We start from the raw sequence: 63,844 nt of genomic DNA on the forward strand, positions 1-63,844 counted from the left end.
TCTTGATTTGTCCTTTTAACACTCTTATGCACTGCTTCCAAATCTTTTTGCAGTTGAATTATTTCCTGAGCAGGTTTTTCCACTTGAATTGTGTTTATTTGCTCGTCTACACTTCACTGCATTAATCCTGCTTTTGGTCATCAAGATCTGCATATTCTCTGTGCTATTTTCTATCTTGATAAATTTTCTCATAATCTTTCCTCAAGATTTTTGGGTTATAGTCAGTTCTTATTTTAACTCCCCTCAGCATTTAAAAATTTTTTTTAAAAAAATTTTCCTCTAATCCCTTCGTTGTTTCCCTCATCCTTCGGAGCATGTTTCAGGATCTCTCAAGCTATTTTTCTGATAATTTCAAATACTGTATGATCTGCATTTTTTCTGTTGTTTTCCCCTTTGCCTCTCTTACTCTGCCTTTGTTTTGCTGTCTGAGCTTCAACTTTTTTTTTTCAATCTTTTTGATGACATTTTATTTTCTTATAAATACTGCTAGTGATTTTTTTCAGGGTGTTTCTATTCTTATCTTGAATAGGGACCATAAGGAGCTTGGCATTCTTATGACCTCTCACTGTGCTGTCTTCTGGGAAGCCTGTGCCAAAGATGTTATTATAGCTTCATTATTTGCTTAGACCATAAATCAGCCAACTAGCATTTATTAAGCATCTCATATATGCCAGGCATTGTGCTAAATGCCAAAACAGGGCAAGGACGCAGCTAGGTGGCATAGCATGGATAGAGTGCTAGGAGGAAGTCAGGAACAACTAAATTCAGATCTGGCTTCAGACATGTACTACCCTGGGTAAGTCACTTAACTTCTGCTTACCTCAGTTTCCTCATCTGTAAAATAGAGATAATAATAGCACCTACCTTGCAGGGTTGTTGTGAGGATCAAATGAGATGATATTTGTAAAATGCTTAGCACAGTACTTGGCACAAAGTAGGCGCTTTATAAACACTAGTTATTATTAAGGAGTCTTATGTGACATTGGATAAAACTGATTGCTGTGGGGATGTGTTGAGGATTTGGTATAGCTAGCCCCTATCAAACAAATCAAGCTACAGATTTGGAGTCTGATCTTAAAGTTTTGAGTCTGTCTGATTTTTACCATATGCTATGTCACTTATCCTGAGCAAGTTACTACCTGACCCTCAGCTTCCTTATCTGTAAAATGGGAATAATACGACTGAGACACCTTCTTTACAGGGTTGTGATAATATATATTAAGTATTTGATAAAACCCAAAGCACTATAGAAATATGAGCTCTTATTAATAAAAATAATATCGACCATTGCACAAATGTTCGAATATAGTTGTTGCATCTAAATTCTGTGTCAAAAGTCCATTTTCATTCAATCAACTGCTATGTGAGCAGGAGTGCATGAAGCAAATGATTTCTCATTTAGACTCCATTGTACCCAGATCAGCAAAGCTGTGTTAATCTGGGCCCTCTGCCAGGATGTAGAAATAGCTTCTATATAGAACTAGATATTCTAATGTTAGCGTTCAAATTTTTCCATCTATGACACCCATGATCCCCATTGGTCTAGGAAAAATATCTGAGTTGACACTCCACTGACTCAGAGATTGTTTCTCAATCGGTGTTGCGGGGGAAAAAGTCAGAGGATTCAGGGGCAGTGGAGGGCAGGAAGGAATGCTGGGCTACTGCTGCTGCTTCCAAAAGTAAAAAGGAGAGGAAAAAAAAGCTTAAAAAAGGAAGGAACTCAACTCCTCCAGACAGAGTCACCCCTTATATGGTAACGCTGCCCAATAACTCAAGCTAGAGCAGAGAGCGAAGCGAGCCAGCCCCAAGCACAAATGCACTGCTCCTTCAGGGCAGACGTTGGCTCAGAGCTACCACTTGCTTTGTTGGGCAACTTCTGTCTTCCACTTCCCTAATCCTACTGTGTCTTAGAGGCTGCAGAAAGCGCTGAAAAGCCTGGGGCCCCAGCTTGTCTTCATGCTTAGGACAGAATATAATTTTTAAGAACAACAGCCTGGCCTCTAGCAGCAAGAACTTCCGTCCCAGTCTTGGACACTACAGACGCGGCCAGTGCTAGGCTCAGCTGATCCTCTGGGGCTGAATCAAATTCAGATCTGTTTTTCCAAAGCTAAAGTGAGGACTGGCAGGAATAAAAAATAGCACAGAAACAGCCATGACAGTTCTCTGGCCTTGGCAGCCTTGAAATATGAGGCAGGATGTTATTAATTATATTATCACACACTTATTATTATATAATTATCTTATTAATTATGTTAAACGGGACCAGGACTATTCTGCCTAATCTCTAAGGACAGGCCCAAAGCTCACCTTTCTGATACTTTCCCTGACCACACCAGCTGAACATTCTCTGCTCTGGGTTCTAATAGCATCCTCTTTGGCACTCCTTTGGTTCTCATTGATTTTACTGCCTTAGAGTTCTCCTCAAGCATATGTACCTTAGCTCCCCCATTGGTTTGTAAACTCCTTGACTGGGATTCTGATTGGTCTCTCTGCCTCAAATCTCTTCCCATTCCAGTGCATCCAAGTAATGTACCTAGAGCACAATTCTGACCACGTTATTGCCCTTTTTAATAAACTTTAGCATCGACCTATTACCCCCAGGAGCAAATTTAAAATCATCTATGATTCATATATAGCCTTATATAAATGAGATGCCCTTCTGTGGAAGCAAATAGTTTAGAATCATTGAAAAAAATTGTTCAGTTTCTCCAAGTTTGATCCAACCCAAATCTCTCCTCCTGCTTAATTTTGAGCCCAGATCCTGATCCACCTGTAACATCTCATAGTTACACACACACACACACAGGCTACCATGCTAGTCTTCGAATCAGCAAGACCTGGGATTATGTCCTACCTCTGTCATATACTGTTTTGTCACCCTGAACAAGTCACTTACCATATTTCACTGCATAATTGTCGCAGATTTTATGGCAATTTTTTTTTTTGCAAAAAAAAGTGAAGCTTTTTTTTAAAAAAAATTGTGCTGTATTACTTAAAATAATTTGTTACTAAACTGCCTTTGGTGCAAGATTAAGATGCATGGAATATTTGTGAATACATGTTAAAACTGAATACTGACAATGCATGTGCACTGAGAATTCTAGGTTTGCAGCTCACAATGTACAAGAAATAAATGTGTATCCATATGCTACTGGTAAATATGTTGCTGTTCTGTTTACCTTTTAAGTGGCATGATGAACAGAATTATGTCAAGTGATGATTTCTCAATGAAAGGTTATAAACCAATTTTTGAACTAAAAAACAAAACAAAACAAAACAAACCAAGGTATGACAATTATGCTGTGGTGATGATTACGTAGTGAAATATGGTAACTTCTCAGTGATCCATGCAACTCTCTGAAACTATAAACTAAAGAAGGTGTCCTTCTGCTTTGGTAGAGGGAGTGTCCTTATTGGGAGTTCATCTATAATCTGAAATCACAGATCTCTATACATATTTAGAAAGATAGACACATAGTTATATCTATGCCGGGGGGGGGTGCAAGGAGAGGTAAACAGCAGGCCCCCCCCTCCTCTGGCCAGCTCACATTCCATAGAATTCTGATCCTGGGCCCTGGTCACTTTCAGGGAAACATGTGACTAAATCCTGAAAGGCTTGCCACTTTGGCATGAAATAGTAAACCCTGGGTGCTCTCTTGGTCTCCTACCCCTTGATGACTAAACCAAGGGAAACTGTATCAAAGCTGTATCAGAATGGATGAACCACTAAACCAGAAGGAACCCAGCCCAGTGTTCTCTGGCCCTCTCTCTCTTCTCCTCCTCAGATCTCATTAGGATTCTTGGAGTACTTTTGGCCCCTAGATTGGGTATACTTCATTAGGCAAGCTGAATCTAGGCCTTGAACACTAGCTATCACTTCTACTTGGTATTTCATTCCTTGAGCATAGATGACTGAAGGGAGATCCTGAGATGAACATGTCTAGCCCTGGACACACACACACACACACACACACACACACACACACACACACACACAGACACACACACATTTATTCTTGCTCCATCATTCACTCATGTATGACTCTTTGTGACCCTAAGGAATATAGCACATTAGGCCTTTCTGTCCTCCACTATCTCTTGAAGTCTGCCCAAGCTCATGCTCATTGCCTCCATGACACCATCTATCCATCTCATCCTCTGCCATCCCCTTCCCCTTTCACCTTCAATCCTTTACAGCACTAGAGTCTTTTCCAATGAGTCTTGACTTCTTCTTATGCGGCCAAAGTATTTGAACTTCAACTTCAGTATTTATCCTTACAATGAATAGTTGGAGTTAATTTCTTTAAGATTTGAGCTCCTTGCTGTCCAAGAGACTATCAAAAATCTCCAACACTGCAATTCAAAAGTGTCGATTCTGGTATTCGGCTTTCCTTATGGTCCTACTCTCACAGCCGTGGGAAAAAAACAACAACATAGCTTTGACTATATGAACCTTTATTGGCAAGGTGATATCTCTGCTTTTTAGCATGCTGTCCAGATTTACCATAGCTTTCCTTCCAAGGAGCAATTGTCTTTTAATTTCATGGCTGCAGTCACCATCTGCCATGATCTTTAAGCCCAAGAATATAAAATCTGACACTATTTCTATTTCCTCTCCCTCTATTTGCCAAGTAGTGATGGGACTAGATGCCATGATCTTAGTTATTTTAGTGTTAAGCTTCAAGTCAGCTTTTACACTTTCCTCATTCACCCTCCTTAATAGGCTGCTTAATTCTTCTTCACTTTCTGCCACCAGAGTGGTATCCTCTGCATCTCTGAGATTGCTGCTATTTCTCCTGGAAACCTTAATTAAGAAGGTTTTCTTAAATGAGCAGTGCCAAGAAATTGAAGAAAACAATAGAATGGGAAAGACAAGAGATCTCTTCAGGAAAACTGGAGAAATCAACGGAATGTTTCATGCAAAAATGGACATGATAAAAGATAAAAATGGTAGGAACCTAACAGAAGTAGAAGAGATTAAGAAGAGGTGTTAAGAATACACCAAAGAACTCTATAAGAAAGATCTTAACATCACTGATTACCATGATGGTATGGTTATTGATCAAGAGCCAGACATCCCGGAAAGTGAAATCAAATAGGCCTTAGGAAACATTGCTAATAATAAGGCTAATGGAGATGACAGAATTTCAGCCAAACTGCTTAAAATCCTAAAAAATGATGTTGTTAAAGTGTTGCACTCAATATGCCATCAAATTTAGAAAACTCAATAGTGGCCACTGGATTAGAAAAGGTCAGTTTATGTCCCAATCCTAAAGAAGGGCAATGCCAAAGAATGTTCAAACTACCAAACAATTGCACCCATTTCACACACGAGCAAGGTTATGCTTAAGATTCTGCAAGCTGGGTTTCAGCAATACGAGAACCGAGAATTACCAGAATAGGTTGGTTTTCAAAGAGGCAGGGGAGCTAAAGACTGAATTGCCAACATTTGCTGGATTATGGAGAAAGCAAGGAGTTCCAGGAAAACATCTACTTCCATTTCATTGACTACACTAAAGCCTTTGACTGTGCGGATCACAACAAAATGGCAGGTCCTCAAAGAGATGGGAGTACCAGATCATCTTACCTGTCTCCGAGGAACCCGTCTGCAGGCCAAGAAGCAACAGTTATAGCCAAACACGGAACAACTGATTGGCTCAAGTTTGGGAAAGGAGTACAACAAAGCTGTGTATTGTCTCCTTGTTTATTTAACTTCTATGCAGAGTACATCATGCTAAATGCTAGGTTGAGTGAATCAAGATTGCTGGGAGAAATATCAACAATCTCTTGTGCAGATACACATTCATGCACATATGCTATGTTATATGATGTGTGTATTATGTATATACGTGCGTGCATGTATATATATATATAGGTATACACATGTATACTGACAATACTGTGTATACATGCCTATATGTGCCAGCTCTTACATGTACACAGGAGCCAAAAAGATCTGGGTCCATTGATACATAGTGTCTCTGTGAACTTAGTGCTCTAGAAAATTCTTTAAGATGATAAATTGTAAAGAATGTGCCAACTCACATTGGTGAAGGGAGTTTCCTCACCAGAGAGTTCCTTATAGCAGGAAAATCACAGGTCCAGTCCCTATCTCTTTCCATATACTTGTTATAAATGTGTATGTGTGTTTGGACTAACAACCTATGTAGCTGCATGTTATAGTCTGGTCAATACACGTTTTGTTTTTTTTATACACTTTGCTTTTTAAGTGTAGATAGTTAGAATTCTCTCTTCCACATTCCTGTGAATTTTCTATATCATACCACACCTTTATTGTCATGCAACTATCTGAGAAGTATGGAGGACATTTGATCCCACTGTACTTCTGATTGTTTACTGATGTTTTGTTTAAAAAAATCATTTGAACAAAATACATCCCCTGAAGGCATTTCTAAAAAAAAAGGTGTCAGTCTCAAGAGGAAAGAGTGTGATACCCAGAAAGAAGCTTCAGGCTGGAAAGAGTATTCAGACACAATCCCAAGCTTCAAGTCCTGAATCTAGCATTTGCAGACTATGTGGCCTGAAACAAATCATTTGGCCTCTCTGTGCCTCAATTTTTCTCATCTAAGAAATGGGAAGGTGGGTGCCTGGGCTCTTAAGGTCCTTTTCAACAGTAACACGATTTGGTCCTGTGAAGGCAACTCCTTTATTCATTTTTCTGCAGAGAATCTGTTGGCTACCCTTCCTTCTAGCTTCGATTTTTTACTGGGTTTTTGTTTCATTTCTAATGAGTCAATATGAAAGTGGTTCAGTTCCCCACAGTCCTTGGTGTCAGTTCCCAGGGCACTGGACAGAAGCTGCTTCTTGAGTAGCAACAGCTAAATGAATAGATGTTGCCTGTCTAAGAAACAGCATTTTTAGTATCCTCTGCCCTCTTTTAAATAATTTATTGACATATTCTGTTTTTAGATAACAATCACCTCTCAACAACTCTTACCCCCTTCCCTATCTCCCACAGTACCTTTCATTACAAAAAAACAGAAACTGTTTAAGTGAACATTCAGATAGTGATTTCGAATGACAGAGCATGTAACATCTGTGGTTTGCCATTTCTTAACAGAGAAGGAAGTGAGTTTTAACATCAGCTAAGAACCTTCCTTAATGCTTTGATGAGAAAATAGAAACCACTTACTGCGATTCCTTTTCTACATGTTAAAACCACTTGACATCATTACCTATTTTCTTTTCCTTTCCTTCATCCTCTGATCATGAAGCAATTGTCTTCTTGAAAGGTATATTACCTCTACATGTATTCTTGAGCCCATTCCCTCCCATGTTTTTTTTAATAGATTGTCCCCACAATCACTCTCTCTCTCTCTCTCTCTTTCTCCCCTCCCTCCCCACCCCCTTCTGTCTCTCTTTCTGTCCTCTCTCTCTCTGTCTTTCTGTCTCTCTCTGTCTCTGTCTCTGTCTCTGTCTCTCTTAGACTAACTCTTCCTATCTTACCCAGGTTGGAAGTAGCATCAAAGTTCTGACCTGCTCTATTTCCAACCTGGGCTGATTCTCCCCTCTTTATTTAGCCTGGTGAGTCCTAGGATTCATGCGGACTAACCATCTTGGTGCCAGACTAATGTGGACACCTAATTGGCTTAGCCAACTGCATCTTAGAACTCTCAAGCACCAGCAATCCACCAGCCTCAGCCTCCTAGATGGCAGGGATTACAGGCATTATCTCCACATCCAGCCCCATGATCTCTTAATTGTCAAATCTGTTGGTTTTTCCTCAGTCTGTTCCCTCTCTCTATAGCATTTCATACTACTGGCCATCACCTCCTCCTGGACAGTCTGTCTTTTCTTCTCTTGGTTTTTGTAACATGACTTTTTCCTGTGTCTTCTCCTGCCTGCCCCACCACTCTTTCTCAGTTTCCTTTGCTAGCTCATCATCCATAGCATACCCCATAATGGCAGTTATCCCCCAAAACTTTCTTCTTTCTTGATGACATCATCAGTATGAGTTTAATTATCGTGTCCATGCAGATAACTCACAGATCTACCTATCCAATTCTGGTATCTCCCTGAATTTCAGTCCCCAATTAACAACCTCCTATTGCACATTTCAAACTGGTTGTTTTGGAAACATCTCACATTCAACATGCCCCAAACAGAACCCATCATCTCTCCCCCCAAACCCATCCTCTTCCCTACTTCTGTTAATGAAACCACCTTTCTTTCAGTCTCCGAAGTTCATAATATTGATGTTATTCTCAACTTCTCACTCTTCCTCTTTACATAATAAATTGCCAAAGTTTGCTTTTTCTATCTCCACATCTCTTGACCCCCTACCCTGTTTCTCTAGCCCCATAGTCACCAACTTACTTCCTCTCACCCTCATTACCTGTTACCTACATTTTTGCAATGACCTCCTAATCAGTCTACCTGCCTCAGTTTTCTCCAAATTCCAAGCTATCCTCCACCCAACTGACAAAGTGATTTTCTTGAAGCATAATTCTGATCATGTCATTATACTATTCAATAAACTCCAATGACTCTCAATTGTCACTAGGATCAAATACAAATCCCTATGATTGGCTTTTAAAGACTTCACAAATTGAGCCCAAACTATCTTTCCAGTCTTATAATTACTGCATTCTACCATCTAGCCACAATGGTGTTCTCTCTGTTCCTCAAATGAGGCACTCTATTCAGTCAATCAGTTAGTTAACAAATATTTAATAGGTGCCACCATGTGCCACCTTTGCAGTGACTAACCCCCATGCATTCTCTCCAATGCTTTATCTTCTAGAATTTGTCTCTTCCTTTAGGATCCAGATCAGCTTCTATAGGAAGTTTTTCCTCATTCTCGACTCCTACCACCTTTAGTGCCCTCCCTCCCAAAATCCCTCCCAAACTACTATTTATTTCATATTCATTCTATTTATTTTACATACTTAACATATGTACATTTTGTCTCTACTGATAGAATGTAATGCCCTTTAAAATGGGGATTACTTAATTATTTACATTGTTATCCTCAATGTTTAGCACAGTTCTTGAGTCCATGGCAGACACTTAGTAAATGCTTATTGATTAATTGCTTTAAAGTCTGCAAAGTACTTTACATGCGTATTAATGAAAACTAGTATTTATATAGCACTTTAATGTGAGCAATGCCCTTGACAAATCGGATCCTATTTTATACTCACTATAAACCTTGGAGGTAAGAGCTGTTATTATCCCTGTTTTGCAGATGATAAACAGACAGAGGCCAAATGACTTCTCCAGGGCCACAGAAATAGTAAGTGTCTGAGGTCACATTTGTCCTTTTGAGTCCAGGTCCAGAGCTCTATCTGCTGTGGCACCTAGCTGCTGCCTGCATATTGTCTCACTTGAGCCTCACAACAGCCCTGTGAGGTGCATCCTACGAGTGTCATTATCTTTACAGAGGAGGAAACACAAGGTAACTAGAGCTTAACTGAGGGTAAATGATTTGCCAATATTAGGTCTTTACTGAGTCACCCTACCTGTGGATGGAATCAGTAAAAATCCAACTTAAAACAATAGGTCAAGCTTCAGAAGGTTGTGTCTTCTTTCCTATGAAGGAATGTGACACTTATCTCTCAGTCCTTTGGGTATGGCCAGTACAACAAAAGGTAGAGCATTCAGTGGGATAGCCACAAGAGAAGGAACCTTTTCTCTGGATGCTTTAAGAGGTAGGTCTTCCTGACTCCAACTCCAAGAAAGAATCCACATTGTGATGATTTTCCACAATGCCCTTTCTATTCTAAAGATCTCTTCTTTTTACTAGAGAATTTCTTTCCCATCAGAGGGTTGGCATGGGCAGACACAATTTGAATCTTGCTTCCCAGTATTTTTTTTTTTTTGCCTTACTATCACTGGGACACAAAATTAAGCTATTACAACAACAATTACGGACTGGATTCTGACTAATCTTGCTTTCTCCTGTGGCAAATATAGGATATATGTTCCCATTAAGTACAACACAAAGTGGTTTGATATAAAGTGTTCTTGTTTCTCCACAGGAATACTGTCATAAGTATTGGTTGTGCTTCTGACCCAGCAAATCAGCCAATTAATCAACAAGTATTTATTAGGCATTCACAATATGCCAGGCCCTGGACTATGGGTACAAGGGAAAAGCAAAAATAGTTACAGCCTGTAAGGAACTTACATATAAAAGTCAGAAAATACAAGATAAATATAGAATAGAGAGATGATAACCTTAGAGGAGATAGCACTAACACCTGGGGAAACCAGGAAAGGTCTCCTAAAGGAGAGGATCTAGAGTCTTTCCCACTACTGACTGCTTGGTTCACACCATGGGTTATTTCTTCCATGACTCCTCTCCAAATCCAATGACATCTCCAAGTTATCTAACTGTAATTCTTTAGAAAAATTTCTAATCTCATATATAGCATGTAGAGCAGAAGGTTTCTCCAGTGGCTATCCCACTTTTGCTTGTGTTGGCCACACCCAAAGGACCGAAGGATAGGTATCACATTCCTTCATAGGAAAGAAGACACAACCTTCTGAAGCTTAACCTATTGTTTTAAGTTGGATTGTTACAGATTCCATCCACAGGTAGGATGACTCAATAAAGACCTAATCCTTTCAATCTCTCAAGAATAGGGTTAAACGTCTTTCCCCAAAATAACACACTGACTGACCCAGACTGGAACATTCTCTGGGATTCTTAATAATTTGTTGTCAAGTCAAAACAAAAAGCATTCATTAAGTGCTTACCCAGTGCCCTTAACTGGGCAAAATGCTAGGGATACAAAGAAAGACAAAAACCAATCAAAGGAAAAAAACCTCAGACCCTGCCCTCAAGGAGTATTCTAATGGAGGAAACAACATGTAAACACCTAGGTAGAAAGAAGATACATCCAGAGAAGATAAAAGGCACACTGCAAGGGGAAGGTATTAGCAGCTGGTTGACTGGCTGTCCTTCCCTCTCAAAGAGGACCAAAATGACATCACTATGTTAGATTCAAGTTACAGTGTGTTCAACTATGACTGATCAGGCCAATATGAGTTTGGAATGCTCTACCACAGGTTGGGCACAAACAGTCCATGTGAACATTTAGGGTGGATTCTCTAAATTTGTGGATCTCACATTTCTTTTGAGCTCCTTCAATTCTGCTTTGCTTATCCATCTTTGTTGAGGGCCTACCACGCTGAGTGGTCTTGTGCCAGAATCTCCCATGTCACACAATCAATTCCAAAGTTCTTCAGAGAGACCTTGAGAGTATCCTTGTATCGCTTCTTCTGACCACCATGTGAGTGTTTGCCTTGTTTGAGTTCTCCGTAAAATAGTCTTTTAGGCAAGCATACATTTGGCATTCAAACAATGCAGTCAGCCCGTAGGAGTTGTGCTATCTGCAGTAGAGTTTGAATGCTTGGCAATTTAGTTCAAGAAAGGACCTCAGCGTCTGGTGCCTTATTCTGCCAGGTGATCTTCAGAATTTTCCTAAGACAATTCACATGAAAGCGATTCAGTTTCTTAGCATGGAGCTGGTAGGTCAGCATAACAGATCGGTAGACCTTCAATTTGTTAGTCAGTCTAATACCTCTCCACTCCCACACTTTCCTTCTGAGCCTCCCAAATGCTAAGCTAGCTCTGGCAATGCATATGTCAACCTCATTATCAATGGGTATATCCCTAGAAAGTATACTGCCAAGATAAGTGAACTTATCCCCAGCATTCAATATTTCTCCATTTGCTGTAACTGATAGTTTTATGTATAGATGGTATGGTGCTGGCTGGTAGAGAAGCTGTGTTTTCTTGGTGTTAATTGTTAGGCCAAAATTAGCACAAGCAGCAAAGAATAGATCCATGTTTTGTTGCATCTCAACTTCAGAGGCTGCATGGAGTGCACAATCATCTGCAAACAAAAAATCATGCACTAACTCTCCCTCTACTTTAGTCTTGGCTTGTAGCTTTTTCAAGTTGAATAATGTACTATCAGTTAGGTAGCTGACCTTTACACCATCTTCATCCTCATTGGAGGCATATGACAACATTGATGAAAACACCATGTTAAAAAGCATGGGAGCAAGCACACAGCCTTGTTTCACTCCAATGGTAACTGGGAAAGTACAAGAATATCATCCATTATCCAGAACCCAGACAAGCATGCCATCATGAAATTGACATACAATACTGATGAACTTCTCCAGGCAACCAGATTTTATCATAATTTTTCATAAACCCTCATGACTGACAGTATCAAAGGTCTTGGTCATATTGATAAACACTGTGTACAGACCTCTGTTCTGCTCCCGGCATTTTTTTCAGGCAGCAAATACCGTATCAACCATTCCTTGGCAGTTTCTGAATCCCCACTGGCTCTCAGGTAGAGGACCATCTTCCAGGTGAAGAATCAGCCTATTAGAGAGGACTCTGGCAAGAGTCTTGCCAGCAGTGACTAAGAGAGAGGCTTCCCTGTGATTGTCACAGGACAATCTATTTCCCTTATCTTTACACAGATGGACAATGGAGGCATTCTTGAACTCCTGGGGGATAACCAACTCTTGCCATATAACCTGGAAAATTTCAGTCAACTTTTGTATGAGCAATGGACCCCCACCTTGTAAATCTCAGCTAGAATAGAATCAGTACCAGGTGCTTTGCCAGAGGAGAGGAGCCTAATAGCATTCAAAACCTCTTCTTCAGTTGGAAATTTGAGTAGAGAGGGATCGACTTCAACCTGAGGTATATGGGCAGTGGCTTCAGCATTGATTGATGATGGTCTGCTGAGAACACTATGGAAGTGTTCAGCCCATCTCTGCAGAATCATGTCCTTACCACTAATCAATGTGGCTCCATCAGCACTGAGTAGCTGAGAAGCACCTTATGTCTTTGACCCATAAATAGCCTTCAGGGCATGATAAAAGTACTTTGGATTGTTACTATCAACATAAAACTGAATTTCATCTGCCTTCTTACTGAGTCAAGAATCTTACATATCTCTAAGCTTCACTTGTAATTGACTTTTCCTTTTTATATATAGTATTTTATTTTTTCCAATTACATGTAATGTAATTTACTTTTGATGGAGATAAATGCTGCATTCTTAGAGATAGATGAACTAGCCAGCTGGTAAACTCTGTGGAGTTCTCATTTTTCATTTAGCGACTTCTGAATTTCCCCATCATTTTCATCAAATCAGTTTTGATGTTTGCAAGTGTTCTGATCCACATGAGTAAATGCAGTGCTTTACACCAAATCTCTGAAAGGTCCACACTCCTTTTCTGCTCTACTGCTGCCAACCATGTGTTGGCTCAACTTTCCCTCCAGGTTACCAATGGATTGTTTCTGCTCAGAGAAGCACTCTAATTTGTTTCACTCAGGGCTACTATTTGGATGTGATACCTCCTGAGTTCTCTCACAAGAACAACTGTTTGTCTTTCAAGTCTACTGGATTTTGTGTTGTTGGTAAGTGTGTGCATGCATGTTCCAAGTACTGATGGTGATTGGAATTATCTTTGCAAAAGTCTTTGTACATTTTTGTGTTTCAACCAGAGGGTGAGATCCCTGACTGCCACAGTAAATGGACCAGGGTTAGGTAAGAAATGATTTTTAGGTCTCCTTTTCTAGCTCCTTCCTTAAACCAGGAGATGAGCAGTACAGTCCTGAAGGGTTAATGTATAAGATCTTCCCTACCCACAGCCCAAACCAAGGGACAAGGAACTTCCCTAACATATTCTGGGATTTGTTTCAACTCAGACCCACCTTGAGGAACTATTGCTTAAAAAACAAGTCTTGAGGTAAACATCCAGGGACTTTGCCGGTTCCTGGGTATTGATGCAAGACATTTTTTGACATAACAAATATTGTTCTTGAGGACGGAGAGTTTCGGCCAAAACTCTCACGTCCTTAGGATTAATCACCTATTCCTTGGCTCCCTGCCTTCTTTGTGTAAGGATGATAAAAAGGGTCTTTCTTGGGAAAGTGACTTTGGGAGTCTCCCTCAGAGAGGACGCTCACCGCAGGGACTCTCCCAACTGAGACCCTGATGACTGTGATACAGTGACCAACTACGGATTCCAAAGGATGAAAGATGAATCATGTTACTCAGTTTTTGACAGAGAAGTCAGCATGCACATTGAGCCATATATTTTACGGTATATAGCCAATAAGGGGAATTCATTTTTCTTGACGATACATATTTGTTACAAGGGTTTTGTTTTTCTTTCTTTTTCAAGGTGAAAAAGCCAATTTGATTATTGCAAAAAAAAATTAATTTTAAAAAAGCCAACACCTTCTACAGAGAGGGTACCAATAGTAGTACTCAAGGAAGGCTGCCTAATTAGCATCTACCAGTTGGACACTATTCTCATTTCTGAGCATTCCTTATAACCTCTCCTGGAAAACGTGAGTCACAGAGTGACAACAGGATCCTCTTTAACAACATATCATATTTTCCATTATTTTGTATTGAACTTTTCAAGGAATTGAAAACAATTATATTAAAAGAAATACATATGTGGACAATCTCTAATCTACTATATGGATACAGAAATTTTAAAAATTGTTCCCTCTCTCTTCTGGCAATTTATTTATTTATTTATTTTTTTGTTTTCAACATCTACTTCCACAAGATTTTGAGTTCCAAATTTTCACCCCATCTCACCCCTCCCCCCACCCCAAGATGGTATGCATTCTGAATACCCCTTCCCCTAGTCTGCCTTCCCTTCTATCTCTACCCCACTTCCCTTATCCCCTTCCCCTTCAATTTTCCTGTAGGGCAGAATAGATTATTGTACCCCATTTCCTGAATTTCTTATTTCCCAGTTGCATGTGAAAACATTTTTTTTTAAACATGTGTTTTTAAAACTTTGGGTTCCAAATTTTCTCCCTTCCTCCTTCCTCACCCACCCTCATTGATAAGGCAAGCAACTAAATATAGGTTATATATGTGCAGTTATGCAGAACACTTCCATAGTAGACATGCTGTGAAAAACTAACTCTATTTCCCTTAATCCTATCCTGCCCACCCATTTATTTATGAGGGACCCTGTCCCTCCTCAGAAGTAGTTGCTTCTGATTACTCCCTTTTCCAATCTGCCCTCCTCTATCATTCCCCTACTCTCTTGTCCCCTTTCCCTCCCCATTTTCCTGTAGGGTAAGACAGATTTCCACACCCAATTGAGTGTGTATGTTATTCCCTCTTTAAGTCAAATCCTATTAAAATAAGATTCACTCATTCCCTCTCACCTTTCCCCATTTCCCCTCCACTGTAAGAGCCTTTTTTTTCTGGGTTTTTTTTTTTTGTGGGATAATTTACCCTGTTCTACCTCTCCCTTTCTCCTTCTCCTAGTATATTCCTCTCACCCCTTAATTTTATTCTCCAGATATGACCCCTTCATTTTCAACTCACCCTGTGCCCTCTATCTATCTATATCTACATATATGTACATATAATTTTTTCCCCTCCAACTACCCTAATACTGACAAAGGTCTCATGAGTTACAAATATCATCTTTCCATGTAGGAATGTAAACAGTTCAACCTTAATAAGTCTCTTATGATTTTCTCTTTCCTGTTTACCTCTTCATGTTCCACTCAAGTTTTGTATTTGAAAATCAAATTTTCTATTCAACTCTGGTCTTTTCATCAGGAATGCTTGAAAGTCCTCTATTTCACTGAATGACCATTTTTCCCCCTGAAGGATTATACTCAGTTTTGCTGGGTAGGTGATTCTTGGTTGTAATCCTATCTCCTTTGCTCTCCGAAATACTATATTCCATGCCCTGTGGTCCCTTAATGTAGAAGCAGCTAAATCTTGTGTTATCCTGATTGTGTTTCCACAATACTTGAATTGTTTCTTTCTGGCTGCTTGTAATATTTTCTCCTTGACCTGAGAACTCTGGAATTTGACTACAATATTCCTAGGAGTTTTCCTTTGGGGATCTCTTTCAGGAGGAGATGATGGATTCTTTCAATTTATATTTTGCCCTCTGGTTCTAAAATATCAGGACAGTTTTCCTTGATAATTTCTTGAAAGATGATGTCTAGGCTCTTTTCTTGATTATGGCTTTCAGATAGTCCAATAATTTTTAAATTCTCTGTCCTGGATCTATTTTCAAGGTCAGTTGTTTTTCCAATGAGGTATTTTACATTGTTTTCTAATTTTTCATTCTTTTGGATTTGTTTTACAGTGTCTTGATTTCTCATAAAGTCACTAGCTTCCAATTGCTCTATTCTAATTTTTAAGGAAGTATTTTCTTCAGTAAGCTTTTGGACTTCCTTTTCCATTTGGCCAATTTTGCTTTTTAGGGCATTCTTCTCCTCATTGGCTTTTTGGACCTCTTTTGCCATTTGGGTTAGGCTATTTTTTAAAGTGTTATTTTCTTTCGTATTTTTTGGGGTCTCCTTTAGCAAGCTGTTGACTTGTTTTTCATGATTTTCTTGCATCATTCTCAATTTTTCCTCTACTTCTCTTACTTGCTTCTCAAAATCCCTTTTGAGCTCTTCCAAGGCCTGGGACTGATTCATATTTTTCTCCGAGGCTTTGGATCTAGGAGCTTTGGCTTTGTTGTCTTCTTCTGGTTGTATGTTTTGATCTTCTTTGCACCAAAGTAAGATAATATAGTTTGACTCTTTTTACACTGCTTACTCATGATCCCGGCCAATTACTTGAGTTTTAAACTCTTTGTTAAGGTAAAAGTCTGCTTCCAATGTGAAGAATACTATCCCAAGCTTCGGGGGTTTGTACAGCTGTTTTCAGGGGTACTTCTACGGACCTGTAAATTTTCACTTCTTCCAAGGTGTTTTCCAAGGGGCGAGGTGTTTTCTCTTCACCACCACAACAAGCTCCACCGCACCAGTGTTCCTCCTTGCCCCAGGACTGCCCCTCAGAATTGTGACCCAGATCCAAGCATCACTAAAGCAAGAGATTCCTGCCTCAGCACTGGCAAAGAGATCCCTGCAATCCCCCTCTGATCAGCCACTCGATTCCCCCTCAGTCTGTGGACCAGAAGGTCAGGAAAAAGCCATGGCCCCAGGCCGCACTCAAGACTTGTGGCTGAGACCTAGCTCCTCTCTCACCACAGTCACAGACTTTTCCCACTGACCTTCTAAGTTGTCTTTGGCGTTCATGGGTTGAGAAGTCTGGAAACCGCCACAGCTGCCCGCGATTCAGTCTTCTGAGGCCTGCTCCAGGGTCACTGCAGCCTGCATGCCCATGCCAAACTGCGCTCGTCTCCCCGCCCAGCATGATATACCTTTCTGATCAACCATCCAGGCTGTCTTTGGCTGGAAATTTGTTTTACTCTGTCTTTTTGGGGATTCTGCTGCTTTAGAACTTGTTTAGAGCCATTTTTTTAGGTATTTGGAGGGCTTTGGAGAGAGCTCAAGACAGTCACTGCTTTCCCTCCGCCATCTTGGCTCATGTACCCTGAGGGGTCTTCCCCTCCCAGGTTGATTTTTTTTTTAACTAGGTAAAAGAAGCCATTCTCTGTCTTATATCTTATCTAGACTTAATCACTGAATGAGGTCCTGCCGCAGTCAAACTGAGACCTGTTAAAGACCTTAGCTTAAAAAGGCCAAGGTCTCCCACTGCATCCTGGGCCATCTCTAGTTGTCCTGATCCATATCTGGTCACTGGACCCAGATGGCTCCAGAGGAGAGAGTGAGGCTGGTGACGTTGCCCAGCCCTCCCTCCCTCAAATCTGATTCACTTGCATGTCATGGCATCACCTCCCTGATGTCATGATCCTCTTCAAGAATGAAGGACAAACAACAACCCTATAATATATAGGATTCTGCATAAAAGGTTTACAGTTTACTTTACCAAACAGACAGTCTTGAATGTTTATATCTGTTTTGTCTTTTGGCAGAAAGTTATGAGGATGGGTTGGTTTTTTTTTTTGTTTTAGATGGTGTGATAATGAGGTCACAGTGTTCCTGATATGAAGCAGATTCCAATTCCTAAGAGCCCAAGTGATATTAAGTAGCTATGTTTAAAGAGCAGAAAGGTAGCAAAAATAATTTCCCCTCCCTTATTTTTAATCATCTTCTTCCCTTCTCTCCCTCTGTCTACCCCCAAGAAATTGAAACAATAGGCTTTATAAGTAGAAATGCTAATTTTGCAAATGTTCTTAAAGAGTCTCTTTTATTGCCTTTTTACTGAACTTAATTCTCATGCTTCTCCTTATTAACCAAGGATGGCTTTGAGCTATTTTAAAGACATGGTAATGTAGTTAGAACATCTTTATGATATGGAAGGGAAAAAAAGGTCACTTTCTACTTTTCACAAATTCTATTTTCCAGAAAACATTACTACTAACTTTTCCCTTAACTAGATACTCCATCTCCAGCCTCTATAGATATCAGGATTGTACATAGTTGTTTACATAGTGTATCTCCCATTAGACTGTGAGCTCTTTGATAACAGGGAAGGTTTTTTGTCTTTCTTTGCATTCCTAGTGCTTAGCACAGTGCCTGACACATAGTAGGTATTTAATAAAGACTTGACTTAAATTGGGACTGGCCACACTTACTTTTAAGTCTCTCAGCCTACCACTTGACTCAGTATATATTTAATTTTGTCCTCCAGATATCTAGAGTGATCTATTACTATATAGGGATAATTTATTTTTCATTAATATACTTGCAATATCTTTCTCATTTCGTAACTAACTAGAGACCCAACATCCCAGTCCAGATCATTAAATATTTATTATTTAATGAACAAGAGAGACTTATTTTCCTAATAGTAATTACTTGTATTTTTCTATACTTAAATAAATATCAAACTTGCTAAATGGCTACAGTTTATTAGCTAATGAAATTAATAATAAAGACATGGAACTATTATAATATTTTGGCTGTGATCAATATCATAGCCTTCATCACCTCAAACCCTCAATATATTTCCAATTGACTTCTCTTCCCTTGTGAATAATCTTAGTGACAACCAGTTTTTCTCCACAGTTATCAAGTGAAATCTCACCTCAAAATTATCTTCATAAAATAAAGATGAAAAGAGCTTCCTCAGGGGCAAGCTAGGTGGTACAGTGGATTGAGCACTGCCCCTTTAGTCAGGAGGACCTGAGTTCAAATCCAGCCTCAGACCAAACACTTGACACTTACTAGCTGTGTGACCTTGGGCAAGTCACTTAATCCCAATTACCTGAAAAAAGAAAGAAAGAAAGAAAGAAAGAAAAGTTTCCTCAGAAATGAAGTCATGTCCGTCTCCTTTCTCTTGAAGACAGCAGTTCCCCAACCAGAGGAGGGAAAATCGCTTTATCTTCACTCTAGCTATCACTCTGGAGAGTTCCTCTTCTGTTGACCAAGTAGATCTTCATAGATCCTCAATGTATCACACACCTTCTCCCTGACTCTATAGAGAGAACTCTTTCACATTTAACCATTTTCTCAGCTCTCATTTCCAAACTGCCAACAAAAGCTTTGTTTCATTATTATACTTGAGCTGTTTCTGTTTCATAACCATAGACAGTAAGAGTTTCTATAGCCTCTGTAAGATAGATATTCCAAGCATGGATGACACTACCAAGTGTTAGAAATGCAGCTTCTGGGCAGTATGGGAGAATGAGATAGGCTTCTATGCGCAACATAGCCCAGTCTCTTCCTACCTTCCTGGTGTTCTTACTCATTAGACTCTTTTAGGTCCATTTTGTGATAGTGACACTGGCTTATTTGCAGCTCCTCAAACATGATGCTCCAACCCTCCATCTCTCTTTGCAGTGCCTTTGAACAATTATCCACAACTACCTTTCGGACTCAAAAGCATACTAAATTATAAATAAATGACAAATTCTGAGAGCAAATTTTGATAGTAAGAATGAATGAATAAATGAAGATTGATAAAGCATTTATTAAATGCTTATTATATGCCAAGCTCTGCCCTAAGCACTGAAGATACAAATACCAGCAACCAAGGCAGTCCCTGCCCTCATGGAGCTTATATTCTAATAGAGGAAGAAAGTAATAAAGGGGTGCTAGAAAGGGAGGAAGATTATGTATATGGGGTGGCATGATTTGGAAATGAAGACCTGGAAGTACAGGTTACCTCGGTTTATTGTGCTTGTAGATTTTGTGTTGTCTGTTTGTTTGTTTATTTGTTTACAAATTAAAGATTTGTGGCAACCCTGCATTGGGTGTTCCCCATCTCTTTCCTTCTCCTCAGGCCTCCCTATTTCCTGAGATACAATAGTATTGATTTTAGTATTGATTGATGAATAACCCTACAAAGGCCTGTAAGTGATCAAGTGAAAGGAAGAATCAAATGATGTGGCAAACTTCATTGTTATCTTCTTTTTTAAGAAATTGCCACAGCTACCCTGATCAGTCAGCAGCCATCAACATCCAGGCAAGACCCTCCATCCACAAAAGGAGCCCTAATGATATTTTTCCCTTGATGATATTGTAGCTTTCTGCTGGTCTCCTGGTGGAGTAATGAAGCTTGTTTTCCTCAGGATGTTTTGTTTTTTGGTTTCCTGGGACTTATTTTATCCATGCCTCATAGGACACTGAGTGTCCTCAACCAATCCTAATACACTTCTATGTAGTATAATTTCATTTCATCCAAGGCTTTCACTCCTTCCAAGTTGACTAAGAACTTTTCATAGCAGTCTAATTGATGGGGTATGGGCCCAAGCCGAGACATTTGCCCCTCGCCCCAAAAAGAATTTGGGTCCTATTTGTCTATGGGCCCCAGAAAACCCTTAAACTTTCTTTGACCTCACTCATCTACTTGGTCTCAAACGTTTGCCTGAGGCTATACTCCACTTAACTGACCTTTCTTTATCTCTTACTCTTATCCTTATCTCCCTCTGAAAACCTAATAAAGCTTAGTCTTTGACCCTAGTATATTTCCCACCTTTGATCTTATCCAAACTCCTTTCCAGTTCCCTTCATTATCTATTCCAGGCAACCTCCCAGACACTCCCAGTCACCCAGATCCTCTTCCCAGCCCCTCCTTGCAACATTCCAAAATTACTTGACTGTATATAAGATTCACCCTGGCCCCCATTTAAAGACTGAGATTTCCTCATGCCTGCTTTACAGGCGTCACTAATGTTCAGATTCCTTAAGAGGCTGGCCTGTATGGCCCATCTCTAATAAAACTTTGTCTCTGGCTGAAAAAAGATTTGGGTCGAATTCATTCGGGCAGGGCCTGCTGTGCCGTTATTTTGGGGTCCCAGAACCCCAAGAATCTAGAACTCATCATAATGACCTAGATTGATTAAAAAAAAAAAAGGACTGGGCCATGTTTACATACAGTTTATGCCACTGATTGATTAATTTTTTCATGGAAGCCATCTCACTTGACATTGAGTTGATTGATTAATTCAATTGACTCTACCCTCCCATACCTTTCCAGGCTTATTACACATTACTCCCCACTGAATACACTCTCTGTTCCTGTTAAACTGGCTTTCTTGCCGTTCCTCAAACTTGATACTCCATCTCGCTGCCTTTACTTAGGTTGTTTTCTATGCCTGCAATATACTCTAGCCTCATCTCTGTCTCTTGGTGTAACCTTTTTCTTCCTATAACAGGACACAATTTGCTGAGATGCCTAACAAGTTTTTAAAATGAGATTTCCTTATTGGTCGTTTTAAAAGAAGCCATTAAGAGAGGGTAGCCATTAAAGGAAAGGAAATGTGAAAGATGAAATGGATAAATGTGAGAACAGAACAAATTCACAGGAAAAGAGCAATGAGAGGGGAATAAGAGGAAAAGAAGACAACAAAACAGTAAGATTACTGTATAAATCTGTAGGAATAAGATGAAAGAGCACAATGGGAAATCAGTTTTATGTGGCAACAAAAAAGACATGTGAATGAACAACATCACAAAGCAGTGCAATAAAATAGAAAAATGGAAATATTTCAGCAAAAGCTGTTAAAAGCTAAATGTTAGGAGATAAGGAAGACATCAATTATAGTATGTAATAATCATCATACTGTTTTACCACAAGAATTCTGAGGTCTGTACTATGCTATTTTATATTGGGAGGTTATAATTTAGGGGATTACTTTGTTGCTTGACATTATGTTGTAAACATTTTTGGAATGAAAGATTACCTCAAGTTTTAAACTTTCCTGATTCACAAGTATAACCATACAAGAATTTGACATCTAACTTAGAATAAGGGAATACTCAAAGGATCTGTGATTTCTTTGGCACTGACTGGGAACTCCTTGCAAGCTAATTCCCACCACCAATGCAATTCATAATCAACAGATCATAACCCAGCTAGAACTTAGTAGATAAACTGTAGGGTGCTGCCTAAGGCACACAGAGGTTAAGTAGATTGCTTGAGGTTGTGAGATGCCTCTATATGCCTATGTTAAAAATTTTTAATTTACAACATCTCCCTATTTAAATGTTCCAGTTTTGTGATAGTTGAGACAGAAAACCAATAGTCTTGAAATCCAATTTTCTTGTGGCTTAGAATTTGATCTAGTACCTCCTACCGTGATAGGCATGTGGTAAGCCTAATAAATACCTGTGAATGGTTAGAAGAATGCTTAAATTTTACAATTACCTGCACCATCACCTTTAATTGATCATTTTGCATGTAAAATTCTTGTCAGAAAACTCTGGTTTCTAAACCAGAAAACTAAGTAGGGATCCAAGATAAATTGAAATGTTACAAGCAATGAAAGCTTCATCTGGTTACCATATTAGTTTTCCAAAGCTGACAGAAGACATTTAGTACATTGGCTAGATTTTCTTGTAAACAAATTCAGATGATATTATGGAACATTTCTAGCTATGGGTCTCTTAATATCATCATGTTTTGCCACTTGTGTTACTTTAATACAGCTGATGTCTCCTAACTTAACCAGACTTCAGGTAGATCAAACTATTCTTCAGAGACAGTATCCATTAAATAAGGTGCTTATTACAGAAACCATGTATTCTGAGGACCCCCATAGCTCAAATGTTAATTTCTGACAATGAGCACAAGAGGGATTATGACGATCCCAGGATTTCAGTGAATTTTGATTTTGTGATCTACCCTGACCTTTAACCCAAAGAATAAAGCATATCTAAAGATGGTCATAAATAGAAAATTATCTTCTTTCATTTGGTGCCAGTGTTCCAGTGAACAATATTATCATCAATATTGCTTTATTGATAATATTAACATATGCATATGTATGATTATGCCTAATATTGTTAGTTTTTATGATCATACCATAATATTACATTGAAGAACTGGAGGCCTTATTTAACTAATCAGATGCTTTCAACTACATATGTTGCTCTAAAAGCAACAGGGTGACTACACTTAACCTCTGAGCAAGAAGTTCAAGCAGTGTGTGTGATACAGTAGCAAGACATGAGAATGGGAGAAGTGAAGAGACTTGAGTTTGACCCCAAGTCTGATCACTAGTTCTCTTTATGATCTTGACAAATTTACTTCACTTCCGTGGGATGCTCAGTTTTCTTATATATAAAATAAAAAGGTTTGACAAAGAGATCAAAAAGAATGGAAAAGATCTTGTAGGTACAAAAATATTCATAGCATTTCCTTTTATAGTGGCAAAGAACTCGAAACTCAAAAGGCATTTGTCAGTTGTGGAATGGCTGAACAAATTATTTCATATCAATGTAATGGAATACCGGATTATGAGAAATGATGACAGAGACTTTTCAGAGAAATCTCAGAAGATTTGGATGAATTGATGCAGAGTGAAGTAAGTAGAACCAGGAGAGCAACACAATTTTGAAAGCACTTTAATCAATTTCAATGACCAGCCATGATTCCAAAGAATCACTAATGAAAAATACTAGACTAGAGAGGTGACAGACTAAATATGTAGAATGAGACACATTTTTGAACATGAATAATATGAAAATGTATTTTGCTTAACTATACATATTTTTATAAGATTATTTTTCTTTTTTCTTAGGGGGGGGGACAGTGAGAAGAAAAAAATACTTGATAATTTTTCAAAGTAAAAATAAAAATGAAGGGACTGAACTGGATTTCTATAAGGTCTTTGTCTTCTCTAGCAGTTTAGATACCACAGTTACCTCTTACACATACAACTACCCTATTATTTAAGACACAGATTTCCTCAGTACAGAATCAAAGTAGGGTGACCATGGATTTACTCCAGATCACGGAAATTTTTAGGGTATGCAATCACATTTGGACTTCTTTGGCAGCATAGAAACAAATGTGTTTAGCACCTAATTAGCAAGAACAATTGGTTAAATTGAGAAACTACCTCTTTTCCTCTTTACTGCTATCTTCCTCAATCTAAAACTTTCCTGCTCCCCAACATAACTTCCCCAAGCAGCAATCTTGTGGCAACTCATTGTGTTGCCCTATTCCACCATACCCCCTTAATTGAAATTTTTAAAAAGGCATAATATTACCCTGGCTCCAGTGTGGACACGTCCTGACAACCCTCTTTACAAAAGGTTAATTGAAGGGTGTGTTTCATGCAACTTGCCCTGAGTGTCAAAATTGTTAATTACAGTTTTGCCTAAGCATTAGTGATGAGTGTTGTGGCATGACATTGCATGGGATGCTTGGCTGCTTGTACTCAGACCCCACTTCCAAGATCATATTTCTCCCTGGTCTCAGAAACACTATCCCTGACAGTTTCCCTCCAGTCTAAAGAAGCTATCTCTGGCAATAACTCATGAGTGGGCCCAGTGAGGCAAACTATCTCTCCCTGTTACAAGAACAAGCTAACCTCTGTAGAATTTCCTTTGTATGAACAGGACTATCTTATACCAATACAACTATAATGTACTGATTCCCATAGTTATTATATACAATCCAGAGGTCAAGTTATAGACGTCGACTCCTGAAACTATCTTGTTACAGACATAACAGACCAAAAATATACCCTTTAGGAACCCTCTTCACACACACCCCCCATTTCTAGTAGTGAATGACTTAGTTGTATGTTATCACCTAATTAGCATACTTGTCACATAATTCACTACTTTTCCTATATAAATTTTAGCATCAGTTCTGTTAGGTTGCAAGTTCCCTAATGAGCTCTGCCCACCATGGCAGGTTCCTTGAGAATCCTTGCCTACTGTATATCATAACAATAAATCTTTGCCATCTTGACTTAAAGAATGCTTGAGTCTATGAATTCATTCCAGACAACCCTGTCCTGTATTCCGGTCCTTGAGGGATCAAAACCTCTCAGACCTCAATAACTCCATATGTGCTCTTCAATGCTACATGTAACTCTTTGTTTTTATGATGATCTGTGCAGTCCAATGTCATTTCCAGTTTTATTTCTACTACATGCTTGAAATGCTTCTTAGTCAATATGCCCTGATACATCTCTTATGTGCTAACACTGAATGCTTGTTTTTCAAGTCAGGACAACAAGCATTTATTTAGCACTTACTATGTACCAGGCTCTATATAGAGCTTTTCAACCCTGTTTTGGTAATTATCATCAAATTAGTTCTGTTTGCATTGTTTTACCTGGAGACATCTTCTATGCATTGCTAACACAGCTATTTTCACTAGAGAATTGAGAATTCCAGAAAGATTATAGAGCTCTTATTTCTTTCACTGAAACACCAGGATGCTTTGGATCCAGTTTTTTTTTTTTAAAGTTGGCACTTACCAAGTGATCATTAACTTAGTATTAGATGTTTTGTATTGTTTTAATAATATATGTTTCTGGTCTCTTGATCAGCAATAATTATCAAATGGAGCTGACTATTTAGATAGTATGTCTGTGATTATTTCCTTTTGTTTTGTAGGGAGAATATGGTGGTGATGATCATGAGCTAAGGTTCCACTGAGAAGGAATGTGGTAAGATAGATTAAGACCAGGTAAGACCTGGAAAGGCAAAATTATCTTTCCTCCGTTTTTTCCCCGTGACTACTATGAGAATAAATATTCTGGCTGTTGAATGGAGCAATGACAATAGTGATATAACACTTATCTTACAGATGTGCTCTAATGCATCTTGGAAATTTTGGAAGTATAGAAACCATATGTCTGATTGCAAAATTGCAGTCTACTCCGTAATTATCTGAAGAAGGAGGAAAACCCTGGGAGAAAATATGCTTTACATGTTTTATTATTGAAATCCTGCTCAAAAATGTTTAGTTCTTAGATTTAGTGCTATGCAAGGAAGAGAAAGAGTTCAATTTGAACACTAGAATACAACCTTATGGAAAGGAGAGAGACAAGTCCATGGTCCTGAAGCTTGAGGTAGCAAACTGAGACCTTGTCCTCTGGTACTACTAGAAGCAGTTAGAGGTAGTAAAATTAAGAGAATGTGGTGTTTCTGAAGTCAAGGAAGGAGAGGAGACGCAGTAGGAAAAACTGGTTAATATCAAATGCTGCAGAGAAGGTGGTTGAATTCTGATAAAAAGGACATTGGATTTGATGATTAGGAAGTCATTGGTGACCTTTGAAAGAACAGTTATAGCAGTATGGTAGGGATGGAAGAAAGATTGCGAAGGGCAGAGAAGAGAATAGGGTGGTGAGAAAGTGTTTTTCTAGTGTAGACAATTAGTCTCATCTAATAGGAGCAATATTGCTGCTGCTAAGAGATTAGACCTGATTATGCAAGATAGAAGTGAGTAACTCTCCCAACCTAATTCATTTGGTCAATGGTCAGTTTTCTAAAATTAGGTGTCTGTTAATCACTCCTGGCCTCTATCATTAGGATTAATAATAATAATTGACATTTATATAGAATATTTATGGTCTACAAATACAATTGTGCCCATATCTGAAGTTTCCAATTGCCTAGGTGACCTAATCTGGGAAGATTCTATAAGTTAGGTTTTAATAGATCCTAACTGGCCTACAAGAGCTGCTGGAATCAGAGTGGGAAGGAATCTCAGAGACCATCTCTTCTAGATGGTACCCACATCATGGATCTCCTGCACAACACCTTCCAATGGTCATCCAGTCTAAATTTGAAGACCTATTGGTGCCAAGTTTATTGCTCCCTAATCTCCATTCCATTTTTGGAGAGTTCTAATTGTTGGAGGGAAGGCAGAAGTTTGTAAAAAGGCTCAGCAGGTTGGGATTGGGGTAGATTTAGCTGGGCCAGAAAGGGGAAAATATTGCAGTCAGCTCAGGAGAACAGTACAGAAGGTTGCAGAGAGGGGAACCTGGGTAGTGAAAAGATGGTGGTCTTTTTTCCTCTCTCTCCCCCTCTTTATTTTCCTAGCTATCTCTCAATTCCTTCTCTGCTTTCAACAACTCTTCTCACCCAGTCATACCTGCCCCCCTTCCAAAACCTCTCTCTTTTCCACCTTTTCTTAGTCTCTTTTCTCTTAATTAGCCAGATATGGAACTGATAGTTTCAACTGTCACTCTCTATTTATTGGGTAGAGTTTTATGTTTTAATTTTAGCAGTTGGAGAGCTGGATTTTTCATAGAGTTTTTCTTGTGGAATGTTGTTGCTGGTGGTGGTCCTTTTTTCCATGGGGTGATGTCTTGACTTTTGAGTGAATTGGATTTAAGTGAGGCCAAGCTGCACAATGTCTTCAGCCTCACTCTCTCTTCCAGAGTCATCAAAGTCTAGTGGCATGACCAGTGATGGCCTGGGGTGCAGTGGATGACCTTGGCATCTTCAATGTCTATAGCATCCATCTTCATGGTTGTTGGAACAAATTGATCCCATCAGCCCATTCCTGTGGAATGCAAGCTCCCTGCAAGTAGAGATTGCTGCATTCTTTGCATTTTTATCCTCAGTGCTAGCGCACACTAGTACTGGTACTAGTACTAGCACACTGGTACTCAGTAGGTGCTTAATAAAAGCTTATTGACTGATTTCTCATTTTAAAAAAAATGGGATTTTTCATTCGTTTTTCTTACAGATGTTTGTGACCATTAATTTGTTTGTTAAATTATCATCCATCCATCCATCCACCTACCCTTTCTCCAGCCCTGACAAGTTTAAGGCTCTGAAGGCCAACTCTGGCTCAGGCGGGTCTCTTTCTCCTGGAAGCCGCTCCTCCTCCTCCTGCACGTCAGGGGGCACTGCAGCCCCCTAATGGCAGGTAATCCCAGGCATCCCGGCTGGCGTCGGAATCTCACTGACTGATCGCACAGGCCCATCTAGCGGAAAGGCTGCGTAGCTGCACTGGCTCTCGGAGAACCCAGGAGGCCCCACTGTCGCCGAAGCAGGATCGCCGGGCGGCAACCACCGCGATTTCTATTAGTGAGAGCTGTGTCATTAATTCCAAATCGCAAATGAGAGCGTGTCTACGGGATGAGGTCACACGTACTGCGGCTTCCGCCCTCCTCAAGTCCCGCCCGCCGCCGATGCCATAGCAACGCGCCTGGTGACTGAAGTGCCTTCAGTTTCCCCAGGGTGTTGAGGGCTGGTCGGCATCATGGCCCTGGCGCCCCTCAAGTTGCTGGTGCTCCCCTGGTTCCTCCTGGCGGGGAGCGCCAGGGCCCAGACTCAGCCCTCACCTCCTGGAGGAGCTCTCACCTCGGCGGGAGGGACTCCCGGCGCCTCGCCGTCCCCGGAGCCGGAGCCGGAGCCGGAGACCCCCGCCTCTCCCCCGGCCACGCCGCCGGGGGTTCTCCTCGAGGAGGGGTCCCCGGTACAGCCGCTCGTAACTGTGACCCCGGAGCCCTTCCCTGGCGAAGAGCAGGCCCCCTGGGAAGAGATTCTAAGCGGGCGCCTCTTCTGGTCTTCGACCGTCCTTGCCGAGATCTGTACGTGCGACTTGACGCCGAACTCCTGCGATCTAAACTGCTGCTGCGACAAGCAATGCCCCGTGCGCGATCCCAAGTCTGTGTTCGCCTTCTGCCTCGAGGGGAGCTACAGGTGAGCATCCCGACTCCCGGTCCCGGCACTGAGTCACCCAAAAAAAAGACGAATAAGGGCCATACCGAGGCCTGCTTCGGAATGATTTGGTGCTCTCCTCTACCCTGTTCCTCCAGCTGCCCCTTTGGCTGACCAAACCTTCTGGACTTCTCAGCCCACCCCATCAGCTCTATTTTCCCATGGCCTTTACCTGTCTTTGTATCCCCAGCGCTTAGCACTATGCCTGGTACATGTAGATGATGAGTAAAGTTTCTTGACTGAATAAAGTAGTGAGTACCAAACTGTCAGGGAAACTACTTGTAGCTACAGGGTTAACTTGCTAAGGTGAAATTGATTGCTGGTACTTTAATGACACATCTAAATACCCAGGATCCGTGGGGAAGAGCCACCTGTGTGTGGACATGCTGCTGGAAAGCAGTCACTTGTGTGACTTTCAATTGAAAGGATTACCCACCTCCCTGAGCATCAGTATTCCCATCTTTGAAATAAGGGGTTTGGACTAGATGGCCTCTTAATAAAACTTATTAAATGTTGCTGTATTTTCTCACAACCTACTCTTTTCCTTATGCCCTTACAGTCTTAACTTCTGCCCCCAAGCTTTTGAAACTGTTCTCCCAAAAATCACCACATTGCCAAATACAGTGGTCTTTTTTTCATTCCTTATTCTCCTTGAACTCTTCTGTTACATTTGACATTGTTGACCATCCCTTACTGTTGGAAAATCTTTCCTTCCTTGGTTTTAGACATCAATCACTCAATAAGTATTAAGCACTTACTATGTGCTATGTACACTAGCACAAAGAATGAAACGGTCCCTAGTCACGAGTTTACATTCTAATGAGACATACAAGTTCATATAAAAATATATACAGCATAAATAAAAAGTCAATATGTGTGTGTGTGTATAGGCAAAGTAATTTAATACAAAGTAGTCTAGGAGGAAGGGCACTAGAAGTTGGGGATATCAGGAAGAAAGGTTTTATGCAGAAGATGGTGCCTTAGTTATGTCTTAAAAGAAGAGAGGGACCCTCGAATGGAGGGAGGTAAAGAGGAAGTGCCTTCAGGCCCAGAGCATTGAGAGTGAGGAGCAGAGAGTGGGCCAATTTGTCTAAATCACAGTGTGTGGGAGGGGAAGTTAGAGCCACTGAGGCTTAGAAGATAGGTTGGAGCCAGATTATGTACAGGTAGGCCTTCATCATTATGACCTATTTGTAATCACCTGTTTACAGGTAGTCTTGCCTCTTCTGTTTCCTTCCTCTAGTCCACCTTTTTACCTGTGTCAGAATTATATTCCTTAGCCATGCCACTCCTCTGCTCAAAAATGTTAGATGGTTCCATATTGCCTACCAAAAAGAGGTCAACTCATTTGCCTGGCATTTAAGGCCCTTCCCAATCTGACACCATCCTGCCTTTAGGCCATATTACTCTGCTCCATCCATTTACCTGCCCAATCAAACGCCACTGTTCATATTTGTTTCTGAACATGCTTTGTATTTTCCCAATGCTACACCTTTGCTCATCATCTTCCCTATGCTTAATATTCCTTTCTTTTCACTGTTGAATTCCTATCCATCCTGTAAAGCCTGCCCAAATGCAACCATTCATCTACTCAATAATTCTTTAGTAGTTAAGCTCTGAGGGTGTGCCACACACTCAAATTTAGTACTGGGGTAGACAAATTTAGACATATAGTCCCTGCCCTCCTGTAGTAGGGGAATGAGACACAAACACAGATAACTAAAATGTACACTATCACATAATTAGTACTTTAAAGAGTTGCAGGTGGGCACTAAGAGGATAAACCACTGCCACCAACATTAAGGAAGATTGATGGTAGCTATTGTATGCAACTTATAGGATGGAAGTCATTAAATTTGTTGGGACCAGGATGTTATCAGATTCTGAAAAGAATGTTTCTTCAGTGGACTTAGAGGTACTTATACTCAACTAGGTAGGTGGGAGGCATAAAATAGGCATACATGGTCTATAAAAGAAAAAACAAGAAATGTTACATTTGAATTAGTTGTTAAATGACAAATTACAATGAAGCAGTTGTAAGTGCAGTCAGTTAAGGAAGAGAAAAAGGGAAACACCAAATTAAAAAATAATATTAGGGAGCCATATAGATCTGGTTGTGACTGAGAAAGGAAACTGAAAATTTTCTGTATGTGAACTTATAAAGATCTTTTGCTATATTTGCTCAATTCATTTTATGTTAAAAAAAATGTTTACTTCAGGGTAAATTGGATGATCCACTGGAGTTTTTACAATCAAAAGAGGAATTCCCTAAAGACTTCTAGATTTCAAATTTCAAGACTTTTATTAAAATGACTTCTTATCCTATAGACTTCAGCCAACATTTTAACTTTTGCTTCATGTAAGATTTGGGAATTTCCTGAGGACATGCTTCTCGCATTTACATTGTAATTATTGTATGTGCTATTTTCCTGGCTCTTCAAAGGTCGTTCTGCATCCTGTAAATCTTCTCATGCTTCGTGTATTTATCATTTCTTACAGCACAGTTATACTTCATTATATTCATGTACCACAGTTTATTTACTCAGTGATCTGTGTGATGTCCTCCCAGCTGGCAGTGATATCTCCTGCCTCAGATTTTCCTAGAGCATTTCATCTGAATCTTGCTCTATTATATTCAACCTCTTATCTCGTACTTGTGTACTTGTCAGCTCTTTTCCCCTCCTGCCTAGTGGATTGTAAGTACAGCTCTGTTTTTTACCTTTATATTCCCAGCATCAGAATATAAAAGGTACTAAACCAGTGTTTCTTAAAATTGATTTAAACATAGGATTTGTGCTTTTTTAAAAATCTTTTTAGATGTGTTTGCTTTGAAATTTTAGAATTCTATATAGATGCTTGGAATATAATTTTCTTCTAAATTATAAAGATTAGGCCACTTCAAGGCAGTTGTCTGCTTTAAAGTTTCCCACTCTTTTATGTCTTCATAGGGTAATGACTTGGGAATGTATAGATGCTTCCATTGTTTTCCGGAGTAATACCCCATTTCGTGTAACAACTGTGGTACTGCCACATGAAGGGCTACAATTTTGTATCCAGGTGGACAACCGTGAGTTGAAAACATTCTCTTCTTTTGAATTGCTCCCCCCTTTTTTTTTTGGATTCTCTGTATTATCCGTCCTTTTTCTCAGCTAATCTTTTTATCTTTTCTCCCTTCTTCCCCTGCCCCAATATATATTTTCCATGAGTCTGAGTCTTGATAAATGGTTTAAAACTTTTAAGACCTTTAACTGAATGCTGGAGGCACATCTATTTTAATGAATCCTCCTTTAGCTATGTAACCACAAGAAGACTGCAAAAATGAAGTGATTGTATAACTGAATCTGAGACAGTAATGTAATGTTGTATTTATTTGTCACATGTAAATGTTACAGTTAAACCATGCGTTTATCTTTGCAAGTATACTGTCATAAGTTTTAAATACCGTATGCAAAATTAACAAAACTTTTGAGATTTCTCAACAAACAAAGCAAAAGTACAGAAGTACTTAGATATGTATTTTACATATTCAGGATCAGTAGATTTTGGCAGAAAGGAGTGAAGTTTTAGAAACTGTTTTGCTAACACCCTATCTTTAACATCCTATCTTTAGTTTCCTGTTGAATAGGGAGCCCTTCCCTTAGTTTTTGGGGTCTTGGGTTTATTAAACACTGTGCTACATGTTTGATTGCTTCTGGGTTTGGCTTATCCGGTCTCTTCAACTTGCCTGAAGTTAAATATTTCTTCAAAGTAGTCTTCAAGGTTTTTGAGAACTCAGAAAAGGTATATGGAAGAGCAATTTGCAGGAACTTGAAAGCCTGAAAACTGAGAAGTAGGGAAGGAAGGTTAAGGCTTCCACCGGGTTGAAAAGCAGCCTGAAATACTAGACAGAGACTAGACTTTGAGTTAGGAAAACCTGGGTTCACATACCCCTTCCAACAGTGGAGAGTTGTGTGATCATGGGCAAATTGTTTCATTCTCTGAACATTAGTTTCTCCACCTGTAAATGAAGAATAATCCCTGTAGTATCTACCTCACAAGATTATTGTGCAAATAAGATATATATGAAAGGGACTTGTAAACCTTTAAATGACATATGTAGATATATATTTCAACTATCATAATTATGTATAATAATAAACTGAAGGAGCATTAGAACTAAAATAGCAGCTTGAAATGGAGGCTGTGTGTTGTATTCATTTGAGTGCTACTCTTGTATAACAGTAGATCTGCCTGAATCCCTAGGGATCCTCCAGTTGGGGATAATTCAGATGGCTGGCATCTGAAGAACGTTCAGAGATCCAGTCTTCCCTGAGATCTTTCCCCTTCTATTCTGATTCTCATGGTTAGAGAAAGAAGGACATAAGCAGTCATAGAGGAATGTGCTCTTGATAACTCCCTTTTTCATCAGATTTGCAGAAGGCATAAAAAATATGACAATGCAAAAAGTGTTTGTTGTGAGTAACCCCTCCAAGCGGGAAGTAGCTTCCTATACCATTGAATCATTTCTTTTATATCTTTCTCCTAATCAATAGTGGCTTCAAAAAAAAAAAGTTTCAGAAATCTAGAGAACACACTTTCTTCTCTTGAAGAAATGTTAGAATTCTGTCCTAGAGTGTAAGAAGTAAAAACAATGACAAAACCATGAATCTGTGAGATGTAGATAATATCAAAATTTAGGGGAGAAGATAACGACAATAAGAAATTTTGTCTAGCCATATTGTTAGGGGTAATAGCTTTTTATTTTATTGAAGATTGGTCTTGTATAAGGTGCATCTTTTCCTTGCTAAGCTTTATTTGTCTGTTTGCTTATTTTATTTTATTGCCACAATTGAACAATGAACAAATTTCTGGCTGTCAGGGTTCCGGAATATTCTTAGAAATGAATGGCTTTCATTACCTTTTCCAGCAACTTGAAATAGCTATTATAAGCCTTGAGAGAAACAAAATGAAACAAAAAAACAACCAAAAAACAAAGAAACTCTCAATTTCCAGACCTAAAACAAATTAAAGCTCATTCTAGGCAGTATAAAATTTTTCCTTTTCTTTATATACCTATTTATTTATCTTTAAAACATTTTTATTTTAAAGCAATGTCGAACTATTTCCAGCATCTTCAAAAGGTTAATAGGACCAACATAAAATCCTTGGTAATGGAGTATGGAGGTGCATCATTCCTCTCGGTACCTCAATCGATGCCAACTTTTTCTTCTTTTTACATGGTAAGCCTATGGGAAAGGGTTATGATTTTTTTTTCCTTTATGGTAAAATTGACAATGGGTGGTATGGAAGCTTCATGATGACTAGCTAAACCTCAGTCAATTGTTTGTAATGAAGATAATGTTCACCCCTTCTGGGATTCCTCCTACTCTACCATACCAAGCATTCCATTTGTACTTATTCTGCTGTAGAATCAGCCCTGTTTTCACTCCTTTCTGTTATTTTTTATTCTCTTATATCCTGCTTGGGCCATTTGTCACTACTAACAAAGTATTCCTGGGTTTCTTTCAGGCTGGAGATCCCATTCTGATCTACTCTCCTGAGTGGTCATTACTGAGTTATTTCAAACAGCCAGCAGAAGTAGGACCTGGAGAACTTTGCACTGAGAATAATGCTGCAAGTGAGTAAAATGAGGGCATTTGGGGTTATTTACTCAAACTTAAAGCAATTCTCTCATTTATCCTCTTAATTCTTTGTGTTTTGAGGATTCTTGGAAAGTAGAAGTACCACCTGCACCCGGTTCTTTAGCGAGCTGACAAGCAGCTGCACCACAGATCCCTTACTCAGGATTACCTCTTACCATAACTTCGTGGTCTTGAAGGTATGTGACTCATCCAGGATCACTGCATTACTTCTTTTAGCTCAAGGTATGTACCATTCTTACCTACTGATAAGTGTAAGTATATGTGGGTCCAAAAAGATCCCAAGTTTTTTATTCTAACTCTTCTACTCACTAATTGTGTGAATTTGCCTTAACCTCTCTCTCTGAGGCTCAGTTTTCTTGTCTATAAACTGAGAGAGTTGATAGATAATCCTACCTCTAAGGGCCTTTCCAAAGCTAAAATTCTCATCTGTAATTGTATACCCGTGTTTCCGACCACAAAAATTTCCTAGTTTTTCCTTCTTTCTTGCTATTTAATTTTTTAAAAAAGGAGGACAATGTCTTCCTTTTATTAGTTTCCTATTAATCTTCTATAGATGCTGTCTTCTTTGATATATCATCTTTGGTTTGAGGGGTCTAAAGTCCAAAAGGAGAACCAAAAGAACAATGTAAACAGTGATTTCACACACACACACACACACACACACACACAAACACACACACAACTTTAACAGCAACAAAATTCATATTAAATACAATGAAAACACTGATATTAACCTATTAAAATGAAAGCATATATCCTTTCTTGTAACCAACAGTAAACTACTGAAGTATAGGATTATTGAAATTGAATTTTCAGTTTAATTTGAATAGAATTTGAATCCCAATTTTCAATGTGATTTGAAGTCTAGAGATCCTTGCTCAGGGTTTTTTAACCTTTTTCATTTCGTGGATTCCTTTGGCAGTCTGGTAAAGGTTATGAACTCCTCCTCAGAATAATATTTTTAAATAATTGAAGGAAATGCTAAATTTCAGTTAGAGGTTAATGAAAATAAATATGTAATTTTTCCTTCCCATCCAAGTTCATAGACCCTCTGAAATCTCTCCATGAACGTTGAACCTAGCTCAAGGACCCCTGTCCCAGACCCTACTTCCAATCATATGTCAAAACAAAGGTTAGTTGAACCAAGTGTTTTATTATCCAAGTGAGGTTGCTGGAGTATGGTGAAAAGAGTGGTTAATGGAGGCATTTGGGGTGAGGAAGAAAACCATTCTATTTTTGTTTTCTCCTCACAAGGCCTGCTTTAGTGAAATGTTGCTGCAGGATCCTGGTGGTTTCCTGCACAAAGAGCACCTTCATAACCTTCCATTTCAATTATTTTAGGTTCCAAAAGGTGTGACAGATCTGGAGAACATGCAGGTGAGAATCTGTTGGATGAGAAGGGAGAGAGAAAATCTTTGATTTGACATGGGGAATGGAAACACTTAAGGGTATGGTGTTGGAAGGGAAATTATGAGCAATACATGGATCAGGGATAGAGACTTCAGGGCAGGTAGAATACTTCTAGATTTGGAATGCAGTCTTTTGTGAGAAAAGGGAGGGTCTACATCTTTTGGGTAGAGAACTCATCTACATGTAACATGAAGATGAAAAAGAATCTTTCGCCAGGATGAGGTCTGTGTTCTACATCAACAGGCAATTGTTTGTTTCTTTTCCAGGTGCCTATAACACTTACTTCAGAACCCATTTCACCTCAGCTAGATGGAAACACTTGTCTTAATGTTGTTTCGCAGGTATGGGAGTCCATTTTCCTACTTTCAGAACTAATAAGTATTGATATACATTCCCAAGAGTGCATTAAGGTCTCGTAGCTGCAGGGCATCCTTACTTGTATGTCACAGTATCACTGAAATTATCAAGAGATGGAGGTTGATTATCTTCTATACCTAAATTGTCATTTCATCCTATTTTCTCCCTTCTCCAGGCTTGGAACATCTGAAAACTCTTAACCTTTATCTCACATATCCTATTAATTATTAAGTCTTCCCCATGATTCTGTCACATTTCCATAGTGAGGACCTCAGCCGAGATTCTGATCACAGTGAGCATAGATTGCTTAATAGCCTAGATACCTTCTATTCTTCCATCTTTTCACCTGTTTTAAACATCTGCTTATAAAAGCAAAAATCATTTTGATTAGTGTCAAAATGTGCTCAGAACACTCTAGTTATTCTCAGTTACTTTTATACCAAATGCAAATTCATTAACCTAAACCAGTTACACGTACTCCCTTATCTTTAGCCACCTTTTATAACTGAGCTCAGATTTTGCTCCAGCTCTTAGCTTATTGTGCTTCTCATGTGACTTTGTTGCTCTGATCTATGCATGTCCCCTACCTGGAATGCATTGCCTCTTTATTAACTCATGCATCTTCCCCTTTTTCAAAATCTTACCCTCAAATCACCTCTTTCATGATACCTGACTTCAATAAATTGTACTCCACTTATTATTCCATTCTCTCTTTAACATTTCTTCAACACTTAATGCTGATATACTTTATAATTGGCACTTATTTTTTCATTTTATTAGACTGCAAGTTTATCAAGGACAGGAAATCTTTTATTTCCCTATAATGCCTAATATGTTGCTCTCTGTACAGTGAGTATTCCAATATTTTTGATTGACTAATTTTATCTTCTGTTTCATTTTAGGTTATCTATGAGATAGAGACCAATGGGATTCTGGGAATCCAGAAAATCTCTCTGTCTTTCATCTTGATGAACCTGTCTGGGGATCCCGGAGCTTCTATACGGCAACACTTCACTATACGTTTCCATGTCAGGGTCCTTTTCTCACGGGGTATTGGGGTCTTGTGGGATGAAGCAATGTTAGAAACAATATATCTTCTTGTAAGAAGGTTTGGGAACTGGAGGTAGTATTTGAATACCTATTTCAGCTCTTCCTTTGTAACCTTTCTACCCAGTTCTCCAGTGTCTTTGGCTAAGGGAGAAAGAGATCGCCAAGTAACTGAAATCCAGAGAGAATCTGCCAGTCACATTTTCATCTAAATTTTCAATCTCTTTATCCACTGCACTTTTTTATTAACATTGTTAGCAACTGGTAAAAATTCATTGATTTTTCTGAATTTATTCTTTCTCTACTTCTTGCTAGGTTTACTGTGATCAATGGCATGTTAGAGGAAAAGGTAAACCAGAGGAAAAAGGAAAACGTGGTCGATATAGCCTTACTTCTAACTAGTTGGAGAATTTATAATATTTCAATGCCTTCTCCAAAGAATAAAGAAACATGAAATTTGTGCTAGAAATACATGGTTGTTAGTTAATAATATTTATGATGAAATAAATCTTCTCTAGAGTGATCTCTCAACAAAAGACCCCTTACCTTAGGGCAAACTTAGGCTGCTCCCCTCCTCAGAGAGAGGTGAGGTTTCTCTAAAGACCTAACTCATATAGACTCATGAGTATTTGTCCTTTCTTTTCTCTGGTGGTACCCTTACTATCTTTTTTTTTTTTTAACTATAAAGTGAATTAGTCTCAAGGTGTATAGTTGAGATAAGTTAAAAGTATTCATACTTCGTGTTTCCTAGTTAGCTTTGCAGGAATTTTCTCCAAGATCTCACAATCCTTGCTTGCTAGTTACCCTATTTCTATTCTCAGGCTTGGGCTAAACTCTATTGGAAAAGCAGGGCACTTTTCTGTCGGGGCTCAACCTCCTTGCCTCTAGGTCAAAGCTCTTCTCAACTCAGCCAGTGTGCCCTGGACTTAACCCAAAGAAATATCCTAACTATCCCCTTGGTTCCAGGTAATCATCATAGTATTTATTTGCTTTAACTGAGTCTCCCACATCAGTCAGTACTTCTTGAGTTTTTGCTAGCTGGCCATGCTTTTGAATCCTTTGGACTTCTTGCCCTCGTACAGTTTCTTTACAAGTACTAACTAGTCCCTGTAGAACCTTCCCACCTCACTGGGGAAGAACTCCCACCATTGTTAGAAACACCTTGGGAAGACAAATTCCAATGTCAGTGTTTCTTCTCAAACACTGTTTTACGGAATGATAACTCTTCTGCAACTCAGTTATCTTTAATTCTTTTGGATCAATGAGGCTGGACAAAATCCCAGTTATTTGGGGTGAGTAGGTGGTTTTTCATTTTCCTTGCCTCAGGATTATTGGTGGATTATAAAATAGTGGATTGGGACTAGAAGAGAATTTAAAAGCAACTGATTCCAGCCCCCTCCCCTTGGCCCAGAGAGGTTGAAATACCTTACAAGGTTATTGTGAGAATCAAATGAAATAACATAAATAAATGCTTTGCTGATCTTAAAGTGCCAAATCAATACAAGCAATTAGATTCTGGTCCGCTGATTCCTAATCCAGCATACTTCTACTTCAGACATTAACTGAAGCTTATTTCAGCATTAAAATCACAGAGACTTGTCTTTTAAGGCTTCCTAGTCTAAGTAGTTTTACTTTTTTCCCATGATTTACTATTTTTCTTCTTACAGGCTTTTCAGCGTAGAAGAGCTGCTCTTCCTTTGGCTAGAAGTGGGAATCCTGGCTATATTTTTGGAATGCCTCTCCTAGTTTTAAAAGATGATACCAGTGATCCAGTATCCTCCTCAGAGTAAAGTTTGGTTTATTAAGGCTATCTAGAAATTCTGAAAGGGGGACAGCTAGGTGGTACAGTGGATAGAGCACCGACCTTGGATTCAGGAGGACTAGAGTTCAAATCTGGCCTCAGATTTGACACTAGCTGTGTGACGCTGGGCAAGTCACTTAACCCCATTGCCTACCGCCCCTCCCCCCCCCCAAAATGAAATTCTGAAAGAAAAAAAAAAACTACCGTTGGCCATTTTTTGGTTTCTCCTAATGTCCCAGATCTTTTATCTAGGAACTTAACATTGATTTTACCAGATTGTTGCCTGGTCAGATGCCACCAAGGAAGTGTTGGGCCTACCATAAGCTTTGAAGCATGTTGTAGGTTGGATAAAGATGTACATTTAATGCTCTTTTTTTGCTAGAATATTTATATGTTGGTGGATAACTAAGTATTTTTTGAAAATGTCATACTCTGATTAATATAATGAATTAAGAAGAAAGACAAAATCAAGTCTTTTGAAAAGTTGGGTGTTTATAAGGCGTAAGCTGTATTAGAGAAGTGGATACTACATTTTCCATTCTTTTCTATTTTTCCTTGTTACTTCCTTGACCATCACTCTCTATCTTCACAGATGACTATCTCACAGAGCCACAGTGATGGAAGTTGCTCTGTGAATAGACGAAAAGTAGAATTTGGGGTGAATATGATGACTGGTTGCAAGTTGAGGTAATGCACTCTGTCTCAGCATTGCTTTCCATGATTCTGTTTCTGCTCTAACTAATAATTAGTACGTTCTAAATGTCTTGAAGGTGCAGGGAAGAGAGGGAAAAAGGACTCTTAAGGGTATCCTGAGTGTGAAAACCACACGAAGAAGACCTGTTCTAGGTTCTGGCGATGCTCCCTCTGGGCAAGGCAGAACTGCTTCCGGGGAATTTCCCAATGCTAAGATTATTACAGCTGTATGTTAGTTACCCATTAATCCTAGACTTTTGCTGAATGACAAAAAAGGAAAAAGAGAAAGAATTGTCTTCAGCTGTCATCAGAGTGCATAGCTATTGATTAATTTTCTAAACCATTCCTCTTTGATTTCTACCCTGTTTTTCTTCCCATCTGCATTTACAGGGTAGAGAACAGAAACTGTGACCATTTGCAGGACGAGATCTATAAGACTCTTAGTGGAACATCCAGTCCAGTATACCTAGGCATCATGGGTAATTCGGAGCCATCCCACAGAGGACATTGGGTCAAGGTCTTCACCAAGAATTGCAGTGCTCTGGTAATGAGGGAATCAGTTTATTTACCTGAAATCTAATTAACTTTTTCAGTTTTGCAATAAAACATAAGATATGTAGAAAGAGTACCATCAAAATTAGTCCTCTTTACCTAGATAAAGTTCCTAGATAGGAAAGGACTCCTTCTATAGGAGTTAGTTCCATTAAAAGGAATTGATATCAATATTTCATTTTAAGTCAAATATGTACTCAATTTACCTTAGTGTGGCATCATGGTAAGTGTCTGGACTTGGGGAGAGAACAAACATTTATTAAGTACCTACTATGTGCCAGGCTCTGTATTAAGCACTTTTACAAATACCTCATTTGATCCTCATAACAACTCTGGGAGGGAGGTGCTATTATTATTATCCCCATTTCACAGTTGAGAAAATTGAGGCATACAGAGGTTAAGTGACTTGCCTAAGGCCACACAACTAGTACATATCTGGGGCCAGATTTGAACTTAGGTCGTCTTCTTTTTTTTCTTTCTTTTCTTTTTCTTCTTCTTCTTCTTCTTTTTTTTTTTAAGGCATTTGGGGTTGTGACTTGCCCAGGGTCACACAGCTAGTAAGTGTCTGAGGTCAGATTTGAACTCAGGTCCTCCTGACTCCGGGGCTGGTGGTCTATCCACTGTGCCACCTAGCTGCCCCCAAACTTAGGTCTTCTTGACTTCAAGCCCAGTGCTCTATCCACTGCGCCACCTAACTTGGTAGTTAAGGGTTCTAAGTCAGGCTCTGCCACTGACTTGCTTGCTTTGTGACGTTGGGCACATTTAACCTTTCTAAGGCCTCAGTATAATGAGCAGATTGGACTAGATAGGATTTCAAAGATTCAGTGGTAAATAGGATGGGGTATTGCTTTTTAAATGAAAGTATTTAAAATGAGTAATCAGTTTAAAAGCATTGAAACTGGTGGTCTGATGTTCCCAAGCCAACCCATACACACAGACCCACATATTCCAGACATTCTGTTGGATCCTTAATTTTTGGTTAGCCTTTTTTCCTTCCATTTGGGGGAGTAGAAGTAGAAAAATAACAAATTAAAGTGTAAACTAAGCAAATAAAGACAGAGGATTCAGAATAATGGGATGAATGGAACCTGATTAGTGGTTATGAGAATCAAGGAAGTACATTCCAGGCAGAAGGAATAATAACATAAGGCAAGAATGAGCAAGATGTGTGGGTCAGACAGCATGATCCAACTTGAATAGGATTAGAGGGTAGGCCTTAGGGACTAGTGAGAACTAAGGTAGGAATGGGGCAAAGCCAGGTTCTGGAGGGCCTTGAGAGCCAGGCAGACATTGAGACTTGAAGGGGAAGTGCAGGCAAGAGGTATAGGTTTTGAATCTGAGTAGTGATATGATGAAAGCATTTAACGGACAGTGAGTCCCCTAGGGCAAAACAGTGTTAGGGCAGGAGATTGAATAGATTGTAAAAGCCTGTTTAATTCCTAATGTAGTTGACATGGAACCAACTGGTCCAAATGTGGTTTTGCCCCGTAGGCAAAACTGCTCTGTGGCCCAGGGAATATTTGTGCTTGGTGCGCAGAGCAGAGATTTCGTTGGCACTGAGAGTGTCTCCCTCCTGCTACTGCCAGATAGGCCTCTGGTTACACCATAGGTGGTGAAAATTTAAGGTGGTAAATTTTAATTTTTGAATACTGCAGACACTTTCCAATAAATTCCATGCCTTTTAACATAGAGAAATATCTAAGAACAAGCAACGAACTTGAGAGCACGTCAGATAGTGTATGCAACTTCCTGCAACTGCAACCCCCACCACTCTTTAAATTGAGATAATTTTTATTATTGTAAAAACCAAATAAAGTAGACAAACTGGATAAGAGGTACTGTACATAATAATTTCTTATATGAAAAAATGCCACACCAATATCTGAACTTAGATTGAAAAATAAAAATAAATCCCAAGTTCCAAATGCCATTTATTGTACCTTCAGCTATAGGACTAGATACAGAGGTTTTTAGCTTGCAGTTCATTAATTTTTTAAAATATATTTTAATAATTGGTTTTCTTTTTCAACTTATGTATTTTATGTTTCAAAACCATTATTCTGAGAAGGGGTCCATACTCTTTTTTTCATAAATTTTGATTAATATCTTTTTATGTTGTTTGAATTTCCCTCCTTGCTCTTCTCTCTCCCAGAGCACCATTCCGTATGGCAGAGAATGTTTTTTTGTTTGTTTTTTGTTTTTTGCTTTTTGGTGAGGCAATCGGGATTAAGTGTTGACTTTGTCACTACAGGCTAAAAATTGTACTTCTTGCTGTTGCATACCATTTTCCTTGGAGATCCAGATATTGTGGGGTTACGTGGGCCTCCAGTCCAACCCACAAGCTCGTGTGTTAGGAGGCCGGTACCTGTATCAGTGCAACTTTATAACGGTAAGATGTAGCTTTGTCATGGACTGATTAGTCTTGCAAATGTCACTGCATATGTGGTGGTCAGTACCACAAGACTGTCTTTATAATACCTCTTTCTTATCTTAGAACCTGTCTACCATATTTTCCTGGTATTTGTTGGAGCCCTTGAACTTATCTTGTCTACTTATAGAGTCCATACTCTCTAATGGTTCCATTTTGTTTGAATTCTTATTATTGCCTCTCCACAAATTCTGCTAGTTACATCCAGGAAAATATTTTGAGACATTGCTTCAATATATAATGTTTCATCATATAGCTAAGAACAATCACATTTGAAGAAAAATTCCAATACTCCATTGAAGTTTATTCTCAAGAAATAGTGTAAGAAAGAATTAGAATCACTTCTTGATTATTCCAGCAGAGGGGAACATTAGACTCAATCATCCAATCAGCAGATAGGCAAAAAATAAGTTATATTTTACTTTAGGATGCATATTTGTTATATCTGAATAGTAATGTATCTCAGAGTGAGTGCTCAAAAAATGAGTAATTACTAAGTAATATAGTGAATATCAACTCTAGTAAGAACTAGAAAACTATTCAGTTTTTCTCCCTGGCTTGTACCAGAATTGATAGCATTATTTTTCAGACTTACACAGAAACTTGGCTTAGTATTGACCTATCCTTCACTTCTCCTTCCATATGGATCAGTCTTTGGTTCATACCTTTCCTAGCAATCAAAGAGGTTTTATTTTTGTGGCCTTTCTTGGTAACTGAACCTGAGTATCAGAGAGAGACCGACTTCCTTTCCTCTTTTCTTATACAGTCCTGGCAGGCTCAGACAGTTCTGAGAAGTAAGAGCAACTGGAGTTGGTAATGGAAACAAAGATGTTAAGTCTAGTGCCTGCTATTTAAAAAGCCGTTAAGAATAAGACTTATCGTCTGGGCAGCTTATCTCTAGGGATAATGGCACAGTAACCACATTGTGTTTAATTTTCTTCCAGTTTTATTGGAAACTTGATTTCTAACATACATATGCTAAATATGAGTCAGCATTCCGGGGGTTGGGGGAGGGGGGTTCTGGATTCAAATGTTGGCTTTGCACCTTACCACCTAACTGAGCTTGGGCAAGTTGCTTAATTTCTATGGACTTCAGCTTCATTATCATTAGAATGTCAACACCATAGGCTTAGAAATTGTTTTGTTCTTTGTACATGTGCTCACGATGCCTTGCACAGTGTCCATGCCAAGATGATTCATAAATACGTGTTGACTGATTGATAGCTCTGTAAAATGAGCACTTCTAAGGTCACTCTTAACTCTCAATCCATGTTCCTATGACTTTCTTTTTTGTTTCTTGCATTCATCATGCATATTTATGCCCAGCTTCAGTTTCCCAAGGTAGTTGTGTCCTTAGATAGATAAATCCTCATGTTTCTATCATGTTTGTCCTCATTGTAGCACCAGTTTTTTCATAGAGTACTAGAGTCCTTGGTTTTTAAAACTAATAGGGGTTTGAGAATGGACTGGCATCCTGGGATTTGTATTGCCGAAGGACAAGCGTTCCCTCTCAGTTCTGTGCATTGCTTGGAACCATTCAGATCTTTGAGCCAGAAGGTACTTGTAAGTCCTATCTGAGAGTTCTTAAAGGGATGAACATAGTCTTTGAGGGAAAGCTTGAGAGAAAGTAGCGAAGACCTCAGGAACCAAGCAGCTGCAGTGGGAAGGTGACACCCCCAGAGCCTTCTGGGACTGAGGAGAGGAGATGGAAAGAAGTGGTGGTACCAAGACAATAACTGAACACCGGAATGAAAAGAGGGCTGAATTGTGACAGTGAAGGGAGTGATCTGGAGTAGGGGAAGGTGGGGGTCGTTAGGCCTGACAAGCATCTCAAATACAGGGCTCACAGGTTAGATTCTTCAAGGACTGAGAGAGGGTCTGGAGCAAAAAAGTCTGCTTTTTTCTCAATTTCCCTACCCCATCACTGTCCTGTACAGACACTCTAAAATACTCTGCCTGCTTCTTTTGCCTAAATATTTTCTGTATCCTGCTTTTTGCTTTAACCTTAAAGAGGAAAGGGGTTAGCTAGAAGTGTACAAAACTTTACAGAGAAAAACCTTTGTCTGAATGTTAGGAATTTTCCTAGCTTGAGGCTCAGAGCTATTATAATTGTACTCATAGCTTTTCATCCAGTATAAATGCTATATAACAGCACAGAAAGGGGCCCAGTGGTCCTGAGAGCCATCATATTGCCCATAGCTATTGTAACAGGGTCTGGCTGATTAAATATCCATCCTCCATGTGAGAAAGGAAAAATGAACAAGGTGGAAATAGTTGAGGCCTAGGTAAGGGTCAACTTGGCCTCTTCCAGAAAGGAGGAGGGGGTGGAAAATATCCTTCTGCAGTGCTACCTACCAGTGTTAACCCAACAAATATTCATTATCATGGGCAAGCCATTAGGGAAAAAAAGACAAAAATGAAACAGGCCTTACACCCCAAAAGGTAACTTTCATTTGGGAAATGGCAACATTTACAGAGTCAGTAAATATGAAGTAATAGAAAATAAATTTCCTGAGGAAGCGTCTGTCTTCTGCAGTTCCCCTACCCTTAGAGGCAGAGCCTCAGAGCAGAAAGTAGCACCATCACCAGAAATAGTGACTGATAGATTAAATATTCATCCATGAAGTTCCCATTATGAAAGTTTATCTCCTTTACAGGTCATTTACTCCTGACTAATGATAATATCACTTAATGAATTATTAGACAATGCTAGTACTTTGCACTTTCTCCTACAGTAATTATTGTTAATATTCTCTATAGAAGACTTCCAAAACTCCAGGTTCACTGAGTTACTTTTATTGTTTTATTACCTTTTACCTTTTTTTTTTTTTAAACCTTTTTCTAAATTAGACTCAGCATTCTCTTTGTATATGTCCATATTTGATTGAGGTCTTTTATGTGAAGTTACTTATAAACTAAATTTTATTCCTTATGCTACTTATTTTACATAAGTTATTTGTGATTTCTGATGACACCATTGACTTGGTTTATTAAACAAAGGAAGAAAAAAAGAGAGGTGCTATCTCGGACAACTGAAAAATTTTGTTCTTCATTAGCTTCCAATATATGGTCACCTTAGGATTTGGAATGGAGACTTCATGAATTTGAGGAATTTAAAAATAAGGAGACTTGATCAGTTTCTCTTACCCATTTCATCTCCTTCATTTGGTGGCGAATGCCTTTTGTGGAAACTTTGATTCCAAGGTTCCCTTTTTCTGTTTAGGGAAGGAAAAGGATATCTGTCACAAGACTTAAGTGTCCAAAGGAGATTTATTAAAGGGAGTTCTTTAAGTTGACTTGAGATGTAAATGAAATGTCACAGGCCTTCCAATCTGTGTCCAGGTTGGGGCAGTGGTGTGGCAGCAATAAAGATTGACCTCTAGCCTTCACTTTTTATGAAAGAAAGGCCTCATCTCTGTTGTGGGATAAAAATGTTGCCTCTTTTCCTTGAGTTCTGGAATAGTGATGACTGTCTGCCTGTGTCTGTCTGCCACCTTGGTTTCCTAACCTGTGCTTAGAGATCTTAGAGCGTAGGAATTGATTAAGGGAAAACTGAGAAGATGAAAGGGTTGTGTTCCCTCCTTTTCTGTAGGTTAGCTGCAGCTAACAATGTTGGGTATTGTGACACTGTCTGGACCCTAATTGATATTTTATCTATAGTGTTATTGGGAAATCAAGAGACAGCCCTCAGGAGATTTTAGGAGTGAAAGTAAAAAGCTAGGGACTGTGAGCATTTATGAGATACATAGCAATTATCTATTGAGTGCCAGCTTAATAATTTTAGGGGATTCTCTCACATTCTCTCATAGAGGTGTTTGGGGGTTTTTTCCCCCTTGGGGTTCTACAAGTGAAATGCTAACCCATATCCTGTAGTGGTGGAGGAATGAACTTCTGATACACAAAGATTCTAGCATGGCCTTACTCGTTATTATAGCTCTGTGTAATTGTGTATGCATACACTTTTGGTTTTTTTAAATCAAAAGTCAAATGTGTATATGCATATTTGTACAAAGCTATAATATCAAGTAGTATTCATTTATTTATATTCCTTAAAGGAGGATAGCAGTTGTAATTGCAAATTTCTATTTTTTTTATTTCTTTCTTTTTCTTTTTTTGGCTAGGTAATGGGGTTAAGTGACTTGCCCAGGGTCACACAGCTAGTAAGTGTTATGTGTGAGGCCGGATTTGAGTTTAGGTCCTTCTGAATCCAGGGCCGGTGCTCTATCCGTTGCACCATCTAGCTGCCCCAATTGCAAATTTCTAAAAAGCGAAAGCATATGTTTACATGTAAGAAGGTGTCATAGAAATTAGAAAACATTGCAGTAGTTAAAGATTTATTGGATCTACCAGGGTTTCCTCTTTAAATCCATAAATTTATCCCTGAGAGTAACAGGAAAAGAATTTGTCTAACTGACATAGTAAATGATAGCTAAATCACATATTTTTCTGTTGATTTTCTTTTCCTTATTTTGTAATGATAATCTTCATTTTCGATGATTCTTGCCTCTCTTTGAAGCCCCAGTTTCATTTACCAGTAGTCAGATTCCATCTTCTGAAAGCAATTATGCTTGTTGCTTCAAAAATAGATACCTGGTTTTTTCATCACAAGGCTCAGCAACACTTGGTTAGTTATTAAGGGCTAATCCTTTCTATACCACAGTCTGTAAAATGTAGTTGCAAACAATATTTTATTTATATATATATATATATATATATATATGAGATATATAACATGTATGTGTGTATACATGTATATTATATGTGTATATATACATGTACATATATTTATATATATTTACATATATACAACTTATTCTTCAGTACTGATATTGTTTTTCATTTATGATCAGAGATGGGGACTGGACATAGGATTTTCTGGCATAGGGAACTCCTTAGATGAGGAAAATCTCTCTTCTCCTGCATGTTGGCAACTTGTCTGCATCTTTGGCTTAGCAAGTTGCCTGAGGCAGTGAGAGGTTAAGTGACTCGTACAGAGTCACACAGCCAGTCTGTATTAGAAACAGGACTTAGATCCAGATCTTCCTGGTTCTGAAGAGGTTTGGGGTGCTGGAACTCTGCCAAGGCAGAGTCACTTGGAACAAATCCACACACTCAGCCATCTGTCAGTCAAGAGACAGTTTGTTGTAACATCAATAGGAGTGGGCAAAGATCCTTTTTGGGGAACTTGCACACTGATGGGGGTGAATCGAGAACTTATATAGAAAAGGGGCATGGGAAAAGAATGCCAAGGATGCTGATTAGGCAATCTAAGGGTCCAGGTGTCTTTGGGGGCTATGGATGGGAAAGTGTAGGAAGCATACTAGACATTGAGGGAGTTGTCAGAGGCATGGACCTTGGGGGTTAGGGACAAAAATCCTTGGGCTAGGCACCCCTGTTTCTGCTCTGATAAGGCAATGTATTCTGCAACAAGAGCAAATTTTCTCACAGGACAAGGACCTACTAAGAAATTGGGAGGCTTCCAGAAACATCTTAGGGCTTTTTGGGGTCCAGGTTCCACCACCCCATGAGTTCCAGGGCCAACTCTCTATTATATCACCTTGCCTCTAAGAAATTAATAAATGAAGCAGAAAATATTCAGTGAATGAAAGGAAGACATTTTGGTTTCTTGAACCAGAAGTCATGATCATAAAATTTTAGAGACGAGACTTAAGGAGTCATCTAGTCCAATATTCCTGCTAAATCTGTCTACCCAAAGTATGAACCTCATTTTCAAGGGGTCATTCAGTCTCTACTTAAAGACCTCCAAATTTGAACTTTATCATTAAAAACTTTGTTTACATTTCAGGTTAAGATAGGGTAAACAGAATAAAACCCACAAGAGCAAACTTGATTTCTGGTGATCTTTTTAAAATAATTGTGATCAAAACATTAATTTCAACCAGATCAATTAAAAACAATAAGGACAAATAAGTTGAGCATTACAAGTGTGCTGATTTAGCATTTCCCCTTGTTTATATTTTGTCTTGATAAAAGAAATAAATGATCAGACTTTAAAGGAGTATGAAAAGATTTCTTTTCCTTCTTTTGCACCAGTTTTTTTCCTTGTCCAGTTGTACCTTTACATAGAATAAAGAATGATTTTGAAAAAGCAAGTGGGAAAAAAGCCTTGGCCTTCAGCCTCTTCAAATCTAACAGACTAATGATTCAAGAACTTCGTCCTCCAGACGGTATTGAAGTATTCCCCTGGTCCTGACATCTGTTGTCAGCTTCTTTTCTTCCCTAGTGATGTCTAGTGACCCAGAGGGGAGAGTCTTCATCCTTTCCCTACCAGAGCCTCAGCATAATTGGGAGCATAAACTATCTCTAGCAGATGCAATTTTATGAATACTGGGAAAGCATCAGGAAAATAACAGCCACTGAGGACACTAATTGTAGTGTGGTGGTTGTCATTATGGTTGCTAATATAAGGAGCAAAGAATTCTATAGAGGTGCTTAATTCTAAATAGCCAGAGCTATTTCTCTGGCAAATTCTCTATCTTACTTGGGTTGGAGTATCATATATTCCCCAAATAGTCCAAAACCGATCTTGTTCACTCATTGTGAACAGGAAAATACTTAATATAACCTTACATAAGGCAGGCATTCCTGTTAACTAATTCTGAGTATTACTTGCTTTTTACAATTGCACATTATTGTTGATCCATATTTAGTTTGTTTGTATTACGGTCTAGTGCTTCCATTGAAAAATCAGAATCCTCCTGTTTTGAACTGTTGGGTTATGTATAAGATTAGCTCAGATAGCTAATTCCATAGGTGTCAGTAGTGCCAGGCCAGGGGATCACTGGCCAGTGTAAAGAGCAAGGACCGGGGTAGTCTGTTAAAACCAAAAATATGTCAGAATGGGCCAGGAGTCAGCAGTATCTATCAATCAAGCAATGAATCACATGCTGATTTCCAAAGCTAAGACTTAGCAAAGAGGCAACAACAAATGCCAGGACTCAGGGAAGAGTAGATGTCTGAGAGCCTTAAAGATGTTCAAATTAGAAAGAGATCAGGCCCAAGCAGTTTGAACTCACAGGGGCAGGTAGACCAGTTAGTCTGTAATAGGTCACGGTAATAGTAGCAAGAATTTATTGTCAGCGTCAATAAGGCGGGATCACAGAAGCAGTCTTCTGCCCCTGCCCTGGCTTTTCTATGGATCCTGTGGTGCAGAAATTAGTCCTAAGAATATAGTCCTTGTAGACGGAAATAGGCAATAGGCTAACTAAGGTGGGAATTACACAGATAGAAAGTAGCAGTAGTTTCTGGTGAGTAAATCTCAACAACCTGAAGCAGTTTTGACCATAGAATTGTTTGGAACTCTGATCACAGAGTGTCTCCAATTAGCATGACTTTAAAGGGATGGGTTTTTTTTTCACAAGATAGACCCATAGAGACCTTCTGAGTCCATATTCACCACTGGAGTCATTTGGACTTGAGATTATCTCTGTCATCCAACTTTTTTCCTTTTTTTTTCTAAGACTTGTTCTCTGTATCTCACATAGGCTGGAAGTGCAACAGTCACTCATGAACCTAATCCCACTACTGATTGACACAAGCTTTGACTTGCATTTCTGTACTGGACTGATGACCTTCCATACCTTGAGGGTTCACCATATCGGTGTTGGATTTAATGCATACACCTGACGGGCTGGAGCCCATGGCATCTCAGAACTCCCCTCAGGCCCCAGGACCTACTTAAGTGGGTCCTTATCTCAACTCTGCTCCATTCTGGATTAGATGGACCCCAGAGGTAGCAGAGCTTTGTCAGACATGAACGTACAGACAGGGATTGAGTTTTGCTGACGATCTGTTGAGATCTGTCAGGATACGTTCCAGATCACTATTTAGCCCAGTTTGTAAAAGGCATGAAATGAACGATACTTTTGGCAAGTGCTTCATCAAAAGAAGATTGAACAAATTTCAGACTCCCCTACCTTTTTGATTCAGCTTTTACATTTGTGGGTATACCTAGTCCTTAGCTATTTTATATTAATGCCATTTGATGACCCAGTTTTCTTGATGTGTAGGGGAATGTTTGAAGGAATTTTTGAAAAAGCTTTGCTTGTATTTACATACTGGAGAAGAGAAGACTGTTAATCCCTAGTTTCACAAACATAGCACATGTATGCCATGCTTTTGTGGACCCTGGAGCATTGTGGGATCTGATGGGGTTAGGGGAAAGAACAGCAGTTGGGCCATATGATTTTCTGTGCTCTCAAGCAGGCTCCCATGGGGGAAAAGCTGTGTTCCTCCTAAGGGGATTATAGTTTTTCATGGTCTAGCCATCACAGACAATATACAAGTTTTTGGTGGCCTGTGTGTTTGAGTTGGCAGCGTGACATCCATTTCAGTATTTTAAAAATAAAGTACTATCTGGGATTCTGCTGTCAGCTGAAAGCTGGAAAGAGTTATAGCACTGTAGCTATTTCCTTTTAGTCTTTCTTCACTGGGAGAGATATAGTTGAGTTGCAGTCTGCACCCATGCAGCTGAGAACCTTGATGGAACTTGAAGGGTCTAACCCTTGCTTGTTTTTCCTCATCTCCCACTTCTTAGCTCCTTGCATGCTGGCTGCTGATCCCATTTCAAGACTGAAAATACAAGGCTAGAGATGCTGTCTTTTATTTTCCCTGACTTTTTGCTTGTTATTTAAATATGTTTTATTGATGCCTATTGTCTTTACATCAAGGATGTAAAAGCTTCCCCCTTCTTACTCATTTAAACCCCGTCTTGAGACAAAAACAGTTGAGCAGCAGGCCTCTACCTAAGATCATGTAAGATCTATTAGTGACAGTATACACAAGATTCTGTCTTAATACTTGCTCCCTCTCTTACCCCCCCTTACCCCTACACCCCCCCCCCAGCCACTGTCATTGGGGTGGTGAGGGACAGGCTGGATCTTTTAATTTTATGTCATTGGAGCTATTGTGTAAATTGTTCACTTGAATCAGATTATTTTCATGTGCATGACTTAATACAAATCTTCCAATGTTTCCCTGAGTTCCTCATATTTATCATTTCTTACTGTACAACAATATTCTATCATGTTCATTTGCCATATTTTTTCCTGCTATTCCCCAGGTAATGGGCACCAACTTTGTTTCTGGTTCTCTGTCAGAACAGAGTGCTGCTGTGAATATTTTGGTTTACATCCAGTTTTCGTCCCTAGTTTTTACTTCCTTGGGACATGTGTCCAGTAGAAGCAACTAGGTGGCACAGTGGAAAGAGGGCTAGGCCTGGAGTCATGAAGATTCATCTTCCTGAGTTCAAATCTGGCCTCAAACACTTATTAATTGTGTGACCCTGGGCAAGTCACTTAACCATGCTTGCCTCAGTTTCTTCATCTGTAAAATGAACTGGAGAAGGAAATGGCAAGCCACTGCAGTATCTTTACAAAGAAAACCCAAAATGGGGTCACGAAGAGTTAGACATGAGTAAAAGGAATGAACGACAAAATATGTTCAGAAGTAGGACGGCTGTATCCAAAAGTATGGATGTTATGTTATTTCTCTTTGAGGACAGATCTCCCTAACTCATTGAGGCTGGAAGTGGAGGGGACACTAATGGGCCTCATCCCTTTACTGACCAACAAGTAACCTCACAGATAAAATATAAATCTCTTAGCCCAGCATCTAAAACCTTACACACACTGGCTACTGCCTGCCTTTCCTGTCTTAGTTCATTGTTTTACTTCTTGCACGCTCCATTTCTAGTCACACAGGCCTTCTGGCTGTTTCCTGTGCACCTTGTTCTACCTTCCCTCTCCATGTCCTTTCATAGGTATGCCTTTCCAGGCCTAAAGTATTCTCCCTAGTTCCCTCTGGTGCCACCTCCTACCTGAGACCTTTGCTGATCCGTCTGGTTGTGGGCAGACCATCATTCTTGAAATAACTTCATTCTACTTGTATCTCCCGAGTAGAATGTAAGCTTCTTGAAGCCAGAGAGTTTCATTTGCCTTTGTGTTCATGATTCCTCACAGCGTATAGGCAGTTAACAAATGTTTGTTGAATCGAATTGAAATTATATGTGCCTAAGCCAGCAGGCTGCTTAACCTGTCATTTCTTTCTTTTTCCAGTTACCCTCATCTGTGGTAGAAGTATCTTTGACAACTTTTGTGTCCTTCACTGACATCACAAAGAAGCCAAAGATTACAGAGAGCCGGCTAGAAACAGAATGGATATTGCCATTCACCTCTTTTTTTCAGGGGGAATCAAGTGGAAAAATGGCATCTCTGAGAAGCTGGAGCACTCTTGTTGTCTTTCTGTGTGTGTTATTATCTGGCCTTCTCAGCTTAGAGATGAGCTGAAGAAAGGAGGAGAATCAGATTTTACTCTTCCCAGTGAGGGCTGTAAGATGGCCTTCCTGCTTATGCTACAGGAATGATTCCTGTTCATCATTATGACCAAGGAGAAATGTCTCCTTCAATTATGGGACAGGAGGGAAGGAGTCTTTGGGTATGGTGGCATTTCAGAAGAGAGGACAAAAATGCCTTCATCTTAATTATTTCTAGTAAAGCTGTAGATGAGTGGCAACAAGGCATAGTACATGGCTAGATCCTAGTCTGAAAGGACTTTAACCTCTTACCATGAATTGGCCCTGTGATCTCAGGCAGCTCTTGTGTCCTTCCTCCGCCCTCCGTAGCATTCTGTAGGTACGAGCTGCACAACAGTTGCTGATTTTCATTGGTATTGGAATTTTCCTACACCAATGAAAACTCGGGTCTGGACCAGGAAAACACAATTTAGCATAGACTTAAGCAGAGAGGAGTTAACTCTCCTTCTGAAGGAGAAAATAAGCTTCTAGGTACCCAAAGCCATATTCAAGTCATCTGTTACAGGAATAAGAACAAATTAAAATGTTTAACTGTCATGAAATACAAAAGGACTCAGTGTTCAGAACAGAGAAGTATTGACACCCCATCTTGGCTCCATTCTAGGCTATACTTTTTTGCTAATACAAAAATGAGAAAAGTAATTCTCTTTCTGTTTTTGCAGTGTCTCTGGAGAATACTCTTAGTTCACTTTTTCAGCAGTTAAGAGCTGTATAAGTGATTTAGTATTTGGTGTTGCACTAATTCCCAGGAAAAAACTATTAAGTTTAAGTTTGAATCCTGCATCTACTCCTTATTAACTAATTATCTTTGTTATCTTGGGCAAGTCATTTAACCTATCTAAACTGTAGTTTCCATATCTTTAAAATGAAAAAGACTGAAATAGGTGACTTCTCATGCCCTCGCTCTAAAATCTATGTTCCTTTGATTTCTAAAGTTGACCTCATCATCTCAAATGGAAAGTGCCCTGGGATCTGTACTTGGTTCTTGGCCATTTAGCATTTTTTGTCAATTACTTGGATAAAGTCATAGATGGCATGCTTACCAGATTTTCAGTTTGCATAAATCTTGGAGAAAAACTAACATATTAGATGATTGAGTCAGGATCCAAGAAGATCTTGAAAGCCTAAAACATTGGACCACATCTAATAAAATGAAATTTGATAGGGCTAAATTAAAATTTTACCTGAATCAAAAAAAAAACAACCAACCTCAGCCCCACAACTAGCTTTATAAGATGTGGGAGACATTACTAGAGACCAGTGTATTTATAATTTAAAAAAAAAGCAAATGAGGATCCAGCAAGAGAAATTTCATTCAAAATAGCTTAAAAAATGCATAAAATATCTAGGAATTAACCAACAAGACAAAATTAATATTTATAGAAATGAAACTCAGTATGAGTCAATGGTGTACGTAATATGGCAGCTTCTCCCCCCCCCCCCCCCACCCCCCCAAAAAAACAACATAGCTAATACCATCTTAGGCTTCCTTAAGAGAGTCATGGCTTCCAAAAATAAGCGTATGTGGAAATGCCTTTTTTTGGCACTTAAATTTAGAATAAACCCAATATTTTTTAAACTACTTGATGTTCATTTTTTCCCCTATTTTTCTTTCTACATCTGTTGACTTTATTTGCTCATCTTCCATTTACTTTTCTCAACCCCTTTGCAGTCTGACTTCTGTCCCCACCATTCAGCTGAAATTTTTCTCTTTAATGTCACCAAAGAACTCTTCCTTTGACTTTTCCTTAGTGCTCAACCTTTTGGATCTCTCTGCAGTTTTTGACACTGTTGACCATGTCCTTGAAAACTCTTTCCTTTCTGTTTATGAAGTAGTTAAGGATAATGCTGAGGTTATGAACTTAGGAGACTAGAAGAATGGTGGTGCCTTTGACAAAAAGGGGAAGAACAGTGGGTTTAGGAGGAAATATGATGAACTCTGCTTTCTGTGTGGTGTTTGAAATGTCTCCAGGTCATCTAGTTTTAAATGTCTAATAGCTAATTGGTATACTGCTGTGTATAATAGAAAAATAAGTTATCTGCACAGAGATAATATTAAATCCATGGGAGATAATGAGGTCACCTAGAGAGAGTAGAGAGAGAAAAGGGCCCAAGAAAGAGCCTTAGGAAATAGCCACAGTTACAGGTCATGGTAAGGATAAGCCAGCAAATGAAACCAAGAGCAACCTGACAGGAGACCTGGGACCAAATAGTGTCACAGAAACCCAGAGAAGAGAGTAGTCTGGAGGAGAGAGATATCAACAGTAACAAATGACTCTAGAAAAAGTGGAAAAGAAAAAAAAGGGGCAGCTAGATGGCTCAGTGGATAGAGCACTGGCCCTGGAGTCAGGAGGACCTGAGTTCAAATCTGGCCTCAGACACATGACACTAGCTGTATGACCCTGGGCAAGTTACTTAACCCCGATTGCCTGATCAAAAAAAGCAAAATAAATAAATAAAAGAAAAAGTTGACAAGGATGAGGTCTTAAGAAAAGACTGAATTTATCAATTAAGAGATCATGGGGGAAAGACGAGCCAAGATAGTGAAGAAAAGGCAGATTCTTCTGAGGTCTCCCCAAAACCCCTCCAAACAACTTTAATGCCCCCCCCCAAATTATGGAGAAACAGAACCCACAAAAGGATGAGGTGAAATAATTTTTCAGTCCAAAACAACTTAGAAAGTCAGCAGAAAAGGTTTATTGCACTGAGGTGAGAGTGGAGCCCAGCAAACCAGCAGTAGGCTTGAGGGTGACTGAATCAGTGGCAGCAGTGGCTTTTCCAGACCTCTCAGCCCACAGATGGGAAGGGGGGGTCAGACACCTGGTCAGAAGGAAATTCGGGGGGTCCTTTTTTTGGCACTGTGGGCGAACTCTTGCATTGCCCATACTTGGATCTGGGTCTCAATCCCAGGGTGAGGAGGAGCAAGAGCTTGTGGCTTTAGGGGAGCTGGGAGTCTGGTCATAGTTCTAAGGTAAAAAAGAGTGCTTCTGGTTGCTAACAGGCCAGGAGAGTAGTAAACACCCCTCTCCCTAGATCATACCACTTCAGAAGAACTGTAACCTTATAGGTTCCTAGAATTATCTCTGAAAACGGCTGCACAAAAAACCTAAAGCTTGGGACAGTGCACTCTGCACTGTGGAAGCAGAGCCCCACTTTAGCATAGAGTTAAAAGTCAAGAAATAGGCAGGAAAAATGAGCAAATAGCAGAAAAAGATCCTGACTGTAGAAAGTTACTATGGTGACAGGGAAGCTCAAAACACAAAATCAGAAAAAAACAAAGTTAAAACAGCTATATCCAAAACCTCAAAGAAAAATATGAATTGGTCTCAAGCTGTGGAAGAGCTCAAAAAGGATTTTAAAAATCAAGTAAGAGAGGCAGAGGAAAAATTGTGAAGAGAAATGAGAATGATGCAAGAAAATCATGAAAAAAATAATAGCTTGGCAAAGGAGACACAAAAAATCCTGATGAAAATAACACCTTAAATAAACAGAATAGGTCAAATGGTAAAAAAGGCACAAAATTCAATGAAGAGAAGAATGCCTTGAAAAGCAGAATTGACCAAATGGAAAAAGGAGGTATAATAGCTCACTAAAGAAAATAATTCCTTAAAAACTAGAATTGAGCAGGCAGAAGCTAATGACTTTATGAGACATCAAGAAATAACAAAACAAAATCCAACTCCAATGGGTTCCAATTGCCTCTACAATATGGGGGGGGGGTGGATGGACATTCATGAAATAGAGGACTTTCAAGTAAATTTCAAAAAAAAAAAAATTTTATTTTGGGCAATGAGAGTTAAGGGACTTGGCCCAGGGTCACACAGCTAGTAAGTGTCAAGTGTCTGAGGCCAGATTTGAACTCACGTCCTCCTGATTCCAAGGCTGGAGCTCTATCCACTGTGCCACTGAGCTGCCTCTAAGAATTTGACTTTCAAATATAAAACTCAAGAGAAGCATTATAAGATAAACAGGAAAGAGAAATCATAAGAAGTTTAATAAGGTTAAACTGTTTACATTTCTACATGGGAAAATGATACTTGTAATTCCTAAAAACTTTCTCATTATTAGGGCAGTTAGAGGAAGTATACATAGACAGGGGACATGGGTGTGAGTTGAATATGATGAGATGATTATCTAAAAAAAAACAATTTAAAGGAATGAGAAAGGAATGCACTGGGAGAAAGGGAAAGAGAGAAGTAGAATGGGGTAAATTTTCTGACATAAAAGAACATGAAAGAGCTTTTAAGTGGGAAGGAGAGAACCTTAGTCTTACCAGAGTGGGAATAACACACTTACTTGGGCACAGAAATATATCTTACCTTACAGAAAAATAGGAAGAGAAAGAGATAAGAGAAAGGGAGGGGCACTCATAGAAGGGAGGGTGTATTGGAGGAGGCAGTAGTCAGAAGCAAAACACTTTTGAGGAGAGGCAGGGTAAAAGGAGAAAGAGAATAGAATTAACAAGGAGGAATAGGATGGAGGGAAATATGTTTTTTAAACTATCTTTTAATTTGTTTTAATTTCAACACTCACTTTTATAAAACTTTGAGTTCTAAATTCCCTCACATCTCTTCCTCCCTCCCCAAGACTGCGTGCAATCTGATACATGCTATACATGTACCATCATATTAAATACATTTCCACATTAGTCGTGTTGTGAAAGATCAGAACAAAAAAGGAAAACCACAAGAAAGAAAAAACAAAAAGAAAAAATAGTATGCTTTGATCTGCCTTCAGACTCCATAGTTCTTTCTCTGATGTGGACAGCACTTTCCATCATGAATCTTTTGGAATTGTCTTAGATCACTGCATTGCTGAGAAGAGCTAAGTTCATCAAAGTTGGTGATTGCAAAGTTGCTGTTACTGTGTACAATATTCTCCTGGTTCTGTTCACTTCACTCAGCATCAGTTCATGCAAGTCTTTCCAGGTTTTTCTGAAATCCATCTGCTCACCAGTTCTGATGGGAACAATAGTATTCCATTACATTCATATACCACAACTTGTTCAGCCATTCTCCAATTGATGAACATCCTAAATATTTTTGTACATGTGGGTCCTCTTTCCTTTTTTATGATCTCTTTGGGATACAGACCTAGTAGTAGTATTTTGGATCAAAGGGTATGCATATCAATTGAGCATAGTTCCAAATTGCTCTCCAGAATGGTTGGATCAGTTCACAACTCCACCAACAATCAAAGTTCTAATTTTCTCACATATCCAACATTTATCATTTTCCTGTTTTGTCATGTTAGCCAATCTGATGTGGTGTGATGTGGTGCCTCAGAATAGTTTTAATTTGCATTTCTCTAATCAATAGTGATTTAGAGCATTTTCCCATATATTTATAGATAGCTTTAATTTCTTCCTCTAAAAACTGCCTGTTCATATCCTTTGACCATTGATCAATTGGGGAATGACTTGTATTTTTTTAAATTTCACTCAGTTCTATATATATTTTAGAAATGAGGCCTTTATCAGAGACACTGACTGTAAAAATTCCCAGCTTTCTGCTTCCCTTATAGTCTTGGTTGTATTGGCTTTGTTTATGCAAACCCTTTTTAATTTAATGTATTCAAAATTATCCATTTTGCATTTCATAGTGTTCTCTATCTCTCATTTGGTCATAAATTCTCCGTAGATCTGACAGGTAAACTATTTCTTGCTCTCCTAATTTGCTTATAGTTTATGTCTGAATTGTGTACCCATTTTGACCTTATCTTGGTATATATTGTGAGATGTTGGTCTATGCCTAGTTTCTGCCATACTGTTTTCTAGTTTTCCCAGCAATTTTTGTCAAATAGTGAGTACTTATCCTAGAAACTGGAGTCTTTGGGTTTATCAAACAGTAGATTACTATAGTCATTGACTACTATGTCTCGTGTACCTAACCTATTCCACTGATCCACCACTCTGTTTCTTAGCCAGTACCAAGTAGTTTTGATGATTGTTGCTTTATAATACAGTTTTAGATCCAGTAGACTAGGCCTCCTTCCCTTGCAGGGAAATACAGTTTCTTTCTGCCTCTTATTCTCTGTTGGACTTCATTGCTCTCTGCTGGGCACATCACTCTACAGGTTTCATGGTCTCTCATGGGCAATTACTCCTGCTATTGGGTTCTGAGCTTCATCTCTTCAGGGTACTCTGCCTGTCATTATGGGGTGCATGCTATGGTGTGGCAACTAGAAGACCTCGCTCTAGTAAGGGCAGTTGGACAGCTTTTTTTGTCATAGCCAAACTCAGCTAGCCAGTGCTGGGCACAGTGTCAAAATTAAAATTAAATCTTTTAACCCTTTTTCTTGAGCCAAGATCACAGTCCTTTTACCCAGAATACTACCTGGTTTAGGATTAAAAATTCCTTAGATCCATCTTGATCTGGCATGCAAATTAATTTGAGTCAAACCAAAAGGTAAAGGAGGAAACCCAAGTCATTGTTGTCTACCAATCATTTCTGGCTTTATTACATGTATCTGTCAGCAACCACAGGAAAAAAAAAAACAACCACCTTGCTATCTCCCTAATTGAAGACTGGGTCTGGATTCATTATTTCATTGGTATAGCCCATATGAGGTCATGACCCACAGTTTAAGAAGAGCTGAAGGGGTTGAGAGTGGAAAAAGTTTAAGAAACCCTGCTATAGGGAACTCCTGGATGAAGAGTTTTGCAATGCAATTATGTAGGCTATAATTTGGCCATGTCCCTGGGAGGCTTTAAATAGCTAGGTCTTGTAGACAGAGTCAGCATTTAAGAACTGGAGACAGTAGAAACAGTGTCCAGAAGTCAAGGAAGAAACCAGATCTTCACCTTTGGTGAAGATGGGAATTTTCTTTTCTCCTTTCATTTCCACAACTATCTCTTACTTCCCACGCACATTGATCACAATGTCCATCAGCCCACAGGGAGATACCCTGTCTAATACCTGGAGAGTCATTTTGAGAATTCCAGGTACAGCTAAAGGAAACAGTTTCCAGACAAGCATTGATACAAAGAGATAGTCCCATGAAACTGGAAGAAACTTCATGAAGCATGATCTTGGACCCTGATAGCAGAGAAGAGATCAAAAATTCTCCCTGACAATGGAAAGTTGAGTTTCACAAAGGATGCCATGAAGAAAGAAGTTTGAGGGACTAGAGAGGAATGAAAGGCCTTGGCAGCAGGGAATCCTGACCTGTGTGCATCACTACTTTTGTACCTCATGAATATGTCCTCTTCCCAAAGATACTGCACATATTAACTCCATGCTTTGTGGCTACCAATTTTACTTCACCATTTTAGCAAATGCCTTTGTTATAAGCTTATTGAGTCTTCTGACTAACTGTTAAGGGGAACCACATTAATGAGGAGCTCATGAGTTATAATTTAAGAAATATATACCCTCAGGGTACTCTAGATCCTGAGGTAGCAGCTTCCCTTTGGGGACTCAACCCACAAGCATGAGCACAAAACAAGTTGAGGGATTAGTTGGATGTTACATCTTTCTTTCCCTGCTTCCATTCTCTTTAAACATCTGCTGTTTTTCCCTTGGTATAATCCATGTGCTGGTTGAACCAATTGTCTTCTTGCAACTACCTATACTCCTTACATTTCTTTTAGCCAATCTACTGCAAAGTATTGAAACTTATTCCAAGTCAACCACTTCCCTTCTTATCCTAGATGTGTTCATTTTGTTTGTGTAAAAGCTTTTCATGTAATCAAAATTATGTTTTATCTTTTGTAATTGCTTCTATCCCTTCTTTAAGAATTCATCCCCTAATGGTCATCAATTGATGAGTGGCTGAACAAACTGTGGTATGTGTTTTGATGGAATATTATTATGCTATAAGAAATGACAAGGAGGATATTTTCAGAAAAACTTGGAAAGACATGAACTGATGCAAAGTAGAGTGAGTAGAAACAGAACATGGAACGCAGTAACATCATATTTGTGCAATGATCAACTGTCAATGACTTAGCTTTATGTTCATCAGTCATGCCTGACTCTTCATGACCCCATTTGGGGTTTTCTTGGCTAAGATACTGGAGTGGTTTGCCATTTCCTTCTCCAGCTCATTTTCCAAATGAGGAAACTGAGGCAAATAGAGTTAAGTGACTTGCCCAGGGTCACATGGCTAGTAAGTGTCTGAGGCTGGATTTGGACTCAGGTCTTCCTGACTCTAGGCCAGGTGCTCTATCTACTGTACCACATAACTGCCCCTGAATGATTTAGCTATTTTCAGCAATACAATGATCCAAGACAATTCTGAAGGACCTAAGATGAAAAATGCTATCCATCTGCACAGAAAGAACTGAGGGAGTCTGAATGCAGATCAAAGCATTTTTAAAAGCTTTTTCTTTTTGTGTTTTCTTTCACAACATGACTAATATGGAAATATATTTTGCATGACTACACATGTATAACATCAAATTGCTTTCCTTCTCATTGAGGGAAGAAGAAAATTTGGAGCTCAAAATTTTAAAAAGTGAATGTTAAAAATATTTTTACATGTAATTGGAAAAAATAAAATACTTGAAAGTCAAAGTTAAAAAAAATTAATTCATCCCCTACTCATAGTGGTATAAGGTATATGTTCTACTTCTCCAGCATAGCGCCTGGCACAGAGTAAATGATTAATAAATTATTTTAATTTTTTATGTTATGTTCTTCAATATTTAGGTTACAAATCCCTTGAATTTATTATACTATATGGCATAAGAAATTAGTCTTTTTATCAAATATCTCTGATGTGAGTTGGATATCCAAGATATATAAACTAACAGAAATAAAGAAGAGCAAAAGTCTTTTTCAACCCCAAGAGATAAGGGATCAAAGGAAATGAACAGAGAAGAGTTGTGGGAAGATAATAATGTCTTAGGCCCAACAGACCAGATCCTTTGCAAATACTCCAGTAAAACTCTAAAAATGCAACAGAAAGAATAATGATAAAACCAAAAAGAATTAGTTGTAAATTGCTTTATTCAGTCCAGGACTGCATAAAAAGACTGCCAGAATCCTGGTCAAAGTCCTAAGTAGAGACTGGAAGGGTTGTGCCCTCAAAAGTAATAAGGGAGGTTGGAAGAGGGGAGGATTTGGGGAGAAAGAATTAATAGGGAGGAACATACATCAAACTAGCTTATAGCTGTAAGACTAAAGTTTTTTCTCTCCCTCTCCCAGATTGATGATTTCCCACTAAATTTTTGACAGCCTTCCTTAATTGTTTCGTTCATTGAACACTTGTGGAACACCTACTATATACGAGACATAGTACTAGGTACCAATAACGTGTAAAAAGCCCCAGACACACACTGCTGAGCCATTTTCCTTGGCTCATCAATTGGGCAGGAGGAGCTATCCAGTTGCTACAAGCAGCTGGCAGTGGAGGATCTTGAAGGATCCTGTTTGCCACATAAGCAAAGTTCGAGTCAAAGAAGCAAGAAAGGACCTGCGGAAAAAATACTGAGACAGAGGGGTGTCATCTTCGTGACAGGGCCCTTAATTAGTAAGATTTTAACTATTTCCAGAGTGCCTTACACTATATGGATTTGTCCCTGTGGCACATGCATGTAATAGGAGGAACGTGGCAAATACGAAAAGGAATAAACAGAATGATGCGATAGGATTAGAATCGCCCGGTCAGGGATGAAATACAGCATTTTCGATCCGAAAACAGTCATTATCTATTGTCTTTTCTGAGCAGTGCAGTGGAAATTTGGGAAATAGTTTCCCTAGGAAATTGTAGAAATCTCTGGTGTTGCCACCCGGGGGAAAATCATTTCCTCTCTGTTGCAGGATTTTCCCACCCGCGAAATGAAGGTAATATTAGGCATTCAACACACATTCGTGGACTGATCGCCTCCCGAAATCCCTAGGGATCCTCGTAGTAGGATAGATTTTTATGCATATGCTCAGATTTGTTTGTTGATGAAAAAAGAGTGACCAAGTCCACTGACACCAGGAGACGCAGCCTGGGCATCCTTCCCTTGACTATTAAGACTCCGATGCCAAGGAGCCTACAGACTTTTTATTGTCTTGTCTGGACCCAGAAAAAGAAAGTGCGTCCCATCGGCAGACTCAGACAGCGTCTGTCTACAGCGAGACAAAGGGCGGGGTCGGAGGGGGGGGCCGGCGCAGAGAAGGGGCGGAGCCCGCCACGTGGAGGGCCGTGGATTCTCGGAAGCCGTTTACGCTGAGCCGCGGCTGCTCACGCTGCGTCGGTCGCTTCGCCTGCGCCGCTGGCGTAAGCTTCCCCTGGGGCGGAACGGCGGCTGCCGGGGGAGGGGCGGGCGCGCTCTAAGAATTGCGCCTCTACGTGGACTCTGAGCAGACGTCGCCGGCGTCCCGAGGGATCCTCCGGCACCGCAGCGGAGGCGGCCTGCGGCCCGAGGAGGCGGGTAAGCAGGCCGCCGAGGGGGACGGGGAGCCGGGCTCGGGCCGGGCGATCCCTCATCTGGACCGGGGACCCCGTGCGTGCGGAGGGGCGAGGGGCGGGGGAGAAGGTGAGGGGATAGAGGTGGAGGGGTCCCGGGGGAGCTGCCGCCGCGCCCACGTGCTGCCGCAGGGTCCTTCCGGGGGTCGGGAGGGGCGTGTGCCGGCGCCGGACGCAGGTGTCCACGTCCGCGACTGCCCGAGCAGGAGGATGGGGGTGGGGTCCTGGTACCCACGGAGCGCCGGCTCGCCCGCCTCCGCCTCGTCCGTCCCTTTGGCCTCGACCTGGTGGGGGAGCCGGGCGAAGTTCGAGGAGCCGGCTCCTGCCCGAGGTTCCTCCGGCCCATGCCGGTGGGCCGCCTGGGGGACCTGTTTATTTACCTTCATTCGGGTGTCTGTCCGTCAGG

At 39.6% G+C, this 63,844-nt stretch overlaps 2 protein-coding genes across 6 annotated transcripts in view; both read left to right on the forward strand.

Annotated features, from left to right (window-relative positions):
* Window positions 1–28,256: 28,256 nt before the first annotated feature.
* Window positions 28,257–54,498, forward strand: TCTN3 (tectonic family member 3). The gene is given in 14 exon segments (XM_027861021.1): window positions 28,257–28,756; window positions 31,723–31,841; window positions 33,863–33,993; window positions 34,283–34,391; window positions 34,477–34,592; window positions 35,758–35,793; window positions 36,093–36,167; window positions 37,086–37,211; window positions 38,898–39,002; window positions 39,624–39,718; window positions 40,115–40,268; window positions 42,528–42,665; window positions 52,781–52,963; window positions 52,965–54,498. Coding segments are annotated over 14 exon segments (1,866 nt in total). The 5' UTR covers window positions 28,257–28,313; the 3' UTR covers window positions 53,001–54,498.
* Window positions 54,499–63,327: 8,829 nt separating this feature from the next.
* Window positions 63,328–63,844, forward strand: part of ALDH18A1 (aldehyde dehydrogenase 18 family member A1) — a 61,244-nt gene continuing 60,727 nt past the window's right edge. For 4 of the 5 annotated variants that reach the window (XM_027860426.1, XM_027860441.1, XM_027860448.1 and 1 more), the window contains exon 1: window positions 63,328–63,403. The gene's annotated coding sequence lies outside the window, so the exon portion shown is untranslated. The remainder of the gene's footprint in view (window positions 63,404–63,844) is intronic. The other variant, XM_027860434.1, reaches the window with a different exon arrangement.

Source organism: Vombatus ursinus, unplaced genomic scaffold, assembly GCF_900497805.2.
Source record: "Vombatus ursinus unplaced genomic scaffold, bare-nosed wombat genome assembly UNPS02000749.1, whole genome shotgun sequence".
NCBI classification, from domain to species: domain Eukaryota; kingdom Metazoa; phylum Chordata; class Mammalia; order Diprotodontia; family Vombatidae; genus Vombatus; species Vombatus ursinus.